General features: G+C 51.0%; 9 protein-coding genes across 9 annotated transcripts; 4 read left to right on the forward strand and 5 right to left on the reverse strand.

Annotated features, from left to right (window-relative positions):
• Positions 1 to 3,089: 3,089 nt before the first annotated feature.
• LOC100898633 (U3 small nucleolar RNA-associated protein 6 homolog) lies at positions 3,090 to 5,856 on the reverse strand. Its single transcript, XM_029110654.1, is given in 9 exon segments — positions 3,090 to 3,264; positions 3,352 to 3,586; positions 3,747 to 3,883; positions 3,949 to 4,361; positions 4,460 to 4,628; positions 4,736 to 4,976; positions 5,064 to 5,132; positions 5,218 to 5,416; positions 5,593 to 5,856. Coding segments are annotated over 9 exon segments (1,704 nt in total). The 5' UTR covers positions 5,685 to 5,856; the 3' UTR covers positions 3,090 to 3,115.
• A 3,676-nt stretch (positions 5,857 to 9,532) lies between these two features.
• LOC100898775 (uncharacterized) lies at positions 9,533 to 13,822 on the forward strand. Its single transcript, XM_003740475.2, has 9 exons — positions 9,533 to 10,213; positions 11,122 to 11,235; positions 11,575 to 11,783; positions 11,893 to 11,983; positions 12,099 to 12,231; positions 12,337 to 12,556; positions 12,640 to 12,880; positions 12,994 to 13,152; positions 13,481 to 13,822. The coding sequence occupies exons 2-9, from the start codon at positions 11,158 to 11,160 to the stop codon at positions 13,625 to 13,627; spliced, it is 1,278 nt and encodes a 425-aa protein (XP_003740523.1). The 5' UTR covers positions 9,533 to 10,213; positions 11,122 to 11,157; the 3' UTR covers positions 13,628 to 13,822.
• Positions 13,823 to 14,880: 1,058 nt separating this feature from the next.
• LOC100906197 (SH2 domain-containing protein 4A) lies at positions 14,881 to 32,103 on the forward strand. Its single transcript, XM_003740444.2, has 13 exons — positions 14,881 to 15,030; positions 27,338 to 27,461; positions 27,755 to 27,813; positions 27,946 to 28,189; positions 28,295 to 28,427; positions 28,516 to 28,662; positions 28,828 to 28,990; positions 30,149 to 30,241; positions 30,368 to 30,590; positions 30,681 to 30,802; positions 30,940 to 31,058; positions 31,250 to 31,354; positions 31,442 to 32,103. The coding sequence occupies exons 2-13, from the start codon at positions 27,349 to 27,351 to the stop codon at positions 31,529 to 31,531; spliced, it is 1,611 nt and encodes a 536-aa protein (XP_003740492.1). The 5' UTR covers positions 14,881 to 15,030; positions 27,338 to 27,348; the 3' UTR covers positions 31,532 to 32,103.
• Positions 32,104 to 32,271: 168 nt separating this feature from the next.
• LOC100906343 (S-adenosylmethionine synthase) lies at positions 32,272 to 35,838 on the reverse strand. Its single transcript, XM_003740445.1, has 5 exons — positions 35,797 to 35,838; positions 34,297 to 34,423; positions 34,021 to 34,192; positions 33,598 to 33,829; positions 32,272 to 33,474 (listed from the first exon to the last, which is right to left on the reverse strand). Exons 2-5 carry the CDS (start codon positions 34,351 to 34,353, stop codon positions 32,679 to 32,681), a joined length of 1,257 nt encoding a protein of 418 aa, XP_003740493.1. The 5' UTR covers positions 34,354 to 34,423; positions 35,797 to 35,838; the 3' UTR covers positions 32,272 to 32,678.
• Positions 35,839 to 38,040: 2,202 nt separating this feature from the next.
• LOC100906488 (S-adenosylmethionine synthase) lies at positions 38,041 to 43,109 on the forward strand. The gene is made up of 5 exons (XM_018638413.1): positions 38,041 to 38,229; positions 40,363 to 40,487; positions 40,728 to 40,941; positions 41,471 to 41,702; positions 41,816 to 43,109. The coding sequence occupies exons 2-5, from the start codon at positions 40,455 to 40,457 to the stop codon at positions 42,597 to 42,599; spliced, it is 1,263 nt and encodes a 420-aa protein (XP_018493929.1). The 5' UTR covers positions 38,041 to 38,229; positions 40,363 to 40,454; the 3' UTR covers positions 42,600 to 43,109.
• Positions 43,110 to 43,763: 654 nt separating this feature from the next.
• On the reverse strand, positions 43,764 to 46,010 carry LOC100906633 (uncharacterized). The gene is made up of 4 exons (XM_003740447.1): positions 45,852 to 46,010; positions 44,720 to 44,922; positions 44,335 to 44,535; positions 43,764 to 44,233 (listed from the first exon to the last, which is right to left on the reverse strand). Exons 2-4 carry the CDS (start codon positions 44,861 to 44,863, stop codon positions 44,072 to 44,074), a joined length of 507 nt encoding a protein of 168 aa, XP_003740495.1. The 5' UTR covers positions 44,864 to 44,922; positions 45,852 to 46,010; the 3' UTR covers positions 43,764 to 44,071.
• Positions 46,011 to 48,425: 2,415 nt separating this feature from the next.
• LOC100898921 (NPC intracellular cholesterol transporter 2-like) lies at positions 48,426 to 49,214 on the reverse strand. The gene is made up of 4 exons (XM_029110655.1): positions 49,127 to 49,214; positions 48,880 to 49,056; positions 48,601 to 48,773; positions 48,426 to 48,509 (listed from the first exon to the last, which is right to left on the reverse strand). Exons 1-4 carry the CDS (start codon positions 49,212 to 49,214, stop codon positions 48,426 to 48,428), a joined length of 522 nt encoding a protein of 173 aa, XP_028966488.1.
• Positions 49,215 to 49,913: 699 nt separating this feature from the next.
• On the forward strand, positions 49,914 to 51,657 carry LOC100899066 (uncharacterized). The gene is made up of 5 exons (XM_003740477.1): positions 49,914 to 50,032; positions 50,199 to 50,346; positions 50,780 to 50,957; positions 51,182 to 51,365; positions 51,460 to 51,657. The coding sequence occupies exons 1-5, from the start codon at positions 49,937 to 49,939 to the stop codon at positions 51,655 to 51,657; spliced, it is 804 nt and encodes a 267-aa protein (XP_003740525.1). The 5' UTR covers positions 49,914 to 49,936.
• A 1,593-nt stretch (positions 51,658 to 53,250) lies between these two features.
• On the reverse strand, positions 53,251 to 55,805 carry LOC100899211 (interference hedgehog-like). The gene is made up of 2 exons (XM_003740478.1): positions 55,572 to 55,805; positions 53,251 to 55,473 (listed from the first exon to the last, which is right to left on the reverse strand). Exons 1-2 carry the CDS (start codon positions 55,803 to 55,805, stop codon positions 53,251 to 53,253), a joined length of 2,457 nt encoding a protein of 818 aa, XP_003740526.1.
• Positions 55,806 to 67,594: the final 11,789 nt, after the last annotated feature.

Here is a 67,594-nt window from a genome sequence, read left to right on the forward strand (position 1 = left end):
CTTAGAAGCCATGAATTCACATCATGAATTGGATAGTGAGGCCATCGGCCCCTACTGCGCGTTTTCGTCATGCGCTATCCGTGGTACCACATGCCCGTGACAGTCCACAAGCTGCTGATACACGGCGCGATCATCGTGGAGAAGTCACTCCAGCCTGTGGGAGCTCTCAGCGAAGAAGCTCAGGAAGCCAACAACAAGCTATTCAAGAATCTCAGGCAGTTTCACGCAATGAAGAAGGATCGTGAGACCACGAATCGCGATGTCTTCCACAGGATGATGGCTAACTCAGATCCTTTCCAGAACACTGTACGGAAGGAACCATCCACACAGGATATGGACATTCACGAAGATGTGAAGCGGCTTCTCAAAGCCGAATAATGATGTATGATAGGCTATTCTCGTTGGATGATTCCTCCTCTGCAGCCGCGCCGAGTTCAAAGTGCTTCGTTGGCGCGAAGTTCGGATGGAGGCACAGCCTAGTGTCTTCTCGTCTTCTCAAAGAGCATCCTATGTGGAATGAACGGATTCTTGCGGAACAAAGCGTGAAATTATCAATATTTCAATGGAGATTGTGGTTTTTGGACCGTTTCATTCCCGCTGAGGAGGTCTCCGGCAAGGTCTGTGAGCTTGGGAGAATGCGGACGACTCGGGAGCATCACTTGAGACCATTGGTGCCAATAGGAGCCGTAAAGGGCGGCACCTTCAGATGGGAAAGCTCGGAAAATATGGAAATTTCGGAATGTTTTTATTTTTAAAGGTATTCGTTGTGGCTGGATGGTTCCAATAGTACTCACTTATGTGAGTTGGGTCTATTGAGCGCGGGTAAGGCTAGTTTCTTCGAGAAAAAAATTCTCGCCTGTATACTCAAACGGCACTTTTACAAATCGGCCTGTAGCTCCTCAACGAAGCGTCCTAGAGTGAAACGCCTAGCAAACGGAAGATGCGGGATCGGGAGAGCTTTCCAACGCCATCAAGCAGTCCGAAATCCATTCAGCCGTTTAGCCGCAATCGTCGCTTTAAGGGGAAATTTTCGATTTTCGGAAAGAAGGAGCCGAGGCTCAGAGTTGCCAATATGCTCAAAAGTTGCCTATCCGTCCACAGAACTCCCAAAAAAATTTCAGGGACATCGGCCCAGCCGTTCAAAAGTTATGAATTTCCGTGGAAATCTACCACTGTGCAGCGTCTCGCAGAATCGTCAGGATGGTCTCATTTAAGCGACCCGACAAAAGTAAAGTCCCCGGCGAACAATGACCACTCAACGCTCGCAATATCCGTGGGATTTCCTATTCAAAAGCTGATCTACACCGTTCAACCCGAGCGAAGCATTTCGAGGCTCGATGACTCTATGAGTTGACCTTCCCATGACATGACGAGATTCTTCGGTCCGGGGATGACTCTGAGCGTGACCCATCAAATCCCATCCCATCAAATCCAATGTCGGTGGTGTGAAAAGAAGGTGTCGAGCTGCCGGGGCTCGACGAACCACTCCTGAGTTTATATGTCAATGAAGGCCGAACGTCAGATACGATTTCGCACCCATCACCGTTGCGCTGGTCTGCGCTCGGTTTCCTAGACGGGGAGAATCCTGTATCTCGGGGAGCAGGATGACAGTATCTCGGCGGCTGCAGGAAGAAGCGAGTCCAAGCGCTTGGATTTAGCAGCGGACTATTTCTCGACAACGGAAAGCAAGCGATTAATCTCGACGACTGAATTCGACAGAGCCATACCATCACCGCGCAGCGCAATGTTGAGCTGTGACGGATCTTTACGCTGTGATCTCTCGAAAGCGACGCTGCGGTCGACACCTTTTTAGAAAAGAGTGGACAAACTTCCCAACGAAGGATGAATATCGGTGTTCGGTGCAGTGACTTCCTAGTGGTGCTCTTGCTTCTGCTGGATGGATTCGTATCGGCGGGTTGGTCGGGGACGATCTTTCCTTATGCTCCGAGGGAAAGAGAAACACAGTTCAAGCTCGAACTTGGAGCTATTCTCGACTATTTATCTAAGGAACTTGTGAGACCTACCACAGACAGCGTATCGAAGTGGACGAACGTTACACGAGTGGGGATCGGCGAAGGCATCTACACGTTCCAGAAGAAGGGATCGCAGTGGACTTTCAAAGGTTTCAATGGAGGACCTGTTCCTCTCTTCGGCAACCCTCCGGATTCCTTCGAGCTTCTGAAATCCCTGAAGTTCTTCGGCCTCGATGCAATTCTTTTCAATGTGAAGGGGATCGGGACGAGCTTAATCGACTCAACTTATACGGCACCATACCCACGAGTTTTGATAGAGTTCACGAACCGCAATGACTCGCAAGAGATCGTTATGGGAAACTTTTCAACCAAAATGCGATTGATCGATCGGAAGTGGGACCCATTCTTCGGAGGGCACCTGGATTTCGTGAGGTGGTGGAGCTGTGATCCGTCGGGGCCTCGATGAGGACGTTCAGGAGTTGATGGCCGAGGTGGCATGGTTCACAGCATTCCAGATGGATGTATATATAGATCCGTATCGTGATCGCATTCGATGGTGCGCTTACTTGGAGAGCCAACAGGGATCGGCACCGGCTGTATAAATGAAAAATCGAAGAAATCGAAAGTCAAGGCGAATGTGCAGTAGCGAAAAAGTCGAGATTCTGCGGATAGCGTTCTTCGGCCTGTCCCCGACGATGAGGCCTGGGACTGTTCGGGGGCGGGTTCAACTTACGAATTCATCAGACTTTCGTGTCAAAGACCAGACACAGCGGCACCGGAAGAGCTTCCCGACGAATTGATTGTAAATCGTCGGAGCCATCTTTCCAAGGTTGGAGTTCCCAACAGAATACTTGAAGAAACTAATCTCCCAGTGATAGAGGACTACCTGAGCGTACTCAAGTTGAGTCATACATCCTCTCAGATCTCCGATCTCCGATACATCGCCGAGGACTGAAGCTCAGAGGTTTCAATCTAAATCGAGGGAAGTTCCGTTGACCAACTTTGGAACAGAGTTGGTAGTCTAGTTATAAGACGGAACGAAAATCCGAGGGACGTTATGATCGGAATACCTTTGGGGGTTCAAGCGGGAACGGTCGAAGTGGAAATATATCCCGGTTTCAATTATCCTTCACAAAAAGTCTTTATTGAGTGATGTTCTCGAGTGTGTACAACGTAACGAATTCTCTCACGTGAGACCCTTGCAGCGTATCTAGCGCACGTTGGTACAAGAGGCCTGACTTCGCTGGATTCCCAGAGTGTTGTTCCCAGCGGATGTAGGTCACCCATAGTTCTGTGGAGAGAGCGAACATGTCAAAAACTCCAAATAAAGGGAGAATGTGTGAAATACCCGCCCATCCTGGGTCAGATGGATCGTCACCTCCATTCTCTTCTCCGAGTTCATGGACAGCTTCTTCGAAGATGCGTCGGACGGTAGGTCTGTGGTCACAGAAGAATTGCAAGAATTTCTCGTAGATTCCCAAATTCAGAGGCCGCAGTGTGAGCAGCTTTTCCAATAGCTTCAGAGCTTGGGTTCGATCGCCCTGATCCAGAGTTCGAGTGACTAGGATTTCCTTGACGTACTCCCCGATCTTGCCAGGTTTCAGCAGTCCCCTCTGGAAACGATCGGGAAAAGAATCATCGTCCACTCTCTATCCAATACGCGATTTTCGATGCACCCCGATTCATTGGAGGAATACTCGAGTGCACACATCCCGTCCTGGCGATGCACTGAATTCCAATGGGTAGCGATGGGCAGCTTGGATGTCAACATACCTCGAGAACTTTTCCGAGTCGATCCTGGTCATGTTCCTGGCAATGACGGATGACGAGTTTCCAGAGATGCAAAACGTCCTCTTTGCTTGCGCAAGACATCTCAGCCCGCTCGAACAGATGCCACACTTTCTCCGAATCTAGAGGGGTTAATGTTCAGTATTTGCACAAGCTGATCGCTGATTGAGGGCGAATATTCTGAAACGCTCATGATTTGAAATCGCGAAGAAAAGTGACTGTCACCAACCCTTGGTCCGCTCGCATTCCAACGCGAGGAGGAGTGACCACGCCTCCACATCGTTCGGGTAGCGGGACGCAGCGGATTCTGCATAAGCGGTGTCCTGCGTCAGGCGGACACGCTCCAGGGCAAGATCTCTTCCTAGGAGGCTTCCACACCTTTCCATGAGGCTCAGAGCTTTCTCGACATAGTTTGGCTTCGACGTCACCTCAGCTCTTCTCAGAACAAACTTGATGTACTCCTCCCACATGGCGCTCACATTCGAACACGACACGAGGGCTTTCTCAAAAACCTCGAAGCATTCTTTCACTGTGGCTTTGCTAATAGCTCTGTAAGTCCAAAGCAAGGCCTCATCCGATTCTTTGAACGCTTCCTCGACTCTGTGAAAATACGAAGAAGCATTGTATGAGCATCTCCTCCCTGGGTGACTTATGGAAACTCAAGTTGAGTATGAATTTCGAGGGACCAGTGAGCTCACATGGTGTCCAAGCGTGCTCGGATTTTTTCAGTGCCATCGACGGTCTTGAGTATTCTCAGCATCTCGATCGCGAGACGCGCCTTCGGCACCTGTTCGATCGCATTAGAAAAAACGATGATCACGATCTCACCATCCAAGATGGCATCCCGCGCCGATTCGTTGTCTAGTTCTGCAATTTGGAGAAATTTTCTTGCTGACAGTCGGATATCGACCCTCGTGCCTGTTGGACCTCGCACACAGATCAGCCGACGGGGAACTTTCCGAGAGCATACCAACCTAAAACCTCCTGACGTTTGAGGAGCTTCTCCCAATAGTGCAGCTCTAGTCGAAAATATTCTTTCCACATCGCCTCGTCTTTCGGCAGAAATCTCAAGCCTCGCTGCAGCGTCTTGCGAGCGACATCCGTTTCTCCCAAGTCCTCAAGCTGGAACTTCGTGCAAGCGATCCACGTCTCCGATTTCTTCGGGTGGAGTTGCAGCAGCCGCGTGAACACCTCGGAAGCTTGCGACTTCCATCCCTGCAATTGTTGGTCTGCTTTAATCGACGTCAAACCCGAATGGCTCCATGAATCATCGTGAATAGGCGTGTGACCTTCCATACTCACAACTAACTTGCAGAACTCAATGTGTGAGAACCAGAGCGAGATATCGCCGGCGAATTTATATTCCGCTTTCTGGAAGAAAAAACCGATTGATTTCCACCTCGAGTAGCATTTCCTTGAATTTCGGCGACAAACTAATGATGGAAGGAATACCCACTCTGAAGAGCAGATCGATTCTCCTCGTGATTGCATGTTCGATTTCGCATTTTTTGTGCGCAATCTTCATTCTATGGCGTCGCTTCTGGATGAGCTGATAGAGCGAAATTTCATAATTGATGTAGAGGATAAAATCAGCGCGATCTTTGACGAATCTCCGGAGACGATATTCGAAGTGCTTCCTGCGCTTGACAATCGCCCTGGAAGTAGTACAGCCCGATTTCGCACAAATCTTCAAATCGTGAACGAGAAGGGAGGTCACCGAGGGAACAGAGCTCCCATACTACACTTGGGGGGCCCTCCCCGCGCTCAATGCGGTCTTCGAGCTTTTTAACATGCTAATTCTGACAGCCGCTATTCTCCGAGGTGAACTCACTTTGTCTCGGGACGGTCGAAGAGAGAAATCCGCTCCAACTGTTCTAACTCATCGAGGCCCTGCTCCACATTCCGCAGAGCGATCTCAGCCATCGCTAGAGTCTATCTCGACTCCGAATTCAATCTAGAGTTTCATAGAACTCGAAGAAAAACAGTAATGGAACAGCACTATCTATTCTCGCGGCCACGTGCTGTTCAAAACAATTCCTAGAGGCGCCCATGTCGCCAGGGGAGAGGGTTAAACGGCGCGGAAATTCGATCCACTCTTGCAAGGCTACCGCGGGCAATCTCGGATGTGCCACTTCGGGAAGCCACTTCGTAAGGATCGATATTAAAACCGCGAGCACTTGAACGCTTCGGGATTGCTCTCTTCGTCAAACTGCATTCACGTTGACAGCTGAGAACCGTTCCGATGAAGGAAAGCACCTCGTCTCCGAGCGGCGGGAGAGGACTCGCTCCGAAGCATTAACAATGCCAGGACTCTCAGACTATCCGTATCCAAATCGAATGGAGCGGAGCGAAGAGATTTACCATGGTACAGGGTATGGAGAATAAGGTAGTCCGCGATGGCGCCCTGGGGAACCTCTTGGTTCCCCCGCAGGAAAGAACGATTCTGGGTTTCAGCGAGTTTGGAAGCGGTCGTTGGAAACGAGTGAGCGACCTCCCGCTCGATACAGCGTCCGAGTGGAATAAATCCCTTCATGCAGCTCTGCTGAAGGTCAGCAAATCGCTCTCATCACTCGGCAATCCGTGGTTCAAACATCGAGAATAGGGAGATCTCCGAAGCAAGGTGTCGTCGCCAGAAGAGCGGCTCAGAACAGGTTGCTTTTCGAAAACCTATCAGGTACCTTGGAAGAATGCGACATTGACCGTTCGACTTTCGCGAGGAACTCTACGTCCCAGTGACCTACATTCCGCTGCGAGTCTGACGTATACATGACTCGCTCGAAAACTGCAGATTCCCACTCAGGGGGCAAATCTCCGAAGCGTAAGGAACGCCGCTTGTTTCGCGGACTCCCGCAAAGGAGGACTCTCATCCGGCCGAGCGAATCTCTTCCGATAGGCAGGATCGGCTGAGTTTCCGGATGAATCCCGGAAACCACTCCCAGGAGCACGGCTCGACGGCAGATGGATGCGTCTGCCTTGGCACTGCTTGATTCTCGCGAATTCGTACGCCATCGTACCAGCGAATCAGCGATGTTGTGTGAGCGCGTGCCTGAGCCGAAAGCTACGTGAGGGCCGAGAAACGAGCCGAGCGAGTCATCCAGGCTGGTTGTTAGCGCGCGCTCTCTCACGCGACCTTGAATAGAGCAACAACCCACCCGAGTGACCGACCGGCTGAGCTAAGGCTCATCCGGAGCTGCACAGACACGCCAGCAGCGTACGTTTTGAGAAATTCAGGACTATCCGGTCTCCGCTGGTCATCAACAGAGGGTCCAGCCACTCTGCTGCGGTTCGGGCTACTGGCAGTGCCAGCCCGATCAGGATCATCAATCATCGAGATCGTGCAAACAGATTTATGATCGAGTCATATAGATGTATCCGTGCTTCGACTCATGAATGGTATAAACTGTGAATGGAAACCGGTCAACATTCCGGGTGAGTATATCCCTACGCTCGGAAATTCCCCGATTAGTTTATCCATTGTGCGGAGAAATGTTGACATCGACTAGACAGTCGGGTGAATGCAAAGATTCCGTCGAAAATAATTTGTCGGGTCGAGTCGGTGTAAACCGCCAGGACACTGCGGAGGTACTCATCGAGTGACGGTGCTTTCTTGTACAGTCCGCCCGAGGGAAACTCCGATTCCTTGTTTGACGCTCCTCCTCCTCATGTTTACTCTTAGCTGCTGTCAATGACCGAATACAAAGGGCTCTGTAAACGACCCTATCAACCTGCGGCGAAGGTTCGTCAAATTGAAAGAGCCTGAATGACCATCGTCGAAAGCAGAAGAGAGATTCTGGGAGCAGAGAAAGCACCAGGACTCGTCTCGCTTTTGAAAACGGGTAGAGTCGATGAGTTCCTCGACTTTTGCCCTCTCATTGAGGGAGAACCTACACTCGACAAATGAATCAATCGCGCCCTCTGGGGGTTCAGACGTCGAGAATTCACTCCTTCCCGCGCTCCGGAAGACGGCGATTGGATTCCTCGAAAAGATGAGATGTTTTCAGCTACTTACAATATACCGCCTACCGTTCTTACACGTATCGCACTGATCGAGCTTCCACAACTGTCTACCATGCTGCTCAGAACTGATGAAACTCCGAGCCGAGAACGGCAGCGGAGAAAGACGCTCTGGCTGTTCCTTGAGACTTTTTTCCTCCCTTCTTCTCGCCTATGAAAACGTCAGCATCTGGCCGAGACTTGCTGCCAGAGAATCATACCTGTTAATCACGACCCTTGGTTGGCTAAGATGGACTCTGCCATGGAGAACGTCTACCTACGTATCATTGTATGCATTCAATCACTAGCCGGTATGACAAAAACTTCGATCTCCTCGAGGGGTCCTCTCCGGCTACCCGAATCCGGATTCCCGATATAAGGTCGACGAGATAATCCCTGAATGGAACCGCTCCAGAGATTCTGCTCCGGAATATCGAAGGTCAGGATTGTTTGACTTCGAGAACGACAGTAAGGGAGCAAGAAGGGAGCGCTACCAGAAAAGACCGCCAAGAATCGGTCTGATGTACCTACGTCTATTTCATGCCGGAATATCATCAAGCCTGACCGACCGATTTTTCCGAGAATGAGAATCTCGGATTCTGTTTTGGCGATCGAGGGAGCGCGATATCGTTCCTCCTCATGGGGATCGAGATAGTTCGAGACTAGTCCCTTGCTCTAGTTCATATTTTGTGGAGCCGTATTCGGCTCCATCATCGGAGCAGAGGAGAGCCATCAGTAGATCAAGGGCTAATTTTCAGCCCTTCCTTGATGGACCCGCGATCCGGTACGCTCAAACACCTGATCTCGACAGCCTACAAGGCGCGAATCCAAGCCAGCGTGACCTTATTATTGTCAAATAAGGAGCCAGCCGCGATAAGCACTGGGCTTCTCCGAGCTGCAGGAAACCTGTCACGAGCCACTTCTAGCTGAGTAGAACTACGTACTGGCCGCCGTACCGACGATAAATTCAGCATTCTACCTCCTACTGTAATCTGGATCGTTTTCTGATTGTTCGGATCGCAAACTGAATGCATGTGGCGCGGGAGGCATTGTTCGTTGTGATCATATTGATGCCTCCAAGGTTGCAGTCGGAACGTTCGATCGTAGGTCACACTTGAGAGGAGCGGGCAGCAGCATCAAGAATCGTAAGTGAAGTTCTGGAAGCTTAGAATGCATTGAGCACCGACCAGTTTCGAAATTCAGCCGCGGGCTAGCTCATGTCCGGTCTGCTCGCTCGCTCGCTCGCTCGTTCGCTTCCTGGTCCGCTTCCGAGGGCTGTCCGATACGATGGACTCCCTGCCCTGTCCTCGTCACATTCGCATACGATGAGTTTGTACTCCTGCCCAAGCACTATGATGTAAGGTCAGTTGAAACCGAGAGTTGTGCTCACTCATAAGCGCAGCACCAATGGGAGATATGCAAGCGTCATGTAGTCTGCGGATGTCATTGAGAGCTAAGAATGTTCTGAGCACGAATAGCGTCGACTGCCACTGCTCTTGGAACAGTCGACCGTGTGGTGGAGCAGCCAACTGGTGATCAGTTCGGCGGCAGGCTGGAAGGCAAGCTAGATTTTGCTTTAGAGTCCTTTCCCGCTTTGTGACTGCTCGCGCCGTGGCATGCTTCAGGACGACAGGTCGCTTTATGACCACGGCGTCGTTACTGAGGTGTTCCATTTGGAGAATGTTTCGACCTAATAAGCGCTGGTGAGCTCTGACAGATGTGGCCTGCACCACATGTAAGGCAGTACGTGAAGTTCCAAAGCGTGTTCTCGGTCGTCTTCCTGAATATTCGACGAGTGGAGTTCGTCTCCCATGATTGTGTATCTCGAGGATAATCAGTTGAGCGGTGGTGATTTTACCTGGAGTACAAGGCTCGGAGGAGTTCCTAGGAGGTGCTGTCGACTCCCGTCACCTTGCCGACAAGGGCGGCCTCCCCCGATACCGTTGGTGATTGAGATTGCCCGATTCGGAACGGTGGCGACCTCGAATCGAGCGTCGAGATCGTCTTTCTATGCTTGAAATTCCAGAGAATGCGAGGAATGAAAGCACGGTCGTCATGATTTCGCATCGAAGTTCAGCTTACCAGACGTCATCGGAGGAGCAAGATTCCAAAGCTCAATTCTGACGATGCTTCTCTCGATAAAGATTTAATTCGGATCGAACCACTGAAATTCGCCATTCCCAGCGTGCTCAAAACAACGAAGTCGAGATTGCGGCAGGTGGCCATGCGGAAAACAATGGGACATGAAAGCTCTGAGCTCGAACAGACACGGATGAATCTGTTCGGCTCTTGACGCACCTAATTTCATTGGCGAGCGCGCGGAAACTCCGATGCCGCTTTTGGTCTCCTATGGTGAATTAGGCAGAATTCGGTCAACCTCAACAATCATTCGCATCGCTTCCGACAGTCCGGCTATAGTCTGCTCGAAAGATGGTATCGGTGCAGTGCGTTTCCACAAGGCGAGTTCTATCATTCGAATGGCATACTTCTCTGAGAATTGCTTTCATGCATTGGGAGCGAGACGTCCCGTCCCGCATGCTTAGCCGCGATCTCGGACCCGGTAGTCCAGGATTCGAGCACGTGGGCTAGAAAAATACCTACCTTGGGAAAATCCTTGCTCCTCGCTCTCGTGTCAGCGGTAGAGATATATGGGGATTATGGGATGAGCACGCGCTTCGATCATCTCGGCGTGGAAAAGTTCTGCTTTGACTTTCCGTCCTGGCCGACTGGCCCCGTGCGTCGGAATCATTGAGCGTGTCCGATGTACGTATTTCCATCGCTTCCCCCTGCGTGACGCAAGATACATTTGCAGCTGAGAAGTTTAACTCGATTTTCAAGGCATTGGAACTCACGAAGTATGGGGAGTGAATGACGCTTGCCTCGTCACGACTCACGAGTAGAATAGTTTTCCTTCCATATCCCATGATGTGATTAAACGAGTGTATTTATGACGGGCTGTGGAAGTTGCAAAGACTGCTTATGCGTGGGAAAAGCGTATCACAGCTACAACTTCAGAAACGCGATTATATTGATATAGTTTTCAATGAGCCCATAACCTCCGCGTTCCGAAATGGATAATTGGCTGAGGATCATCGTTCCCGCGATGGAAGCCGAGAAACAGCGGCTCCGCAAAGAGATCGGGGTGCCTTCGATGACGCGGCGATCTCGGAGCTTGGTCGCGACATCTCGACTGGAAAACGAGAGAACCGGAATCGGTGGAAACCCGACATCAGCTGTAACTTCTACTGAGAGGCTAATCCCCTTCCCCCACAACGGCGTCCTGGAATTATTAGAGTCGACTGTTCGACAACTGTTGAACAGGCGCATCGATGAAGCTCCAGTCCTAACTTCCTTAAATTCTTTCCAGCAATGGGTGATTCAAGCGATCCTTTGGTAGATCACTATGTCTTTTTGGATATTAATTTCCACCATGGCATTATCTTTAGTCCCGAACGCTGTACAGGGCGCATCAACTCCACTGGTGAGCATCCCGAAACCCGACACAATATCGTATTAGATGTAAAATGTTGATCACAACGAGTTGTATCGTTCCTCCGCGCAGAACTTAGTCCAGAAGCTCGCGCGAAACTCTACGATTGTCTTCAATTACGCGATCTTTGTGAATCCCGAAATGTATATATCCAAGGCGAGAGCGCCGGGGCACTCAGAGCTGGATTCACGCCTTCCTCAGTGATTTCTATTATTCATCACAGGCCGATTCTCATCCGACATTTTTTCTACAGCTCGTACGAAGAATTGTTCCTCTCCCTGTCAGAGCCTCCTCCTTCCTGGAATTAATTCTTCTCCCTGGATCTTGCAGAGCTGCCCCCAAAGCATGGAGCTCAGCTTGAATCCAGCACAAAAAGCTTATGAATTCAACCAAAAGTCGAAAACGATGACCTGCGCCTTCGTCGACCTGTCGGGGGAAGGCAGTGTATCCGGTTCACGGAGGCTGGTTGTGCGGAATCATGTGATAGGATCCGAAGTCGCTTCTAAAACACTTCATCAATCCCGAAGAGCTACAATCAAGTGAGTCAGAGCTCCGGCTTCTCCAAAAGGTCGATTCGGTCATTTGCGTTCGGAGGGGAGCATTGATTTTGTGCTCGTGAAATTCCCAGAGAATTTCTCGTTCTTGCAGGTTCGAAATTAGAAACATACAATCTTCCACCACTTTTTCTTGTGAGTTGTGGGATGAGAACGACTTAGTGATCTGCCGGGCTCTAGCACAGGTGAGGCTCCGACCCAAACTGATTCCCGAGAGGAGCCTCCTCGATCTTCATTCGCCGAACGCCGTGCCCATCAGGCCGAAGTATCAGCGTTTCTCATTCCTCTCTGCGATTACAGGTATCTGTATTCATCAATTCGCCTGTGAGCTGCTCATCGAACAAAGACTGCTGGGGTTACGGTCGGAATCTCCTTTGTGATGAAAAAGGAACTCGGAGGTGCATGTGCGCCATGAAGACTGCGCGGGCCATGGGTGCGTAGCCGATATGTACGGAAGCAGATTTCGTTCCGGTGCGTTTCCGTACGCACTGAGTCTGCAAACGTATGCTGACCTTGATTTTCACCCCAATGATTTCAGAGAGCCCTCTTTGCATCGAAGTGGTCGTGGAAGAAAAGTGTAATCAACTGAGTTGTGAGGAGAACGAAGCGGATTGCGTCTGTATGAGGGACGATGCGCTCGTTCTGAAACAAACTAGATATACCCCTTACAGCCGCATGAATGCTATCTCGACGAACGATATCGTAACTGTATTCGATGGGAATCAGACAGAGAGATTCCTCCCTTGGAAACGTGACGAGTGAGTGATCTCAAGAGGGGATTGAGTACGGACATTGATCCTGCTAGTATTCGATTCCTTAGTTGTGCAATTTAATTTCACAGATGCCTCCGATGTCTCCGAGTTTCAAACGGTCTCCAAAACCTACAAATAGGTCTCTTCCTCGTCGGGTTGGTCTTGGCGTTCACGGCGGTGACCTTGATGGCTATCGTCATCCGGAAGATGTGGCTTTACTACAGGATACCCCCGGACCTACTCGAGGCGAGCCGGGACCTCGAGAGAGAAACGATCGAAAGGGAGGCTGAGCTCATGGCTCAGAGAGATAAGCCCCCAAGCTACGTAGAGGTATCTGCCTGTTCGAATCTGCTGATGGAAGAGCCTTATCAATTGATACAGCGAATTCGCTGTACTTTCTAAACCAAGAGAATGTGGAGTATAAGCTATTTCGAATTTCGAAGGTGATGGAATATGATCTCCGCATCAGCGGCTACCCGCCTCCAGCCTATGAGGAATCGGCCAGCCCAGTACGAGGAAGCGGAAATCAGAGGCGTGGGCTGACGAGGGAAATCGCCACAATTTATGGGAATGATGATTTGAATGGAAGGGCGGCTGCTCAGGTATGAATCTCCCCCGCTGAAAGCTAGAAATGCATGGGCGCTCATCAATCTCCTTCGACGACCTTGGTGCGACTCCAGGTGACGTCCCAATCGACATTGAGAGACTCCGGAGCTATTCACAGCCGAATATCCGAAGCCGCTACAGGAGGAACAGTTCAACATTATGCATTTTTCGGGAGTTCCCGGAGACCCTCGAATTTGGAAACGCTCTGATACAGTCGATGAACAGCGCTTATCGTTCATAAGTCCGGCATTTCGTGACCCCGAATGAATTTCGATCCGCGATATCGTCGGCATATTCACGAAAACAGGATAATTATCCTTACAGACCCGGAGCACAAGACATTCTTTCCTCAGCCCGCTGCATCGGATTGCGCAATGCTACAGGAACGGCTCACCGATCCGATCGCCCCTGAGAGCGGGATCCTCCAACTCAAACGATCAACCTCCGAATTCATCCCCGCCGCGTTACTAGGACTTCCTGTGGTTCATTGCTCGATTGTTGCTTCAGGAGCCATGATGTTGATTTTACTGTTGATTTATCGGAATGTATATTTGTTGCGCTATATCGTCGGTATAGGAGCCATTGTGATGAATGTAAAAAAGTATACCCATGTACAAGTTTCGAGACAGCTGAAGCTTGGATGTCACGAATACACATTGTCTCTGACCAAGATCCGTGTCATGTCCCCCTCCCCGTCAGAGATATACCGCTGACTGAGCCATGCTCTGTTTGCCTTAATAAGAATTTATAGTTCACCGGACACGGGGCATACAAATATGCAAAATGAGCTCCGCACGTTGGGCCTGACGGAATTAGGGACACTTAAGCTCCGCGTAAAATGATCTCCGGCAAGGACCCCTATCCTGATTCCTTCGGGGGCAGGCCGGTCGATGGCGAGGAGTAGAATCGCTCTCTGAACTGAGGAGTCGACTCGAGGGGGCCCTTGTTGTTATCATCCGCTGTCTCCGGCTCGTCTGGCTCACTACCTTTCTGATTCTATCATACATTGAGCAGATATTATGATCTCACACAGCCTTTGGATATAAGCTCGCGAGTGCTGCATATTTTTCAATGTCTCAGAACGACCTTGGCTACGAATTTCCTACAAAACTTTCCGCCACGAACACTTAAGAAGGGACAATCCTGCTGCGGTGCGAAGAATACGAGCTTACGTGCGACGCCCGTCTTGAATGGGTCACGTGGTTCAAGACGCGCGAGCGTCCTTGTCACCACTCGTGTTATTCAAGTCATTACCGCGCGGTCTTGATCCTGGTGAGACCATCATATTGGCTCTGGACCCGTCCTTAATGTGTATTCACCAGAAGCAAGTCCCGCGAGAAAATGGAGCCCATAAGAATCGAATGGGGCAATCAGGGGAAAATTACGATTTCTCGACATGAAAAACTCAGTTGAAGCTGCTTGCTCTCTCTCTTCCACCGCGGTGTCTTTGAGATGAGATGAGCTCCTCGGTTGAGCTGAGAGGATCCTCGAGCGTCGGCTCGACATCAGACACCGGGCTTCCGATGTCAAAGCAGCAAGCAGCAACGTTCGGAATTCGATTGTTCGAGCGAAAAAAATTCTCGACTCGGTGGTCACCCGAGTGCGTCACGATGCAGGCAGCGGCGGCGACACCGTGTGGAAAGATATTCCATGACGGCTTCGTCGCCCTCACCATGAGCCCTCTCTTGTGGAATTGTGGAACGGCGCTTGGAGCCGCGTCAGTTGGGCAGAGCCGCATACAGTCATTGTGAAAGCTGGTGGACGTGAGGAACTGAACGGTTTGTAAACGGTGCGTGCTTCTCGCAGTGCTCTCAGCTTTATGGATTACTCTCGGATACGCAAACCCATTCTTTAAACAGAACAAACTCCTCAAGGTGAGAATCTCCCGTCGATTCCGCAGCGCAGAATCGTCGTATTGTCGGTCAGCCGTAGAACGAGCGGAAAGTTTGTTTATACGAGGATGATTCATTGAGCTTCTCCCTGTACCGGTGCACGCATCGGTCTTCCGTCAATCGTATTCGTCGTCGATGAACTGCTCTGCGAGACATGTTCTGCGGCGTGGAGTCGATCGATGTCGAGGAGACCTACGCCCAGCGTTTCCCGAAACACAGAAATCGGGTTCGGAACTTCGGCAACTGGAAGTTCTGGTACCCACAGAAAAAAATTCGGGAGTGCTCATCGGTTTGACTTCTTCGGGATGCCGAGGACTCGGTTTGAATTGCCGAACAAGTCATTCATTCAGTCAGTGTGCCGGTCGGACGGCTTTCCTTCGTCGATTGGCATCTAGCGTAACGGTCGAATCCGATGGTGTGGGATTTTTCCGCCCAGATTTCTCATGTAGGGAAATCATGGCAGACATAGTTCCTATCGACTCCGCTTTGTCTTCATTGTCCTGAGTAAAACTCTTTCCGTATTCGAAGAACGGCCATCTCTCGGTGAGCGAACACGCGAGTTCGTGAATAATCCCCCTCCCTCCCCGTGGAGCTTTGACAATCGAAGCCCCGGAATGATGAATGTTTCCACTCTGGATTCGTCAGCAGAGCACTCCCGATCGTTGATATGACGGCATTATTTCAACTTGATGATTTATTGTTCCCGAGAACGTTTTGGAGAATCGGACGTCTCGAAAATCGCGCGTCAGCTGAATTCCAGGGAGAGGGATACGATAACGAGCTTTGTGGCGTTTTTGTTGACATTTAGTGAGCAATCAGCATTCAACAATCCCGGGAAGTCAGGGCTTCCAGAAGGAAATACTCGATGTCAGAATGGAAGCTTTAGCCTGCCGATTCGATGCGAAAACCTGCGAATTCCCCAGCACTTATGATCACATTGGCAGCATCGGAAGTTATCGCGGGACTTTCTATTCGCGTCTCTCAGAGAACTACATCGAAGTCCTACTCAAACTAAGACTATGCTGGGCTTTGTGTATTTAGACACTCATCACGAATCTATTTTAAATGTGAGCGCTTGTTTTGTTTCACCGAAAGGCGACGATTCGAAAAAAAAAAACAGGAAGCGGTTCTTGGCGTTCGCCGGATCGGAAATGGAAAAACGACCCAACCCGTCCATGATAGGCCGACAACCATGGGCCCGGGTACTTTTTTGCTTCCGATAGTAAAAGGGTATCGGCATCTCATGCATCTAAAATGTTATTCAAATACCTCGGAACGATAGAGCTCAGCTTGGAGACCATGGAAGTTCAATGTGTGTGTGTGTGCGATGTGGTTCCTATGATAAACACGCTCCGCATCGAATGATTCTTCATTGCATGGGACATTGCCCGGCGGTATTGACGGGCTCTAGCGATGACCGCTGGCTGCAATGGGAATGCGGAAGATACGGTCGAAGCTCACGGCGAGTCATTCGCTATGAGCGTTGTTGGAACGGCGTCTGGAAATACGCTCGATGTCTTCTCACAAGAGCAATCGGCCGCGGGGAGCTTGTACTTGACGCCGAATACGACAAGCGACCGAACGGAGCTGTCGGAACGTCCTGAGAGAGTCTCTCTGTGTCCAGGCAGAGCTGATGCACGTTTCGAGACGAAGACGTCGACTCCGAGGTTTTCGATTCCGGAAAAATTCCGTCGTCGATCAACCGACATTGTCCGATCCATCCAGACACTTATCAACAACTTTAGAAAACTTCGGAGCAAAAACACACCGGCTCCGTAGATTCGACAGCTAGAGGTACAGTCCGATAATGCCTATTTTCGCACCGCCTCGGACCGGGTGTCGGCGAAGTTTTTTTCTCCCCCCGAATTCAAGTTGAGCTATCAGCAAAATCCTTCGGTTGAAAAAAAATCGGCCCCTAATGAGTGTTTCCTCAGAACCATCAGTCCAGAGCGCTGCGATTCTCTTCTGCCGAAGCTGCAAACAACCATGATCTTTGCAACCAGAATTTAGCTACGCGGAAGCCGGCCCGCCCGCCTGCCTGCTCATTCGCGAGCCGTTTCACCGGTCGCAGCGCTTGAACGAACACCGCCGATAACCTCATCTGGCGCAGCCAAAATAGTTGTTGGGAGTTTCACAGCCCTTACATTTTCGATGGAACCGCAAATCCAATCCGGCTAATCCACAACGCGCCAAGATCTGAGCCGGGCGATCCAGGGTCTTCCCATAGATCAAAGCAGAATGACATCGGAAACACGCCTAACTCCGGAAATGGGAGGGTCGATGGATACTTCGCAGCGGTTGTGGTCACAAGCGGGGAGATTCAGTGAATGTCCAGATATTTCAATGGCCATTTTCGTTTCTTCCGAAAAACCTCTCCGGAAGACCTTCGCAACCTTGGTGTCCGAGAATGATGACGACTGATGAATTACCAGGCGGGATAAATGTCTGGAGCGCCTCTAAACCTCCACGGGGGTCGTCTTCGGGCTTCGGGGAGAATCGCGGGAAACCTGAAATAACTAGGACTGATGACCCTCATGTCCAGTCCAGTCAGACAGAAAGATACTGAGGGGCTTTCTTGGAAAAAGTGACATCTTTCAATGAAACGTATCTATCTCCAGCTCCGACTTGAGCCTTGTCCGCGCATACTTCGAACGCTCCACGAGATATCGCGTGGCATACCGTGAGGTGGAAAAATCCGCCCGAATGACCCAGCGGACGGCTGAAGCTCTAGATCTTGAATGTCTGACAAATCTTCTTCCAAAACGACGACAAGGACCACGGCGACGACGACAGTGACTAACAACAACGACAGCAGCAGCACTAGAACGACCTTTAAACAATAACTGTTTTGTTCCATTGTTGCTCGTTGTCGACGACCGACGGACCGTCGAGACTATCGCTCGCTGCTGACTGAGGTTCGCAGCTCAAACCCCGTCTTCGAGTTTTTCGCTCTGGTAGCTTGATCTGGGAGGGCTAACACTTCGCAAAGTTCTGCCAGGTTCGGTGTTTCTGGAAGTTGGCCCGAAGTGACGGCTTAAAATATCCACAAAAAATGGCTAACCCGGGAGGACGGCGCGGCACTTGACGAGCCTGCTGGAGAAAAGTGGGTTTTGGATCGCTTCCTCGAGCCAATCGAGAGCTGAGATCGGCGGCTCGGAATTTCTCAATATCTTGTATGACAAGCTGAAAATCGCGAAACACTCATTTTTCGATGCTGGAAATCTTCTATATTTCCACCCGACGCGACGTCGCGTTGGAACGATCGCCGTTCAGGATAACGGACCCCGAAAACTCAACGGTGAATGGTCAGACCGTCGAATCAGATTTCTGGGACCCAGTTCCCGAACTAAAACTTAGTGGAAGGTATCCCTAGCCCGCGCTCGTAAACGACACTGCTTTCAGTTCCGAGGGAGCGCACCGACGAGCCGATCTGAAAATGAAGTTTTAGAAAAACCAAGTTTGGCAGCGGGTGGAAAGCTCGTAAAACTTGGATTCTCCCGTTAGCTGAGAAACGTGTGCAGCGGCAAGCCCATTCCCGAAGAGATTAAGAGCAAAGAACACGACGAAAACTTGTGAGATATTCCAGTTTCTGAGGGGTCGGCCGACTGACTGAATAAGTTGCCGGTCGGCCAGTCGGTCGGTCGGCAAGCAGGCAGGCAGGCGGCTGGTTTGTCTATTTGCTGGCCTGCCTCGGAGTTCCGCCGCTGTAGCTTCACAATGCCTCCACTGCCGAAGCCACGGCTGGTGCTGTTGATGGACGCGATCCACGCTTGACCCAAATACATTGATGGGCAGGCCAGCTGACCAGGAGAGTCGCAGCGACTCAATTTCCCCCTCCGCTCAACTACAGTGTTGACTGATCGGGGAACGGGTGGGAAAACCTTTCACGTTTTCCGACAGACACTGGAAGTTGTTCCCGAAAATCGTTGTCGAAGCTATCTGTTCCAAATCTTCTTTCTTGACTCGCCTCTGATGGTCCGGGCGCGTATTCTTCCATCCGCTGGTCTGTTGAGAGTCAGGGCGAACTGGTTCTCTTCATTAAGCAGACTCGCTGGGGTACGTTGGGATTTCAGCCTCCTTCTCAGTGATTCGCATCACTCCAGATAGTCCCAGTAGCCGGGAATCGAGGATTCGATCAAAACCTCTGAGGGTGCACTAGAAAGAAAGTCGCGCTTCGGAACATTCAGGAATCAATTTTCTCCCCAAACATCATTTGGAGCTGGACATCTGTAACACTCTGGAACTCATACCGTTCACGAAGCGAAGCGTATCACCTCGGTGATGCAGCCATTCGTCGCTCACGCGTTTGCGCTGGCTCTTCGCCAGCGACCACCGGTTCGACGGCTGAAGAGTTGTTGGCTCTAGAGAATGTTTCAGACTCGAAAACCGAGCTAGTGTCCGAGAAAATTGTTCAAAATCGGTTGCCTTGTGCATTTTTTGTCCTCCGTAAGCCTCAGATGCTCAAGCCGATCATAGCTCCCCGATCATATAAATGGTGAAAGTACCAGTTTTGGACCACTTGAGGAAATTCTCATAGACCCCCATCTTATTTGGGGGGTACCAGTTGTGGAACTCTCCACGGAAGTCTATGGGTAGCTCCGTGACCGGGACACGGAGCCCCATGTTAGAAGTATAGTTCCATAACTGAAACTTCCAACCCGGTACTTTTAATCGGTACTTTAACCGGTACTTATAAAAGGTACTTTTATTCTCCATGTCCTATGTTTGATCCCGCGTTCTCGACCAGCCCACGTAGGGCTCCCGAGAGGCAGTGGTGCCATGGGATTTCCCGAGATGCGATCGTTTGCTCGAAAATGAGGAAAACTCAAGCGATTCCAGAACTATCCATTACGTTCACCGCTCGTTATTCGGATGAATACCATCGAGCGTATGGGTTGCGCGGCAACTGAGTCGCGTTCGATGTGGGCATCCCACGGAGCGAAATAAATGCATGTATTCATTCTGACGGAAACAAACTATTGACCTCTTAACGGGTCTGGCAGCGTACCGGTGCCGGTTAACAGTGCCGTTGGCGAAAGTTCTTCCGGTCGTGGGTCGACGCTCGTGCTGATGATTCTGGGACGGAAACCGATCATTCGAAAAACATTTTGACTGCGAGCTCGGTTACGCTTATTGCAACAAATCCTTCCGGATATGAGGCCCTCGTATCAGTTTTGGGATCAGCTTCACGGATAACTATGATGACATCTCTCGTCTTTCGCACCAGGCTTGGTCCCGGCCTCCTCGGATGACCGGGTCGGGAGATGGGGAGATCCATTTCCGTGGCGCGGTCGTGGGGTTCTCTCCGTCGCTGTTTTCCCATATTCGCGCTGAATGATTTGCTGTGCGGCGTTATGATTAGGGAAGCCTGTCCACGGAAGATATCTGATACGAATGACTCCAGAAACAGGTCTTTGAATGGGTCCGGTAGAAACCGAGAATGTCGGCTCGGGTGCCAAGGCAGACCTCGCGGCCAGATCTAGATCTTAGTCTCGACTAATTTCGTTCGCCGAGCCCTTGTCGCGTCGGTCATCAATAACTCTGAAGAGTGAGATTCGTCGCCCGATGTTCATCTAACTTGATGGCAAGTCGGAACGAAGGGAAAATATGAAGAGGTACTTACTCCGAGCGATGTCACTTAATCCTGACGTTTCGATGGGCGCTGAGGGCTTCAATGAAACGCCCTGGTTCGACTCGCGAACGCGTGATTTTTCACAAGTCGTCGTACCACAATCGACCGCTGAGCTTTGCGAAAACCGGGTCGTGTGTCGGCTGCATTGTTAGGAGTCTGCGCTTCTATTCCAGACAGAACGACGGCAGAGTTTTTTTTGCTTCCGATTCTCAAAAGCGCTGCCAATGCAAGTCATGTCGTCAGTGGAGCGAATGAGCTTCGTTGAGACATTCACGTTGAAACTGATACGGTCATGGGACCTTCTATCGTCAGACAGTGCGACGAGTAGAATTGACCCATACCGAGGCCCCATTGAGAGGTCTTCTTGAACGAGTAAGTGATCAACAAGTTATTATCGATGAGCCGTTCTGGCCTAGGCGAGCCAGAGATCAGTGAACTCACCGATCGCCATATATCATTCGTGATTCGCAACAGAGAGCCTAGGATGATAATGATAGGCCGAGAAGTCACGCAGAATAACGAGGTGCTAATGGAAACTGCTCGCTGAGCTTGCTCTCTGGATGTCGTCTGACTGAGAGGAAGCGCAAGGGCCGAGAGGCTCACTAGCATTAGGCCATCGAATGCCCCACCCTTGAGAGAAGCTCTACTCCTGAACGGTCGGAAGCAGCTCACCCAAAAATTCCATATTGCCCTCCCCCCTACCGTGACCTGATCTGGGGTGGAAGATCGCCCCATTATCCGCGGGCCGAAAAGATACCGTTGGGAGCATCGGAATGTGAAACCCCTCATGGTGAGCTTTAATTACAGGACCCTCACGGTAAGGTTCCGTGAGGGGTCGCATTGCTTACGCTTTGAGGAACTCTTTGCTTTTTATCTATCAAGCTCAGAGCTTGACACGAACCAAAACCTGAGCCGTGTGGGACTCCCCGGGCTGTCATCGAAGTTCCAGTAGAATTCCTTCCCCTCGCCGCCTTCCCTGCCGAAAGCTCGGACTTTATCCAACAGGTAAAATGGACCACGGTTCAGGATGATTGCTCAGGTCGCGAGGACTGCAGGACTACCCTCAACGCCCCTAACTAATTCCGCACCAAGAAGCCGACTGCCGTGAGCCGACCAACAGCCTTCTGCTTAACCCAACGTGGAAGTCGCCAAGGTTATATGGAGTAGGATTAGGAAACCGGTATGGATCCGTCGGTTCATGGATTATCTCCCAGTGACTAATTCGGTGGCAACCAGAGGGGCAAAAGGGAGAGATCCTGCCGTGCATACAGTCATGGGAAGATGAGCTATAGACGAGTCCCCTCTGTTATGGCACGAACAGCCTTCAAAACGGAAAGCGCTGCTGTTCAACGGAGGTCGATTACTGTCGGGGGCACGTTCCGGGAAGCGCAGGGTATTTCGTTAACAGCGAGTAAGTCCAGCCTTGCTGAAACCGAACCTTGTCTTGTTTTGAACAAGTGAACGAGCCTCGTAGGAAGGTTCTCGAGATGTTTTCAGATGAGTGGAGATGTCTCCGCCGCGCTGCGCATTGGAAAGTGTCCTTCAGGGAATTAGTGTCGTCAACGCTGGTACACACCCGCGGCATTGCCCGCTGCGGCTGCCGCCGCATGTTTTGCGAAGCTGAAACTCTGAGTGAGACACACCGCGAACGCCGGCCGCACAATGAGCCGCGTGCTTCACCTTGAAACGTCGACGCCACGTCACGGCATCAACGTCTGACCAAGGTGGAGATCTTCGCGATTCGAAGAGACTAAATTATGGCGTGCCCGCTCCGAATTTCATCAAGTTACTCATTCCATTGTGAGCATTCGGCTCTTGACAGTCAGTGAGTGAGTTTGTTGGTCGGTGTTTCTTCAGATGCAGCATCGGTCTTTTTCGGCGGCGGTTGCTCGCTCGCTCGCTCGCGCTCTTCGTCCGTAGTCGTTCCCACCTGCCCTCAGACGAGATCCGCTCGACGTCATGATCGTAAGCGACGAGATGGCAAACGAGTCGGTAATTCTTCATCGATGTTTACGTCCGCCTCCACATATCAGGAAGAGAGTTTCAACCTTGGAAATTGCGACCCTCTCCGAGAGAGTGCATCTCAATGACACCTTCGGTTGAGTTTTACTCCTGTTTCTGCGAGCAGCGGAGAGAAGAACTCTCGGCTAAGAAACCTAAAGCTAGGCGTGGTGACTGCGGGAAGAACTCGTGAGGTTTTGTGAAGCTGTTCGCAGAGAAGTCGGTCAGAAGAAAATCGGCATGGCGACGACAGTGTCGCCCCCGCGAAGGTGGAGCAATGAATTTCTTTCCGCGTCTAATGTGATAAGCAATCAGAGCCATCCGAACAATTTCGTGTTCTACATTGTCGGGACGCCTAGCGCGGAAAACATCGCGTCGACGAAGAGAACTAAAAAAGGTCGGTTCGTTTTTTCTGGATCCGCAAAACCTCCTATTACCCCCTATCTCTTCACTAGCGGGGGTACCGGAGACGCTTCTCTTTTGCTAAAGGAGTGAGCCACAAATCTCTGTACCGGTCCCTTTCGTATCGAATTGGGCTCCATGCCCAAGCTCGATGTCCCCGTAGTTCTCCCCATGGGTGAATACGGGGGATTCCGACGTACGACGAAAATCACCGCCTGAGACGCACGGCCATTTCTATGCCCTAAGCTTCAGTAGTTTGATCCTCGAACGCATGGGAAGAGAAGGGAAAATGCGCGCGTAGTTCGCGACTAGCCGTCGTATGAAGACTCGTCCGTAGCTCTGTATACCGCGGATCAGAAACACTACGGAAACGTGCGACGCTGGTTTTCAGTGGACGCGGCGAATCATAAACAGAGAACATCTGTCGCATAGGACCAGAGTCGCTGGGCGCCGTATGTTGAGACGCATCGTCGGTCCCGCTTCGTCGTGAGCTTAATACCAACGGTTTCCGAAGCGGAACGATTTTCAGTGAAGCTGGGCTCCGAAGAGTATCGTCATCTACTTTCGTTCTCTGAGCTCCCCCGCCATGCTTTTCTTGACATTCATTCCGGAATAGCCTGCATGACGCGGAGTCAAGCCATGAGGGATGTCGTGCAGAGAACATTCCATGATGGGATCTACTGGATACTTTTTCGAAGGGAAAGCACTCCAGCGTATCGTGTGGCCTCATATTCCGTATCTCCTGAGGCCTCCGGTCAGTTCGACATTCGAGTGGTCAGCTTCTCGACCCGACGACGGTACTTTACCCGTCAACCGGTGATCGTTCTCCTCCATAGCAGCGGGATCAGCAGATCATTATTTATCGCTCTTTAGGAGGGGAGCTCGGAGCTCTGGGAAAGAGGTGCCAGTGGTGTCGAATTCCGTTTGGACTGAATCATCTGTTCGGCTTCATTTCCAGCCCTAACTCTCGTTGATGGACAATCATACGGCCCAGTGCAGCGGGGTGCTTATGACGCGGAATCTGCGGCAAATTGCTCTTTTCCGGAGCTCTCCCGCTTTCATAGTTGTTGCCGAGAGATTCTGTGAACCATTTTCACGTGAACAATTGTTTCTCTTTTCGCGATTCATCCTTACAGCCGGAGGACCCGAGCGGAGTCCCTCGCAGAACGAACCGGCTGGACGGCGGCTTCGTTTATTGCCGTCTCCCCGTGAAACTGGGCGATTCGCGGGAGCCTGGCAAATAGGGAATTTCTACCCAAGCTTGTTCCGGCTTTCGAAATTCTCGATGAGCTTCTCGATCCTACCGGCTCCACGACCTGCTCAGTCCTTGAGGATCTCATGATTCTTCCCACAATCGGTGCGACTCACCGGAGTATGGGAGCTCTCTCGGAGCGTTGGAGAATCCCAAATCGAAATACGGTTGGTTGCGAAAAGTAATTAGTCCACCCTTTCATGGGTTGATCTTCCTCATACCGCTGACGCTGACTGACCCTGAAAATGGCGTCTAGATCTGGAATCGGAGACGGATCTCGCACTTCGTCCTGAGCTAAAGACTTTCCGCGTATTCGAGCTCGATCGAGTAATGAGAGTACTATCTCGCATTCGGCGGTCGGATTCCACATCCCAGCCCATATGTCCATTATTCGATTGTGTTTTGCTCAATTTTCGATTCCGTAGGACGAATCCTCGATCGCAGCTCGGAAGCTTCCTCGCTCAAAAAAATGAGAACCGAACGAGGTCCGTGAATGTAGAACGACGCGATTGGACGAGCAGTCTGCTGCAGACTTACGGCCGATCGGGCGTGGAAAAGTGCCGGTCGAAGCTCGAGGAAGATTTCAGTGGCGAAATCTCGCCCCTGCCGCCAAGGACTCAAGGATTTGGGTCATAACCTTATTGGTATGCAATCAAAACCCATTCCTATCGATGAAAAACTCGTAGCTCAATTTCAGAACTATGGAAGAGCTTCTCGAGTGTCCCTGACCCACCGGACAGCGGATCCGCAAATCCAATTCAATTTCTTGTTCTCCCCATCAGCCGATCGACGTTCGGGGAAAAGCCTCTGGCATTAAGTATCTCATTTCGATTCGGTCGGATCTAGTAATTAATCACGTTCCGAATGTGGTATCGAGATAGTTGCCAGCTGCTCATCGGGCGCCCTTATGTCACAAACGACGCCATCGAGAAATTCCATCTGTCTCAGACCATCTCGAACGTCGATTGCTTTGATAATCTCGAAGAATCGCCTGTCAACGCAGTGGCTTCTAGCTGCGAACCGGATTATGTCATTCGATAAGCTCGAATCTCATGAATACGGTAGCATCACCGCCCATGCATCACCGCCCATGCATACGACAAGCGAAGCGAGACTTGAACGCTCCGCATCTCAGGGCCTTGAAGCTCGCCTCTTGCACAGCGACTTCAGGCAACCACCAGCGCACTATGTCGCTGTCTTCACGTTTGCTAATCTAGTTTGGTTAGAACGAATGCTTTTTCCCTGGGTCATCATCCCCCTCCTGACTATCATCAACGGTTTGAATTCGCAGGCCCTCGCAGTCTTATGGGATCGTTACGTCGGAGACGAAAGCCAGACAGCCCAGCGCTGGGAAACTGGTCCGAGAAAAACTTTCGTGAACGAATTTCTTGTCCGGAAGAGCTCCCCCAGGATTCGCGTGAATCCAGATCGCGAGAATATCCGAAGCCTACGAGCTACACTTCCACTCGAGAAACGAAGTCGATAGTCGACTTCTAGGTCGTGTCCTCACACTTCAGGTGTCGCGGCAGTGCCAAAGCCGGGCTCACTGGTTGAGTTTTGGCTTCGTAGGCTGTGAGTGCGCGAGCTGCCACCAATTTGTCTGACAAGATCGAGTAGCTCGCTCTCGTCGTCAAGAAAACGACCAGCGAAGAAGGGTTCACTCGACGTCAGTGAAAGCGACCTCAACACTGACCGTGGCCCGCGGTTTTTGAGGGCAGAGGCCGCCGCATCTCTGACACATGTTGTTCTCCCACAAGCTCTGACCGAGACACCAAACTGTCGTCGTCGCTATCACCACTAAAGACGCCGAAAGTGGTTTTTACTTTTCCACGCGACGCTACATTGTGTGTCCCGATCGCATAGAGGTGTTTTCGTGCGCCCGCGCCCCAAAGAGCTCTTCAGAAGAAACTCGAAATAGCTTTCAAAAGCGAATAGTGAACGAAATTCTACTACAGAGATCGATGTGCAATTATACACGCCGCGTTATCGATAGACGGACAATTCAGTTGAGTCGAGGCATCGCGTTGATTTTCTGCGTCTCGCGTCGCAGTCGCTTTATGCAGTAGCTTCGAGCTGCCCCGAATTAGGAGCATCTATCTGATATGACAACATCAGAATATGTCGGGGACTCAGGTGGCGACCGTCGTGCTGCCACTGAGCAGCTTTGCCCAAGTCAAGGGCCACCGTCGAGCTACTTAGGAGCGATATATAACCATTGATGCGAATCAGTGCTTCTAGTGGGTTCGTGTTATGTCAGATTCCTACTTGTTCATGCTCACATAACTTGAGCAACATCGTTTATTGGGGCTGCGTCGCTGTTGGGTCCGCGCGGGAGACCCAATATGACGATAAGTTCTACTGGTGCAAGGTGCCCCTCGTTGGAATTGATTAGTACATCAATCCTTGTTTCCGGAGCATCGGATCAGGTCGAACCTGCACGAATCGCAATGCGACGATCGAGCTGAGCCCGTTGGATGCTGCCGGAAGTTCTGACTGTCAGATATCCCTCGCTCAGATATCTGGCTACGGCCGCAATGTCACTCTACGATCGCGGAGAATTGACCGAGCGAAGGATGGTCATCGGTGATTTCATCTTATTTGTCTCCGTTCCAATCTCCGAAACAACGGGCTTTCTCGTCCCCGACTGGAGGTGTCGCGATGTCCTACTTTTTTGAGGAACAAAACGCTGACATCGTAGGGAAGTCTTCCAAACTTCAATCTCGGTCCTCAAGTCCGCAGACTGCGAGGCGTTGAGATCGTCACTGCGATGACACAGAGCGAGATTGTTTTCGACCCGAGACTGGACCAAGGGCTCGGTCGCGTCGTTCATTGTTTCAAATCGTCTCATCTGAATGGTCTTCATCACGGACCATTTTTGGTGAATGGGAACGAAACGGAAACATCCGCTGCATTCAGCTCAGCTTTTTTCCCCGCGAACAGGAGAAATTGAATCTGATTTTGGAAAGCAGCCGATAGAACTTCATCTTTCCTCTCTATTACAGTCACGAGAGCGATGTTGGCCAACATTCTCAAAAACATGTACGTCGATCCTGCCTTGTTGGCGGAGTTGGACGAAGAACAGAAAAGCGTGCTGTTTCTGAAGATGCGAGAGGAGCAGGTCCGGCGGTAAGAGCATTTTTAGCGTTTTTCTCCGAGCAAGAAATTCAATGTCTGCGATCACCAAGATTGTCGCTTCGCTGTTTCGCCTGGAAACACCGCCTGAGCTGTCTGTCTGTCTGGTCTACTAACTCGATTTGAAAGGAGTATGTATAATACTAACCTCATTGTCTGTCCATAATCGAAGAATCGGAGGAAGGGCCTCACCTCCCTATGTATGTAAGTGCTTGAGTTAAGAGCTTAAGAAATAGAGCCGAAGTTTCCGAGCTCAGGGTCCGAATTCGAGAATACATTCATTCCAGGTGGCGAGAGCGCGAAGACCTCTTGGACAAGGAGAATGTCCAGACTAAACCGAGGAAAAGTGAGTTTCTCCCAGCGCTCTTGGTCAATGATTAATCAGTTGGTTTGGATTTCCCCCGCAAATGTCGGGGGGCTATCGAACAAGAATGGAGGCAAGAGTCCAGAATTGAGCCCGAATTCGACCCCATTGCAGAGATCTGTAAGAATGTATCAATAATGCTGGGTAAGGACGGGAAACCGTGGACTTGGGTGATGGATGAGCCTGATCCCAACGAAAAGGCCGTCACCCCTCCCAAACCCATGAGGACCAGCATCGCTTCCACGAATGGGATCGCGTCGACAATCGGTATCTCCTCTCTTAACGGCGTCGCGTCCACGAATGGTATTCCCTCACTGAATGGCGTCACATCGTTGAATGGCGTCTCAGCGATAAATGGGTAATTTGACGAGTCCGAATCCGGAAAAAATCCAAATGTTCAGGGAACTTGTCTAGATAAACCTATGTGTCGGCTAATTTTGGTTACGCGTCGCATTTCCTTCAGATCACCACAGCGTCCTTCGTCGCTGACACTAAATGCGCCTAGACTGAGTCCGAAGATCAGACCTGTGGTTGAAGTTCGACCAATGCCCGCGAAAACCGAAAGTCCGCGACCCCGCTCACCTGACCTGGGAAAGGTAGGAACTTGATCGAGAAAGTGTTCTGAAACGATGAGCCATATGTTGAAGGAAACGAGACTTCACAGTTTTTCGACACCCTCTCTAGGAGTTCCCAGGCTGCAGCTCAGCCGAGCCGAAACCCGGGCTAGATTATCAACTTCAACAGATAATCCGCAACGTTGCGGATTTGAGTACATCTCCAACCCAACCAGACAAAGACAAGTGGTTGCAGGAGAAGCTCGATCAGATGAAGGTATGTGGTTTCCTCCGATGGTCTGCCTGAGATTTCTCTCGATGTCCGCAGATTTCTTTCGGAATCACGCCTGTGATTCCCCGATCGGTCGCGGTTTAATGGCCCGATGCCCCGTGCAGTATATCTCGTCATCAATCAAACAAGCATCGATTCCTTCCATGCCAGGCGAAAGAGCCCGCTTCCGCGGCGTCATCACCGGGATCGCCGATCAGACACGAGATATTCAGAAGCACTCCGGGCGTGAATGTCATTTCCGCGTCTTCCGAAGAAGCCTCGGTCCGCAATTACTGGAATCAGGCCGACGACGAGGCCGCTTGGCGTGATCAAGGTTAGTTCCACTAAATTTATCGTAGCCAGCTTGTTTCGCGCCGGGACTTTCTTCAGTAGAATTCCGTTACAGGTTCTGGGCGATTTCCAACAAAGTACCCTAGAAGTCCTCCCCCGCTTTTCGAGGGAATGTCTCTCTTGTCACCGAGCTCAGCCAGGTTGATTCGGTTCGGCTGTCTTCCGTGCATCTGAATGCATTTCCCGAAACATTCTGGTCGACACCTTGAGATGTTCCGAAGTCCTTGTGGGCAGGAATCGATGAATTTGGAGCGAGTATTGTCGCGATCGAGTCATCCCGTCTCCATGGGCGATACTCTTGTGAGAAAAAAAACACCCGGAGCGCGTTTGCCGATCGTCAATTGAAAATCCTGACCTGGGAATCGCGGCGCGGTGGATCTCGCATTCGCTGCCGCTCGGTCGATTATCAGGCTTCCGTCCTGTGGAGCGCATACAATGCTGTTGAGCTTGGTGCACTCGCAATTCATATTTCGGAGCTCAGAATATTTCATAAGCTCTTGCCATTGGTAATGAGTTCGTGTAATAAACGAAGGATCAAATGTGAGAATCAGCGCACTTGCGTCCAATTCTTGTGTGAGGCTTTCCGCTCATCTCGGATGGGGAACCTCTCGCAAGGACGAAAGGATTTCCCGATTCGGAGGCATTGCAGTGTATTTTTCGCGTGAACGACGGAATCCGAGATGATATTCCATAGTCTCAGAAAACAGAATGTAGGGTGGATTCGTCCATCATTCCGTTTGTGTTTTTCGGCGATCCGTAACCAGTAACAAAACGTTTCCATCATATTGTTGCTGGCCATGATGGAAATTATTCATCGATCGATTGCCCGCTATCGATCGATGTTGCTTGTGACTGGTGTTCTAGTCCAATTCGTTGAATCGTATCCCGATTACATTGGACGACTTCATCAGGATCGGAATCGTCTGTTCTGAGTGACGAGATCGATACCGATCCCTGGTATGGCCATCGAGCCTGAGTTCCACCTGCGAGGTCTCGTGAAATAATTGCGTCCACATCCAGACCAGATTCCGGAGAGCGAATCAATACTCGGCGGGGCTGCTCAGCCGTCTGTTCCCCTCGAAGATTCCCACCTCCGAAGACTGTAACTCTCTAACTCTTCCCTGACTTCCCTTCGAAACAGAACGCCGCGCAAAAGAAGCCGACGCTCAACGACGACAAACGGCAAGAAACGCGAGAGAGGAAATCAAACGATCGTCTCGACTCATCGCCAACGGTGTGTGAAGGACTATCGGAAGCATATTTCGCCTGCATTACGGTCTGCCGATGTAATGAATTCTGTTCTATGAATTCTGCAATGCTATGGATTCGGGCTATTCGATCATCGCTCCCCCATTCGCAGGAGAATTGAAAGTGATCGCATCACAAATCTCCAACGACGAGGAAAAGGGCTCAGACGAGTTAAATTCGAAAGCGAAAACCAACGATGTGATCAGCAATGGCAATACTGCGAAACCTGCGCTATTGCCCAAACCAACAGTGATCAAACCACCGGTCCCTCCAAAAAGTGCCAAAGTTCATACGAGGACCGGTTCTTGTGCGCCTCCTCTTCAGGCGACGTCTCGGTAAATATCCACTTTCGAAGATCCCTCACGCCTGGAATCTCGCCTCACGTCACGGAAACAGATGGAAAATCAGACTTTTCTCGTCCGCAGGAGTAAAGACGCCAAAGTTTTCGGAAGACCTGAGGTCGAACTGTGGTTCGCTGAGAGCCAGCTGAAAAAAGGGACTCTGAGTGAGAATGGACAGACTGCGGATGTCGCTCCATGGTTCCACGGTGAGTCCCGAGGGAAATGGGAATGATGGTCAAGGATGGATATTGCCATCTCATTTGGAGCTTCGCCCTTACCGCGCGCATTAGCGGTAGGGGCGAGCAGCTAGTGGTGCACCTGATTGAGCAGAATCTCTTCCTAGGATTCCTATCGAGGGTCGATGCTGAGCAGATCTTGGACAAAGAACCCGAAGGATCGTTTTTGGTACGCGTGCACGACCGTATCAAAGGCTACGTTGTATCATACAGATCTCCGGAAAAGGTGAAGAAGTCTTCCGTATGATAGGATGATTCTAGCTCAATGCCCAATCCCATGCTGCAGTTGCTGAATGAGATGATTATTATAAATAACTTATTGTGATATTTTTCTACCTTTGCCAATGTACCTAAACATCCATTTATACAGAAAGTAGAGTGACCCTGCCCTATCGTTTTTTTGCACGATGATCGCAGGTGAAACATTTCTTGGTGGACGCTTCGCAACCGTCACAGGTTCAGTTTTTCGGCGCCAATCAACTCATATTCGCTACCATTGTGGATTTGGTTCGATTTCACACGGTGGGTATTTCGGAGGAGACTTTCTCGTCACCACACAAGACCCTCCCCCGGGACATGGATTCACCTCTTCCTATCTTCGAATTGCAGAGAAACCCCGTTTCTATAACGGGCAACGAGCTCCTGCGAGAGGGAGTTCCGCTGCGGGGAGAAATCGAGGACGTAGCGATTCGATTATAAGACATCATCAACTGTGTTTATCTTTGGAGCTTTCTGTTCAAAACTCGTCGAGTGATTCTTCGTTTCGGGTGTGCCGACCAAACAATCCCAACGAAATCCCGAACTTCAAGCCGCTCCGAGAAACGCGTTCGTTGAGGACATCTCCGAAGCCCAGCACGAAGACGCGGCGACAATTTTTACTCTCATAATGATGAAGAAATGGTGGAAGAAATTTGTAAACAAATATCAGTGAAATCGTGTTAATTGCTAGTCAGCTTGACGGCAAACGTGTGACATTCGAGGATAAAAGCTTGGCGGTTCAGTTGCTTCTTCCAGAAACAAGATCATGAGCCCTACGACGAGCAAGAAATCCAGAAACCACAGAGCCAAAACAATTCCACGCTTACTCTGGAGGATATTGTAGCAATCTCTCCTTTCCAACTTCCGCATCTTTCCATTTACTATACTCCGAAACCTTTTTTTAATTCCCCGCTTTTTGTGATCATACATGACAGGGGAGCCGCGGAGTCGTTGTGAAATAATTGAGACTATGCAAAAGAATTTTCAATTCCTCGTTGAATAAACCTCCCATTCAAAAACTGAACAAGCGAGTCTTTCCCAATGCAACACGTAGCCTATTGATGTCGCGATCTTCCTCCTCCCGGTCGCACAGGAAAACTTCTCGTGGAGCTTGCCTGATTCTGCCTGAAGACCTGAAACCTGATGGTACCCTGCAGGCGAATGAGATGACGGCTGAATTCTCGAGTATCACCATGACTCTCCGTATAATCAGCAACGACCGAACCTGATCACTGTCCGTGAGCAATGATTGGCGTTTTTACTTATAAGGAATCAGACATTCCTTGCTCTCAGAACGGCAGGCCCCTATTTTGGAGACAAAGGTATCGCGAACCGAATGACACAGGAACTTCCTACTCGCGCCTCCAAGAATAAGATCGAGCAGCGGAGAGTCAAGGAGACTGAAATATTTTTAATAGTACGAAACCAACATTCTGATGATACTGCAGTCAGGTTTCCATTCGCAACTCAGATCGACGCAGCGGGACCACTGCGCAATTTCTCCCATAATAAATGGACGTAGAACATACTTTGGTCCTTACACAAAATCGGGTGAGTCAAATTTCGCCGAAGATAGACAAATTCCATGCTACAAATCGTTTTCGATGGTTTTTGAAGGCAGGATGAGTTTCTTCGGCACTTCCCAAGGGAAGTTTTCGCGACCGAAATGTCCATAGGTCGAAGTTTGCTGGTAGATCGGGTTGGTCAACTTGAGGTCTCGCATGATGATTCCAGGTCTGAGGTCGAAGTTCTCATGAATTATTTGCAAGAGCTGTTTCTGGGAGTACTTCGAAGTGCCGTAAGGGAGCACGGTGATGGAAAGCGGCTCGGCGATGCCGATGGCGTACGAGACTTGTACCAGACAACGCTTGACCACACCTGCTTTGACTAAGGATTTCGCCACCCAGCGAGCAGCATATGCGGCGGATCGATCGACTTTCGTCGGATCTTTCCCGGAAAACGCTCCTCCGCCATGGGCTCCCCATCCTCCGTAGGTGTCCACAATGATCTTCCTACCCGTCAGCCCCGCATCTCCCATCGGTCCGCCCTGAACAAATCTCCCGCAAGGGTTGATGTGCACGACGGCTTTGTTGTCCAGAAGATTGGCGGGGATCACGACCTTAACGACTTTTTCGAGAACTTGTTCCCGTAGATCTTCGAGGGATATCGAGCTACAATGCTGAGTCGATACCACCACAGTGTGGACTCGGAGCGGGACCGTTCGACCTTTCTCGAACTTGTACTCGCAAGTCACCTGAGTTTTGGTATCGGGTCTCGCCCACGGGAAAGTGCCGTTGCGTCGCAATTCGGAAAGCTTCTGATTCAGTTTGTGAGCGAGCATCGCGGTGAGCGGCATGCATTCCTCGGTTTCGTCGGTGGCGTATCTGCAGGACGGAGAGGAACTGGGATCAGTGAAATTGCAGATCAAAGAGCCCTGACGACAAGGAGATGGTCCCGCAGAAGCGAAAGTGAAGCGCCATATATGATCACTCACCGTGATCACTCACCCAAACATGAGACCCTGGTCTCCCGCACCGATTTCCTCGATGCGTTTCTCGACGTGCACCCCATTAGCGATTTCCTCACTCTGCTGCTCTATGGCAACCAAAACGTTGCAAGTGGCGTAATCGAAGCCCTTCTCGGAGGAGTCGTACCCGATCGATTTGACGGTGTCGCGCACGATCTTCTGATAGTCGACAACCGCTTTGGAAGTTATCTCCCCGAAAACCATCACCATGCCTAAAACCAAAAGATCCCTATCAGTCTCCCGTAGACCCGTAGAGGTGGAAGCCGGATCTTGCCTCCATATTCAGCGGTCCGGAGCGGGCGGACAGAAATCCGTTGGCTGAAAACTTGGCGAGGAAGATCTCGTGGAGTCCGAGAGGAATATGGGTTCATTGAATAATCGGAAACGTCACTGGGGCTCCTACCGGTCTTGGTGATGGTTTCGCACGCCACCTTGGCGTGCGGATCGATTTTGAGATGGGCATCCAAGATAGCGTCAGAGATCTGATCGCACATCTTATCGGGATGTCCTTCACCCACGGACTCCGAGCTGAATAGCACTGTATCGCCGTCATTAGTGTGCAGAACGTCGTTCACCTGTGTCAATCGAGAGGTTTATCGGTGAGCGCCGCGTTCTTTGGAAACTCTCCAAGAATCGTCTGAGGGAATTTTTCTCCATCCAGATCGACGTCCGCACTCACCGTTTGCAGGAGCGACGGGTCGACGCGCAGTTGAGTAGTCTCTGCAGTTGGAGGCATTTTCGGATGGACGGGCGTGGAGTACAGCGCTCTATTCGCAGCTCGAAGTCGATGTTTGACGTGAATGAAGCTGCAATAATTGCTTTTCTGTGAAGACTGCGAGTATCATTGCTTCTTCAGACACGCGCATCCCACGGTTTTCGGAAATCACGACCAATACCAAAAGCATCAACGACATTAAGGAGCGCTCGTCATCGGAGAATCGAGTACTTCACGCGACTCTGGGCGACAGAAAATGCTCCGGGGCGCTGACCGTTCGAGGGCCGTTGGCCGCAGTGAAAAAGGAGCAAAGGAAAAAAGTGCGCAGTTGTATGGCCATGCCGGATATTGGCCTCTTACTCGAAAGTCTTTTCTTATAGGGAAATATCGTATCGTTCCGAGTCGTAAGTCGGATCTCGGATCTGACCGCATGACACAAACCGCATTCTGAACGATGAACTTCGGCCTGAACGATTCTGAGGAGTTTTTGGACCGAGCAAGAATATCTTCTCTTTGATGAACACGATCCAACAATATATTCCGAACGACGCCGCAGGGAAACGGTGAGCCTGCTCTTGCCAAGGTCTCTGAGAGCTCCTGAGTCGGACGAGCCTTACTATGATTACTGATTACTATCGAGAGGCTTCGGGCAGGCGGCTAACATTTGGCGTTATTGCACCGGGATCTTGCATTCGCTGTATACGCCGCGTTTTCTTTCACCAGTACGAGAAAAGGGCCGTTAAGCTCAGCATACATATCATACATGACATTATTAATCTTGGAGCTCTCCTCTTCCACGCATGCTGATTCTCATCGACGGATCTTCGTCGGGGATCGAGGATCCGAGCAATACCCATCAGGTAGATGCAGAAAATTCAGCGGGTACTCAACCCAGAACCATCAGCTGTCTCCTCAGAAATGAAAGCAGACCAGCTTCGCTTCCGCGAAACTCTGCGCCGGGGTGAGCCTCTCTGACTGAGGTAGGCGAAGCTCTAAGCACTCTTCGAAAACTCGACCGACCTCGATCCCTAGAGAGCACTTCTCGGAGTTGTATTGGGAGCATGAATCGTTCTCACATACGGCCTTGCGCCTGGCTTCGACCTTCTCTATTTAACAGCATTGCGGGTCTGTCTGGAGATATGGGCAGACTCAGAGAATTTCTCGCGACCATGTTCCCCCGGTCTCGCTGGAAGCTCTGGCTATCTTCGGGAGAGACTTCAATCCCTCTCGAGATCTAGCGTCATACTCCGATCAGATCTGACGCTCCAGCTAAGCTCCAAAACTCACGACCGGGTCTGAAACAGCAGCCGGGCAGACGCCTCAACACAAGGACAGCTGAGCGAACCGGACCGACTCGACCGACCACGTGTTTCTCGAGGCTCTCGCGACAAGTCGCTTCAGTTTTCGGTAAAGGTTCGCAAGTTTCATGAAAGCCGGAGAAGAAGAAAGGATTGGACTACTCACCTGCACAACTCCCCTGAGTTCAGGCTTCGACACTGGTTTCGGGCTACTAATCTGGGAATGAAACACGCGCTAGCGAACATCAATTACCCTTGCCACCAGCCACGGCTCCTCTCCGAGCGTCATATTTTCTCAGAGAATTCTCCCGACGGCGGTGGCGGCAGCGCTGGTGATCGCGCTTGAAACTTTGGCTGCTTACGGATCAAATGATTCGGCTGAATTCCATCGTGAGGCTTGACGGTCAAAGCGACATAGAAAGGATATTCGAGATCCGATGGTGACGTCACGGAATACGCGGACGTACTGCATTCTTCATCGGAGCATGTACATATATGAATCAGATCTGAATGAATAACTTTAGCGTTAATCCTTCAATAGGAGCGTGGGAGCCGGAGCGATGCTCCAGATCCTATCTCGTCGAGACCCTGAAGTCATAGAAAAGGTCTTAGTCTCAGATAGTACCTACCAGATCTTCCCAGAGCAGGGTCGTCACAGGCTCTGAGCTCGTGATGACTTTCTACGTTTTTCTCGTTCACATCGACACGTTCCAGCTGCTGATGGACGATCCGGACCAGAGAGTAGTTTCTGAAACAAATTGGAAGATGTACAGAGAGGCTGATCGACCGCGTTGGGAGGATCCAGATCCTCCGCAGCTAGACAGTGTCACTCACGGTGGCTCCGCTTCAGGCAGAACATCGGCTCACCCTACCCATCCCGGACAACTTAGGTTTCCCATGTGGAAGAGAACAAGGAAAAGTCAATGTTTGCGTCAACTTCCATGATCCATTCGATTCTTTTTAGACGATGTGATCTGAGATTCCATCGTATACTGCTCGCTCTGCATGCTTGGCGCTCCGAGGTATTAGGTGAAGACTCCGTGATGTCTGGAGGTTTTCTCCAGTATGTGATGCCGCGGGGATCGAAAGTCATATTCGAGACCCGGGGCTCAATCAAGTGTCTGCCTCTTTCGATCCCTAGAATCGGACCCGAGCATCCGAGCTATCGCACCGACTTTCTAGCGCAATCACTTAAATCCTCGGCACTCCGTCAAGTGCTGCCTGGAATGGAGATCGACTGGGAAAAAGCCGCTTTGAAGCCGGCGAGCGGTTCATCATTCCTCGATTGAAACTGGGCGCTGTGGTAGTGTGATTGATCCCTCGTCTACGATCTTCTTACAGCTAGACGAACGAGGTACTCTGGAGTCTAGACCACCTATTCGAGACGTGCCCTACTTAGTCACCTCATTCGGATGACATGAAGATGCCTCACAGAGCTCACAATTTGTATGAGCCGACGCTGCTTATGACGGACGTGATCGTCCGAGGGAAAATCACCCGAATCTCTCGGCATCGATTCGAATCGCGACAACCTCTGTCCCCAGGCTCTGGGCCTGTGTGCCTCTTTATTGACAGGCTTCGTGCTCAAGCGGGAAACAGCCCCCCGCCTTGGAACTCAGTCAGAGAGAACTCATTATTACCGCTCTGGCAATCACCGCTCTGGCACCGAAAGCTCGGATGGTACGGATTTTCCTCAGTATGTAAGCCCTTGCTCTGCGGGAAGGTCTCCTGAGGAGGCTCGAGAGGACCTTGTCCCGAGGTCCCGGACTTAAAAACGAAATCTTGGTTCGAGTTTGATTGCGGAACAGGCCGATGGATGAGAATCGACGATGTCATCGAAATCCATCTCGAGTCCTCAGGCGCTTCAAAGAAAATTGGTCGCGCGGAGCTTCGGTGCCTGAGCTTCGTGAGGACCCGCGTATTCTCCTATCTCCAAGGGAACTTCCCCTCCCCCCATTTTCCCATGGCGGTGAGATTCAATGCTCCTAGGAAATGCTATGAGAGTCGAATATCCGGTAATGGGGATGGGATTGACGTGACGGTCCATGGTCTCCAGCAAAACAGTCCTTGCGAGGAATTCCCACTCGACCCAGGACTTCGGAGTCCACTCAGACGCTCTTTGACATGATGAGGGATGATTTACGCTAATTAGACTGTCGGGTCCGAGTTTTTGCGGGCTCCGACCGCTCACCTCGTTCTGGAGATAAAGTGCTCTACAGAACTTTTTGAATCGCCCGCGCCTCGGCGGTGCTGCTCAAAAACGTTCGAGTCTCTCCGGTCGTTTCCATTCTCGCCCCGTGAGTTCCGGAACAGAGCACTTGGTCGTAATTTCTCTCGGATCCTGGGAGAGAGGGCTGTTGGACATCGAGCCTGCGCGATCGACATCAATCCTTGGCATTTAGGCGGCTTCAGACGGAGCGGGAGCGGACGCAACAGCAGGTTAGCTCCGGGCAGCCGCATCGGCCATAAAGCAATCAACGAGACTCCGCGTGCCGAGGAAGAATACGCTCAGAAATCAGAAGCGCTCTGAGCTCTCCGACGCGAACTGACTCGGAGATCATCTGACTGAGGCGGGCGGCGAACCTCAACTCTGGCTTCGGTGAGTGGCGACTCGGTGGTTCCGAAAGCGACGTGCCCGCTTCGATCCGGCATACTGTCTCGCTTCGACATAAGAAACCAAGCTCGAAACTGCAAACACCTCGAGATTCGTGGAGGACTCTGCCGGGAAGCTTCCGGCATGATCTCGGTGGGAGCTCATGGCGAATCTCTCGTTCTGTACTCAATTCGAAAAATCAAAAACCTTTTTTCGAGGACGACGCTGGAGAGGGCTTTTCCGCGCGTCAGTGAACAGTGACGCCATACTAACGCATCCTTCCACTATTGAGAGGCCACCAGCAGTCCCAGCAGTTCCGCTCTCCGTGCTCCATGTCCACGCGGGTAGCTTGAAGCTTCAGATTGAAGACTTCTAGAGCTAATCCTTCAATGCGATCGGAAGAGCTCGAAACTCGCTCTGGAAACAAATAAGAGAGCACGGAACCTAGAGCGTTCCCCGTATCGAAGACAGAACCGAATCGGAATCAGCTGTTCGAACCCGGACGTGTCTTGCAGGAGCTATCGCGTATGCCTCTGAAACTGTTTCGGAAAATTTACATTGAAACCCTATATGATATACGAAAATTCTACGTTAAGATCTCCTCGACGCCGGAGCTGGAAGTGGAGAGTGAACGATATCTGAGAATGCCACACCAGCTGCGACTCGCGGCGCCGGCGTTCGGTAGTCGCTTGACGGGTTGAAAGAGTGAAACAAGCGCCAAAATTCCGCGGACGAGTTCGGAAGCGACGAAAAACTCCGATATGACGGCAAAACGGATGTTGCGATTCGCTCGAGCATGCCCTGAGGAGGAGTGGAGTGCCTGACCCCTCGGGCATCCCGATCCGGCTCATCGCTGGGGAGAAGTCAACGGGGAGAAGTTGTTGGTAAACTTGAAGCGCACTCCATCGTCTTATAGATATGCTAAGCTCACGAAATCTGGTCCCGATGATCTAATCGATGCCTCTGCTCCAACCTATACGTATCTATCGGGAATTTTATCGTGATGACTGTCTCCTTTGAAGAGGTTCAACCTGCCCGAGTACGGCTGATGATCGACGCCATATCGAGCATTGAGAACAGCTTGGGAAGAATATCGCCACGACTTTATGTTTCGGACAAGCTCGACTGTCAGCATGGGACTCTGTGTTTAATGCCCTGCCCATGGAGCAGAGAAGATAAATTCAAGAATACAGGGGGGAGGGGGTATTTCTGGGACTCTCCGTGCGCTCTCGCAGAAATTCGTGACGAACGTCACTCAAGGCCGGAACCTCCTCTAAGAGAGCTTCCCATGACTTGCATATCTTGGAGGAGTCTATTTCAGCCCGAACTGAAATCGGGCGAGGATTGAATCAAGTCGTTCGATTCTTCACCGAGTGCCCATTCCATGAGTTGCCTCGATGAGATCCCTGGGAACCAACAGGTATGATCCCGGAAGGTGGAGAGCGAGCCTGGAGGTAGCTTTGAGATCGAGACGCCATAACCCCTTGGAGAAGCACTCTCCCAATCGCGGTCATTGAAAGATAGTGAACCGTGATCTAAGCAATCTCTAGTCATTGCGCTTCCCGGCGTGGACCAAAGTTGCCGCATTCGTGCATGTCGTGGTTATAACAACAGATAGCAACAATCGTCGCTACGTTTGCATCTCTCGGAGCCATACCGAGACTCCGGTACTGCGATCGCCGTCGGCGGAGCGCTTGGAGACGAGGCCCATCCTGTCAGTGAGTGCTCAACTCAATCGAGCCGAATATTTTTGCCGGACAGAGGTCCCCGCTCGGACCATGGACCGATCGGAGAGCTCGCGAAGCTCACGGGATCATCTCGATTCGAAATACCGTAACCGAACACCTTGAATGGTTTCGAGGCTACTTCGGAGTCAGTCCATCGGGAGGTCTTCCGAGCGAGCATGACGGAACATTTGACAAAACGACTCCGCTCTTTTCAACGATTGCGGTCATCGGTAGCGATCTGCGCGCGGTCTCGAGTTTCCTTGATGTTCCACGTAGTGCCGAAATCGGGCCAACGGTATTTGACGCTGGGTGGCCGCGGCACAGCGATCCGAAAAGGTTTCCGGATGGAGAAGCCATGAGAGAGAACACGCGCTGCGACATCACTCGATTACCGTCTCCAAAATTGTTTCAGAGATATCCACGATACTCGAGCAAGAGATCGGCTGAAGCAGTGATTCGAACACGTAAAGAGGATAGAATCCAACAAAGAAATAACCTTCCAACATGAGCGAACATCACTCCAACGGGAACAACGGCGTAAGTGCATTTCAATACTTTATCATTTACATTTACTTTCAATACTGCATCTCAATGCTCGTGAGGGAGGAAAAAAACATAAGAGTTGAAGTCTCATCTCCCGTCGCATTATTGGGCTATCTCCCCGGGAAGGAGCTGCTGGTCGATTCCCAAATGATCCGCTGTAAGGATCGTGACGAAACGCCGTAATCCGGAGAAAGTCCGATAGGCTCCTCGATGACAAGATGTCTGGTTTTCCAGGTCGCCGTCAACGGCAATTGTGCTGAAGAGCATCCAGTTTTCGATTCCGAGGAAATGAACGATGATTCGGTCGAAACGTTTTTGTTCAGTTCAGAATCGGTCGGCGAAGGTCATCCGGACAAAATGTGCGATCAGATTTCCGATGCTATTCTCGACGCTCATCTGCAACAAGATCCAAACGCCAGAGTTGCTTGCGAAACCGCTACTAAGACAGGTTAGGATCGGCAGTCTCTTCACTTAGATATCCGAGCATGAGCCTCTCGTCACTCTGACGATCATCATTCGAGGAGTCATCCAGTCGATGATGATCGGAGAACGTGGTAGAGATCGAGTGAGCTCAAGCCGGCTCGCGGTACAAGACACACTAAAAGACCCGAGTTTGATGTTTCCGCGCTCGTCCAGCGCCTGGGAAACTCCGCTGGACGAGTCACGCGAGCAGATTCTCGCCATGGAAACACGCTCGAACGCCTTGATTTCGAGCGCTGCAGTATCGATTCCCGCTCTTTATCAGTTCAGGAGACGTCCTGAGACATGAGGGTTCCTAGGTGGAATGTTATCGCCGAGGGAATGCCGCACTCATGACTGATATTCTCATGATTGAAAAAGTGGAGGGAAACCTGACGATTCCTTTGTGTTGGGGTCAACGCTGGCGATTCGAATCACTGCTCCAATCCGATAAAGAAATATGCTGTGAAAGCTGACTGCTGAACCTAATTGAAACGGATACTTCGCTTTTCCCTCAGGTATGATCATGGTGTTCGGGGAGATCACGTCGAAAGCCATCGTCGATTACCAGAAAATAGTCCGGGAGACTGTCAAGAGGATCGGCTACGATTCCTCCGAGAAAGGATTCGACTTCAGAACCTGCAACGTTCTCGTTGCTATCGAGCAGCAGAGTCCTGAAATCGCCGCTGGCGTTCACGTGGAGAAATCAGTCGAAGAGATCGGAGCTGGGGACCAGGGTCTTATGTTCGGGTACGCAGGATCGGAGTGATGAAAGTTCGAATATTTCTGCTAACGTAGCTGAACCCATCTTATGATGAAATGATGGATTTATCAATTTAATTACTCGTCTTCCTCCCCTTCAGATACGCGACGGATGAAACCGAGGAATGCATGCCGTTGACTGTGGTGCTCGCTCACAAGCTCAATTCACGTCTCGCTGAGCTCCGTCGAGACGGGACTTTCCCTTGGGCCGGACCTGATTCGAAAACTCAAGTAACTTGCGAATACTACTTTAATCACGGAAGGGCGATTCCACAACGGGTTCACACGGTCGTGGTGTCCACTCAGCACTCGGATAAGATCTGCCTCGAGGAACTCCGCTACAATGTGCTCGAGAAAGTCGTGAAACACGTCATCCCCACGCACCTCATGGACCGACGCACAGTGGTACACATCAATCCCTGCGGCAAATTCGTTCAGGGTGGACCCATGGGAGACGCTGGCCTCACGGGGAGGAAGATCATCGTTGACACCTACGGAGGTTGGGGAGCTCACGGAGGCGGGGCCTTCTCCGGCAAAGACCCAACTAAAGTCGATCGATCCGCCGCATACGCAGCCCGTTGGGTCGCGAAGAGTTTGGTGAAGGCAGGTGTTGTGAGACGGTGCCTCGTGCAGGTCTCGTACGCCATCGGTATCGCTGAACCGCTTTCGATCACGGTGCTGCCGTACGGAACTTCGAAGTACTCTCAGAAAGAGCTCCTGCAGATCATCGAAGACAACTTCGATCTCAGACCGGGCATCATCATGAGAGATCTTAACTTGACAAACCCCATTTACCAGAAAACGTCGGTGTACGGACACTTTGGACGAGACAATTTCCCGTGGGAAGTTACGAAGCCCCTTGTCATCCGCAAGGAGTTCCAATAGTCGTAGTCCGAGCATAATTTTAAAAATAAACCATTCATCCATCAAAAATAACCGACATGAAGTAACACTTAGACCGCGTACCGTGTATCTGTCCTCATCGATGTCAAGCTGCTGTGAGAGGAAAACGTGTGTCTCCCTTAGTCTCCCTCCTAGATGTTGCGGCGCCCTTGACGCTCCCAAACCTGAGTCATTTTCTATGGTTATAGTAACCCTTTCATGATGACTGCAAACCATTGCGAATGCTGGATGCAAGTCCCGAATATCCTCGCTTCGTTCGTGTTGATTCGAATCATCATTCCGATGATGCGGCGGGCGGGACAGCTGCTCTCCATCATCTGAACGTGTTTTCTGAATAATATATGGTTCCCGGCGAAGAGCGTTGATTTGTCGATGAATCCAATAACTACAACCAAAGGTCGATCGCTCGAAGTCCGAACGAGTAAGGTGTTTTTCACTAGCGAGGACGGAAATGCATTAGATGTTCTTAAATACAATACATAAAGTATTCTTGGACAATCACATCGAGGTTTTCCTTATATCCTTTAATGGGACCAAAAATCCTTCCCCGGCGATATACGGCTTCATGGGATCCAAAAGGATCTAGACCGCGGATTTAGCGGCATCGGCGGGGAAATTCGTTCGTCGGTCGGATACAGCCGAGACAGGCTCGCACTCGCCGCTTGAAATTGAACTCGCGAAGAACAACGAGGGTTACGTGTGGGCGCATAATGCCCTTCAGGCTGAAGATACCACTTCTGATTTCGGATCGATCGAATCAATCGATGAATTCGACTTTTGTGCAAAGATTCGGCGCGATTTTCGCGGAGCACCTCACAGTGCAGCGGAGCGCGGGAAGATCTCACCTCCCCTTCTTATCGCAGCGCAGTTTTAAAACTGAACAGACATATTTTCGCTCGATATAAGATCGAGATTCAGCTCCGATTAGAAATCATTCGCCCTTCTTGCGATTCCGGAGATCTTTCCCCAATCCGATAAGAAGTGATACCGCTCGAGCTCTCGGTACGATTGTCGAACTGAAGAGAGATGTCGATAAGCAATATCCCTGTTATCCCTCTCTAACAAGTGGAAGACTACGCTAAGACTTACGCTGCGCCGCAGCTGTTCAGCTCTCCATCGATATTGAAAATGAAAAGGCTCCTCGGGAATCGTCATGACCTGACTTTATGAATAATAGTCCAGGGTTCGTTGACCCGAGGCAACTGTGTGCACAACAGGATGATAGAGAGACGGTGAGGTTGGCTCACCCGGGATGTAATCCCCGTCATCGACTCCGATCTTCGGATGAACTGAAGAGGACACCGATCTTCGACCTATCACGGGTGATGGACAGTGGGTTCTAGAGATTCAATGTCGTTTCGCAGCCCAACCAACTCGAGGGGTGGACGATACTTTAGCCTTTACGCGCGGAGATCGCGGAATGCCGTCAGAGCTCGGGGAAGCCGACCGCGCGATCACTCTATGTTCTTCAAGTCCTTGTCGCTGGCCTGATGAAGTCGCTCGGAGTTGGAGACGAGCCATTTAAGTTCCGATAAAGACGATTCTTGCAGACCTTGAAGTTCCGCTGGATTCGAATCGATGAACGATTTCAGCTCGTCGCGGAAGCAAATGAGTACCTGCGGTGGGAAAGACAATTTCGAAGGCACATGGAGACCACAACCCGGCAGTCTGGGTCTAGCCGAGAGGGAGAGGTCCAATGATCGGTCGGGATACCCACGTGATATATGTCATCTGCGAAGGGATATTCGGGTTTTGACGCCTCCTTCCATGCGATCTCGTGCTTAGCTTTCAGCTCTTTGCAGAAACCTGTGGCCGTCATGTCGAAGTGACTGACATATTCCTGAAGAATGGGGTGCGTGTTGGGGGCTTTTTCCCCGGTCAGAACCTCAGACAGGAGGGACTTCGTGAATTTCTTCGTCTGAAAGAGGGAGCATGGAATCAAGGTGTCCTATTCGTTGCCGCCGTCCGGGACAAGAATGTAGCGACTGTCCTCTTCGCCGAATCGAGAGGAGTGGAACTCATTGCCCCATCGGGATCGGGAAAATGGACTGCTGAACATGCTCCGAGACCTCTTGTCTCCGGAGAAACACCAGCCGACTCACCTCTTCAGTAGTCTCGCACATTCGAACCATGAAGACGAAGGGCGTTTCATTGAAATCCTTCGAATCACACGCCGGGAGCAGGGCTTTGACTCCTAAAGAGCCTATGACGCCCAAAATGAGCCAAAACAGAGCGCTCTTCATCATTCGGAATTCGCCAAACGAGGAGACCGTGAGCAGACTGATTCTAAGGAGATATTACGATCCTGGAAGGATTGGGTAGATAGTTCCAGTGCAATGATTAGCTCGAGGGTTCGTGAGCGATAGCTTTCATCTACGAAACAATCATCAACCACTTTTGTTTGTGTTCCCCGGTCGATTCTGTCGGCTCGGTTCTTCCAAATGCTCTTTCCCCACCAGAATCAATGGGCACTCCGAAACGAATGGAGCGCTTCTCCTCTCCCTTCTCTCTCGAATCCTGCGAGTGCCTAAAAGGCTCGTGGCTCCCGGCTCGGGCGCCGGAGTTTGACTGACGAGGCTTTACTTTTCCTTTTTTGAGATCGATTTTTGAGAGTGATCGGCTTTCAATGGTCCCCCCAAGGAGAGGCCTCGCGCCTGATCCTTTCGCAGAGACTCCATCCCTATCCATGCTCCAGATCCGCTTGAATCTCGAGACTATCCGGCCGATTTCTATGCGACATGCAAGGGCCAAATAACGGAAGTTTGGGTACCGCGGACGATTCCGAAACTCTCGGGAGGGATCGCCTCCCGAGACGATTGGGAACCCCGGGGAGCGTTCGAACTCTTCCATTTCCGATCAAGCTGTAGGGGCATGAACGACCGAATAGATTAGATGAAGAACGAAGGTCCTAGATACTCCCTTACTCCACCGAGCCTTGTGTGCATTCACGGAGACGAATGTCCGACGAGAGAAACAGCCGACTCATGGAGTGGCCCAATTATTGAGCTGCTGCTTGACTCGCATAAGGTTCATGCTTCCCCAGTGTGTTTCTCAACTGACCATCATCGCTTAGCGGTACTATCTACTATCGATTCTGAGTTCTTTTGAGGCTTCATATTCTTGTGGCTCGCTCTCGCAGCCTAACCAATATCGAGTTGTCCGTGAGAGAGGTTTCGCGCGATACTTTCCAGATTCCGAGGATAATGCCGTCATTCCCTCTCGAGATCTTGTTACCTGATGGAGTACTCCAATTCCGCAAAAACTCTCAGGACACCAAGCACTTCGAGACTGCAGGAATCGTCTCACACAGGGTCGACCGAATTCATTTCACGAATCGATGAGCTTCCGATGTTGTCGAATTCTTTACGAACAGAGCGAGAATCGATCGTGCGACAGTGATAACAACTGGAAGGCGCTGTTCTGTCAACTGCTTAAAGACGTCTGCGGCCAGGAGGCAAACGAGTAGAGAGGATGAATGATGGAGCTTTCCGCTGCTCATTCGCGCGAGAGGCGTCACACTATGAGCATTTTTCATTGTGGCCTGTGGCGAGGATTGTCGCTTCATGCCCTTCTGCGCGCGCTGAAATTGTTGCAATTCTGTCCACGACTTCGCTCATTGTTTCGACAGTGAGCTCATAATCACGATCGCGTTCGACTTACGAAATCTAGATAAGAGGAAAACAATTAATTGGCCCCAGCTCAGAGTGAGATCCCTTCCGTTGGGAAGGACTAAAATCCGAAGACATTCCAAGCAGAGATCGTCGTAGCTCGGAACACAAGATATCAAAGCGGGACAATATGCGCAAAACAGTCTCAACTGATTTTCCGTCCGACAGAAATCCCGGGCTTGATGCATCCACAGTGAGTTTTCACCGGAATTCGCGATTCTGACCGCTGACCCCGCTTTAGGGCCAAATCACATTCTAAATGAGAAAAAGTAGTGGCGAGGGAAAGGATTCGAAGATGGCTGAAAATGTTTGACTCGTCGATCCGAGAGTCCGGCACCCCAACGCTCTCGAGGTCCCTTGGCTGCTGCGCACGGTTGCGGAATTCCCGAAACATTGATTGGAAGAAAATATCGCTGGAATCCCCCAGACACACGCCGAGATCTATCTCTCAATAGGCAAAACTTTTCAGTGACTTCAATTAATTCAGACTCGATTCCGCCGGGATTGTCGCTCTCTCGACCTCCCATCAGTATCTGATTGAAGACCTGATCTTCTCGGATATTTGAGAGTTTTCCTCGAAGTACACGATCACCTTCGATCTCCGCGTTGAAGATTTCTCCTTGAGAGGATCGGAATCGGGCCTAAGCAAATCGGTCCGACCCGACCTCGCGAACAGTATCAATCTCGAGCTCGCTCCGCTTCCCGAATCATCCAGAGGCATCCGGACCGCTTGCCGCGGCATCTCTAGGTCTCGGAAAATCTCATTTAGGTCCACGGACTTCCACCGGAGCTTCGCCGGTCCTCTATCGGACTTTCGCCGCACCTTAATCGGAGCCTCATCGGATTTCCATCAAACCTCCACTGAATCTCTATCGGACATCGATCAGTTCATTATCAGACCTTCAGCACACATTCATGGAGCTTGCTCTGAGCCGTTACTATGTTCTCAATGGGCCTCTCGGAGCTGCGGGCCCGGATCTCAAGTAAAGGGAGCGAGATCCGCCGAAAGATCACCTAACACATTTTCCCACCCGGAATCCGATTTGGCCAACGTACCACTGACCGGACGTTCGGAGTTAAACGTTTCGAAATTGCAGTATTTGTTCCCGGGGTGCGGTGGTTAGCTGCAGCATGGATTGCGCCGTGCTCCGGAGTCGAATTTCTCAATGCCTCCATACCCGAAAATATTTTCTTGCCCTTATGATATTTCCGGTGATGGAAATATTCAATCACAACGATTCGGCGGAGCTCGCAGATTCCGCCACAGATTCGGATCCGTGAAGCCGCAGCTCGTTGAGGGAGTGTGGCAGGAATTACATCGGAGGCATACCCTCGGTAAGAAGTTTGAGCGACAAAACCCGGAGTTTATTTCGTCAATTCGCCGCGTTATTATGGAGCAGTGATTTGGGATTGCCCAGCGCAGCATGAAATTCTGCAGCTGTAGGTGGGAGGAAACTTTCTTCGATCCCAAGGTCGTTCCGACTCGTCTTGTTTATCCCTTGCCGGTTAGCGTGACAGCGACGGCATCGCCTGCATCCGCTCGGATGGCTCAGAAAACGAACAGAAGCAAGGCAGTTAACACCTCATATTCTGAAACCGTCGAGTCGAATCCTACATCCGATCACGTCACCTTTATTGACGCTCATTCGTTCGGAGGTACGTGGGCTCACTTCTAAGAATCGAGCTCATCCGTCCTTCCCACGTGGAAACCCGAAGAAACCTTCTGCTCGAACTAATGCCGTATGTGAGAGGAAGTCTGTAAACAGCGCTGTCGATAGTCGACAGATCCGGAACGCGATAGGGTATACTTCGTCCGACGAATTATCCCAGCGCCGAAGTTCACGAACATCGAAGGAACGCTCGTCGGAGATTCCACGCATACTCATCGACTTCTTACACGGCTCGGGAATGGCTCAGTCTCTCTTAAGATTTGGACAAAGGGTTTTTTGAGAGATGGGAATGGGGTGAAGATATGGTTCCTCTTCGTGGAGATGAGTAGTCCCTCAGTCAGACAGACACACTCTGACGCAGAGGATCGGGGAGGAACGAGACGGATTGCTTCGTCCGGCAGAATTGATAACCTAAGCCTGATGCATCATGATCATAACAATAATTATGATATCCAATGGACATTCCAAGATCAGTCTTTGATGATCACTGAAGTTCGCACGCAGAATTGGAGTTCAGATTCGCAGTGCACCAAGAACGCGACCTCCACGGGTCCCTGCGGGAGTTTTAAATGCATGATCTACGACATCCGCTCCTATTCTATATACCAGATGATTCTCTGTATTATAGCAATGAAGACGGCTTACGAGCGGATAAATCTTGAAAACGGGAATTTCGACTTCGGCGTCTCTCATTTCGTTTGCTTTGATTGGACATTGCACATGCTTTCCGCACATCTCCGCGTCGACTCCAGGCAGAGAAATGTTGAGCCTGTCGATTATTGCAGAAGGTCTCACCTTCACACTGTTGCTGTCTCTGCCTGTGGGGAAGTTTGTGGGTCAGAATACAAGGCGTAGAGCAATGAAGGCAGTACTGGAGGCATAGGGTTACCCTGTGTCTCAATGCCGTGTTGAATTTTCACTCACTGAAGGAGCCCATGAAGTGAACTCGAACTTTGGAGCCTAGACTCAATTCACAGGGCCACTTATCGCAGGGCTCGATCCTTATCCTTTCGATGTGTCCTGATCCCCCTGAAATCGCAAACGAATCGAGTCCGAGCCGATTCTCCGCGCAACTTACGTCGATGGACCCGCTTGAACAGACTGCGACGAGTATTGAGAGCACCGCATGGGATTCTGAGGTGGGTGAATCGCTTATCTCCTCCGAACTCACCGCAGCTCTTGTATTTAGACGGGTCCACGTCAATCGTTTGTATGAAATTGATCGACATCGAGAAACTCAGCAGGATAAAAATGAGCATCTCGAAGCGACCGAAGACACTGCTGGACTGAGTGAGAACCACTCCGTTTGCGAGCGATACCCGATCAGGTCTTCTTAAATTCGAATCACTGGTCAAACATTGTAACAGACGCCGCTTCAAGCAAGATCGATATCGCTGTATCGGCCGACTCGATGGAACAACTTAAAACCATTTACAAGTTTGTTTTAATTCGCTCACGAATCACGACCCATTTCCATGACCCTCAAATCCTGCGAGCGACTCTGAACTCAGTCACAGCATGAAGGATCTCAAGAAAATAGATTATTGATTAGAGCATAGGGGCTCACGAAAACCTCCCTGTCGAGCGCCTCGACCCCTGTCGGATGTCATGAGTCATGACATGACTCAAATTATTGGTTGTCACATATTCGTGTTAGGTGAGATTTCTAGTCCTATTTATTCTACTAAGGAGGAGCGTGTCTGCTGAAGTGGTCAATGTCAAAGATCGGTTCCTATCAAAGATGCCCTGGAGATCATGAAGTCGAACTTGGGGATTATGCAGACAGATTTCCAGCGAGATCCATCAGTCGCAGACGGTCGATAGTCACAGGTAATCCACAGTTATTGCACGCTTGGAGTAGAGGAGCGGCCGTCGATGAGCCAGTTAAGTGCCGTATCTCCGACTAGAACCTACCAGCTCACAATGCTCGTCAAATGTGCCCCTACGTTCCCGAATCGAGTCATCGAGTGAATGCGTGAGAATGGATTTCCGAACAAGCGAGTTTCTCGCCGTTGATTACGGTGGAGATCGACGTTCCACGACAAGACAAGGTTCCAGGGCGACGACCATGGAACGGGTGAGAATCACCGACGAGGTTTCCCAGGGTCTTGAGAAATCCACCTGGGACGGACTTGGAACCCTTGGATAGGGACCTGGTAATTGAATTGCCCCATCTTTCATGCATCCTTATCCAAGGAAAGTACAGGTCTCCGTACACGAGATGCCTCGGATTCAATTCACAGAAAATGTTCGAAAATCCTTACCACGTCGAGTGTGCGCTGTCTCGGATTTCTCGGCCGCGACAGAACCAGCTGCGAGTTCACGAATCCTGGACAAGTGGTTGGTCCAACACCTTAAGATCCCCGGAAGTCACGGATCTCCCGCGAAAAGGTTCGTCCCACCCCACCATGGTAATTCCTCAATTCCATCTCAACCTCGAGTCTGCAGCTAGTTGAGAGCTCGAGAGTCGAGAGGGAATCCTTCACCTAGCTAGGAAAATATATTGGTATCTTCTTCCACTTCGATGATTTCATATGCATTCTGACGCTCGTCTGGCACGATGGGAGATTCGCCCGACAGCAGCTCAAGTGCTGTAACTTTTTTCGAGAAATATTCAGCCGGTACCTCGGCTTCAACAAACGCAGGTAAACAACGCTGTTGGATAGCGGTACACGCAGGGAATTAAATATTGGACGTTGAGATCTCCATCTGAGGGCTTTGAAACCCTTCCCTCGTCCGAAATGGTGGATCAGTAGACGGACAGCTCCCAGGAGCTTCACGCCCCGGCGCTGACCGCGCTTCGAGCCGTGTACGTTCATTCCAGATGATGCTTATACGAGCAAACTTCTCGCGGCGTTGCTCTTTGTTGAGATGACAGCGGCGGTCGGTAGTACGCTGGGATTCTTGAAACAAGCGGATGCGATCAACATGCCATTTTGGCTGACATTCGGAGCATTCGCTATCAGCCTGATTGTCCTGACTATATACATCACGATGGGCAGGTGAGCTTCTCGTGTAAGCTTTCTTTTGGTACAACTGGTCTCGCTCACGGAATAGAGCTGTGAACCTAGGTGCCGCGATATTCGCTCCAGATCAGCACTCTGGAGTCTAGAGTATTTGCACCAGCTGATTTGAGCGGATACATTGCGGCGGAATGAATGCTCAGGATTCTCGCTTGGAGATCCTGGATGTGCTCGGGATAACATCTGTACGATCCCCTCCCCAGGAAGACGTATCCAGCGAACGTCCTCGCCTATATTTTCTTCCTGTGTGCGAGTCTCATCGTGCTGATCCATGCGAACTTGTCTGGTCATATGAAGTTCCACATCTACAACCTTGAAATGGCCACTCTCTGCTGTATGATTGGATCTCTGGCCTTCCTCGTCCTGAGCTACTTGCCGTTCTTTCGGGTAAGACCTCTTCCGGCGCGCATATTTGATAGGCGACTGTTTCTTCGAATCAGTCCGCCATTCACTCAGCTGACGACTTTTTTTCCTCAAAAAGGTGACGCGCAAGCAATTATTCTATGCGTTGCCGCCTATCCTGCTCACCCTGTTCTTCGCTGTGTTATTGAGCATGAAACTCTACAGAGAAACACCGTGGTCGTCCTTCGGAATCGTACCGATGGCAGCTGCCATCATCGTTCCATCGGCTTTCATCACAACAATCATGATAAAACATTACACTCTCTGTGCCTGCTGAGTCGATTGCCTCGAGCTCTCTCAGTCACCTCGGACACCGTATGATCGAAGCCTATGGTCTTGGAAGAAGAGGGTTCCATAAAGAGTTAATCGACAAACTTGCTTTGGGTCGTATCTTGAGGCTCGTTGGCAACCTCGTAGGGAAATCCTCTTGATAGTTCCTCTTTGGAGCGAACTAGCGAAGGAGAATCTGTGTTGATTTCTGAAACACCTATTCATCTGCTTCAAACATCCACACATCTATTTTCCCAACTCCCTTTTTCCTGAAGATATCATGACGATACAGTGGTCCCTCGACTCACGATCTTAATCCGTTCCCGGAGACCGATCGTAAGTCGAAAAGATCATGAATCGAAACAGAATTTCCCATAGGAGCCCATAGTGGGGCGATTGATCAGCTCAGAGCGGGGTAGAAGGACCGCGAAATGTGTATTTATCGACAACAAAACCTCAGTTCATTAGTTGTGTACATATTAATTCAGAGCGAGTCGAGCGACAAGCGCGAATTATTATTCGTCCCGAAAAATCGGACGCAAGTCGAATCAATCGTTCGGAAGTCGAAACAAATTCTTCTAGAAAAAAGGATCGTAAGTCGAATCTTTCGTAAGTCGAGACGATCGTAAGTCGAGGTACCACTGTATATCGAATCCTCGGAGGGCCAGGAGAGTAAACGAAGGAGTCTCCGGGATATGCCTGGTGAAGAGGGAATTTCCTCGCTGCTCTAACCCTCGATGCCTCGAACGAGAGATATTGCATACGCCCGCACGCCGGGTCCCCCCAGATCTGGACCCCGAGAAACGTTTTTGTACAATCTGGTTCCGATTTTTCCAATACTATCACCCTGTGGCAGAAATCTTGAAGAAATCCTCAACCAAGCATCCCATGCAACCCTCCCCGGAAAGCTTACGCGTCGAAATCGGCTCTTGACTCGAGGAATCCTAGTCTTGCTCCTCACAGCTCTTTTTGTATCCCTGAGCTGCTAGGGAAAACTAGGAAGACCAGCCAAACTTCTTCTCCCATCATTATTATTATTCACCATAGAGAATTCATATACGTGGCGTGAGTTGCCACATGGCACTCGAAACATGTACAGAGGTAGGTATACTGTCTTAGGATTTGTACAGAATTCTGCATCGAGGAGTGATGCTGATTAACGTAAGTCTCAACCAGGCTCAAAGCATGTATTGAGGCTCCCTATACTAAGATCACAGCGACCAAACTCATGATACTGAATTTGTTCGATCATACGTCACCGCGAAGGTCCTCGATTCCTGTTGTGAAGTTGAGCATAATGCCCCGGAGGACGGATCCAGAGAGCAGATGTACTTGGGTCGATAAGAGTCGACGCCTCCAGATTGTGCCGAAATTGCGATTCGAGCCAGGGTGGGCCGCAGTCGACCTATCGGTCCGTTTCTCGGTTGCGCTACCTAATTCCGATTTTCGCCGTACAGCGAAGTCATGACAGCTTTCGCATCCGAGGACGGATACAGCGGCAAGAACCTCCCTAATCGGCGCTACAGCGAAGGTTTCGGCACGTCAGGTCATACTTCCAGACATAAGAGCTCATCGAGTTCTCGCGGGATCCCAGAAAGTTTCAGACGCTTTGAACACAAGTCGTTTTCGTATTGAAGTTGCTATTTATATTCACAATGTGCCCGTTCGTCGTGTAGAGCGACGTGAGTATCTTCAGAGCGTATTCTTTCTCAGATCGCGGCACTCTTTCGTGAGACGTGCTCTGCAATGACTCGGGGCCAGTGGACTCTTCGCTGTCACTGGCGTGACTGCTGTTCGCTTCGCTGTTCGGGTCGGGCTCGGCGTGCTGGAGGTCGACTGTCGATATCGAGGGAGTGAAATTCGAGTTGGCGTCGTTCACGTAGGCCGCGGCTTCACGCTGTCTGCGGAGTCTCTCATTGGGTTTCCTCGGTCGTTCACTGGTCGCGACTCGACAAATCTGATGAATGAGACAAATACTCGCCGAGAGACCGATCACGAGAAGGACAGCTGTGACCATTATCAGAAGCCTGTGCTGTTTGTGGATAACGGTTCGGTTCGGCCCGATGTCATTGGACTCAGTCGGTGAGGTCGGATCGAAATCCGCCGTGTCGACACCGTTCGGTATCTGGTTGGACTCCTGGGTTCGCGCCACCTCGATACTCGAGAAATTGCCCTCGGTCCGTCGACCCAGGGCTGCGATCTTGACCTCGTAGTGTTGAGCGGCCGCGAGATGAGATATGGTGAAGGTCCAGGGCTCGGCGTTACCGATGCGTTGCATCAACCACTCGCCGGCGCTGTCTGTTCGGCGATATTTCAGAAGGAAACCTTCCGGTACCGGCCCGGCCATCTTCCAGCTCACGCTCAGACTGCTGGGAGAGTCGGGAGTGACGGTGACCACGGGAATATCTTTCGGGGTGTCGTCCGGTACGTGGGCCGGCGGACTCGGCATGGGTTTTTTCGAGCGCGAGAGTAGGAACCATCGGCTGCTTTTCCCGGTTCCATGACTGTTGTTCTCGTATACGGCGATCACCCGGAATCGGTATTTGCGGTTTTTGAGTCCGCCTACCCGGTACGATCGGGTCGTCGGAGAGATGTCCGGGTCTTCGGTTTGCCAATCGCCTACTTCACAGATATATTGAACTTTGAAGAATTTCACCGAAAGACTCGCATTCGAGATCGTCCAGTCGATCGTGACCGCATCCTGGTCGTCCTGTTTAACGTGCGGTCGTGATGGGACGGGATTGTTCACCTTGACACGATCTTTCCTCGGGACTCCGACTTCTTTCGGAGTTGGCGGGGGCTCGGTCATGCGTTGCTCCTCTTTATTCGTGAGAATACGAACCAAGTACTGCACGTACGTCGTTCCCAGGGAGTTATCCGCGAAACATTGAAAATGACCCATGTGGAGATCCCTGCTCGCTTTGGTGATGTGCACCTCACTTTGAGAAACGTAAATTCTCTTCTCGGGTGTGGTGGTGAGCAGTCCCCCGTTGAAGTACCACGTGACGTTGGGTTTCGGCTCGCCGCGAGTCACTTCGCACTCGATGGTGACCGGCATGTTCTCAAGCACTTCGAAAACCGTCCTTTCGGGGATCTTGAGTCGAGGCGGTTCCAGCACTACGAGTTCCGTCTGGGTGACGACACTGACGAAATTCTCCACGCTGCACTCATAGATACCGCTGTGTTTTGAGGTCACGCTCTGGAGGGTCAGCGTTCCATCCCCTTCCGAGTATCCTGGACGTAAGAAGGAGCCGACCCTTTGCCACGAGACGGTGGGCTTGGGGAAACCGTTTCCGATGCATTCCATTGTGACGTTGCTCCCCACGACGGCTTCGATCCGAGCAGGAGGTCCGTGAACGAGAGTGGCATTAGTTCTGAGCTCTCCATTCGGTTCTCTCGGACTAACTATCAGATACACTTTGAAGGGCGCCTCTTTCCGTTTCCCTGTGAGGGGGTTCTCCGCGACACAGATGTAATCACCGGCGTCTTCTCGTGTGGCATTGTAGATGAATATGTCCCCTGACGGCATCTGCTTGAAACGTCGGTCGAAGGGTATTTCTCTCTTCTTGAACTTCAATACAGATCTCGCCTTCGGCTCGCTCCGAGGTAAGGGCCCGCAAGGAATGACCGCGGTGCTGCCCTCGCGCACTTGAATATGCCGGGCATTCGTCGAGCCGGGATATTCCTCGATGGTCATCGGGATGGAGAGAGCGGTTTGTGAGATGAGCTTCAGAGGTGTACCTTCGAGACTGATGATACAATAAAACCTCGCTTTCTCCGACTCTCTGATTTCCAAGATGTGCTGCTTTCCTTCCTGGTCCATCTGCGGAACGCGAGAAGTTATAGGGACTGCAAAAGTCGCATCAAAAGAGAAGGGATGGAATGAGCTGGGGTCAGAAATGATTGGGGGAAGGGCATTACCTTCAACACGTTCGGGGAATTCGGTTCTAACCGAACTCCGTTTCGGAACCATTCGACTTCAACGAGACCCTCATAGTCTGTCTGAGGCTCGCATACGAAACTGACATTGCCTCGCTCATTGAGATCGCTCTCCGGTTCGGCAGCGAACGATAATCCCGGTATGGCTTTCGAAGTGCGGGCTAGCACGCACGGGACCAAGAGATAGACTCCCAGCCACATGGTCGATGGTCTCATGGCGAATCAACGTGACACGACAACTGCCTCAAGACCCTCGCAGATCCAGATGCCCCGCATCTGACTCCCTCACGATGAATCGCGGAACCTTCAGGATGAGCTCGACCGACTGCGTTCACATCGCACCTGGAAATATATCGTCGTTCATGGATTAAATCCTCCGAGAACATCCTGAGAAGGACCTCGGAAATCGCCGAAGCAGGTTCGGCAGCATCTAGGATTTCGTGCAACGAGCGCGTGAGCCATCAGTTCCCTGGACTAAGCCACTAATTAGCAATCATAATAATCTAATGATGAAGATGAATGCCATTCTTCGAGCGATCTCGAATCACGATCGGAATGTCTTCGATCGATTGTCCCACGATGAGATTTGAGCCTCTGAGCTCTGGTTCCTATCCAACGTTGGCTCCGCGACCGGTCGAGCAACAGGTTCATGAGGAGATGAAAGATGTCATCAGAGCCCCTAAGGACTTCAGGCGCTGAAGAGATGAATACGTCCCCCCTCCTCCCCCTAACGTAGAGGAGCCAAATGACCGCGGATAATTTTTAGATTGTCAAGGATCGCGAAGGAGGCTCCATGGAAGCCACTTGCTTCGCAGGCGGAATACTTACAAGAGGGGCCGAGCACACACAAACTTCATTCAGCGCACCTTGGATCAACACTCTCAACTTTATGATACTCTCTCTCGTGTCGTCATCGGAATGAAGACCTTCACACTGTCCTCGATCACGAATAATTAATATGAGAGAAAATGAAAATAGTCCCGCACTGACGCTGCTGCTTCGGCCTTCAAAACTTCGTCTTCAGTGCTTCCTCTCTTGACGAGAGCAGACCGATCGAGCGACGAAGCGACAACAACAACAACAACAAAACACCGGAGCCAACATCAGACACAAGGGAAGCCAGAAGAGAATCCGGTCGCCGGTTTTCACTATCGGTGCCCGTGGTGCTCACCATCATCATCATGAGCGCCGCCACCGCCGCCGCCGCTGCACACAAGCCGCGCCAGATCGAGAGACCTACAGAACCGGGCGAACGAGCGGGAGGCCTCCGTTGGCGCCGGAGAGAGAACCTGATGTTTGGTTGGTTGTTTGGTCGGTCTGTCCGTCAGTCGCTTGGTTTCTGCTTGTCGTCCACTTGCTGAGCCAATTCTACGGCTGCGTTCATTCTCACAGCAACGGCGGCGGTCGCGGCATATTCCCTTCTTTCCGTAGAGCATCTTCGCTTTTTCTTGCTGCTCTCATCTGCGAGGTGCACTTTGTACTGTGTCCATCCGATATCTCACGGCAGTCGACGGCGCCGTGCGTTTCGACGGGTTTCTGTCGGAAGGAATACCGAGCTTGACGCTCGAATCTGAACCCTCTTATCCCCGGTCTCTTCACCATATTGGTCTACGAGTCTACCCAGACTCGCAAATGCATGTTGTTAATTCGCCGCAAACCTTGGAAGTCCAGGAGTATCGAACTTCGGGTGGCTCACAATCGAATCGTCGCACATACACATCATCATTTCATTCAGGGATTCTCGGGCGGAGACTTCTGAGGGTGACGAACCACGTCGTTAGGCGGCGTCATGGACTGGATCGATATCGCCCTCAACCATCAAGTATAGGGCGGACAGCTCTCGTCTCGAAGAATGAAATGGGATCTTGGCTAAAAAGAATTTCTCCCACGTCATAACAGGACGGCTGGCTCCTCGCTCATACGTCCGAGAAAGGAGCGTGAGCCTCTACGGAAACTCCCGAAAGAGTCGTTTCTGATCAATCGCTACAATTTTTATTGAAAACTCGTGAGACTTTCCTCAGCTTCTCGTGAACAACAGCGGCGGAATCCGCTTGATGCATGGTGGAGCTGAGAGTCGCAACCTACAGGGAACGTTCTTCAAGTTGGACCTTCGGTCTCATATACGATCTACGTGGCACCAAGTAAAAGCTCGAGTCTTCGACAGTTCATGCCGCCGCATCGATCAGACGTTTAGAACTCTCGCGGTTTCTCGGACTGGAAATAGATTTCGACAGTGTGTGTCTGACAGCGGAATCGACCACCCAAGCACACGAGACAAGCCATTTGTTTGAACAACTGTTCCGCTGTCAGATAGAGAGAGTGCTGTTGATAGAGTAACTCCAATGGTTTATCGAACACATGTGACGAGCATCGAGATTCGAACTCGCCCGGCGCACCACGAGGTCCCGGCACGTGTGGATGAAGCAGGAATTTCCAGAAAAAGCTTGATAGACTCAGGGACTCGGTTAGGAGCGAGCGGGGCAACAATGCGGATGAACTCTGATGATGATGCTTCCGCAAACACTGCCAATCGCGTACTAAATCCTCAAGGTGAAGACAGTTGCGTGATGCGCCGAAGGTTGGCATGTTCACGGTCTGGCCATTCTCGACTTATTGATTTTTCTGGGAGGAGGGTACCGGTTGTCTCTGAGGATCGGTGTTGTACATCTGTTCTAGCAGCATTCACCCCACAAAGGGCACTGCCAAGCCGCACGCGATGGGAGGAGGGCAGCCGGCGCCTCGTCCCTCCTACACGAGGGAAGATTCAGTTCCCGGTCACACAAAGAGATTCTCTCCGAAGCTTGAGCGGATCTGGAACAATCACCCCCTGCCGGCAGAATGGTTGCGTGACGATTTTCGAGTGCTTCTATCTCGAGCGCTTCCTACAGAACAAGGTCCTTGGGAATTGAATTGCTGCAAGAATTCCATACCCATCCTCCTAAATTTTTTGCGAAGTTTGAGACTTCTTTGAACCTTCGGCTCCTCTGACGGAACAGCGGAGATCTTGTTGTCATCTTCCGACTTATAGAGAACAATGAATTGTCGAGTCGATTATTGAAATTCAGCACGCAACTCGCAAATCAATCCGATCTCACTTCGATCAGACAGGATGCTTCCCGGGGCTCTCTTTCTCTCTTCATTACTCTATTTCTCTCTGCTCTCTCTGGTTCCGAACAGGTTAGAGTTCAGCGGAGCCGGTTCGCAACACGACGAATGCATGGCACGGCAGCGAATGATCCGCCGTAGAAGTCGCAGAAAATACAGCCTACTTGAAGAGGAGAAATCGATGGCTCCGTTCTGATTAAAACGTTGCGGATAATTGATATACAAGCGGCCTCGAGAGATTCCCGCCACCTGGCAAGCCGGCCAAGGTAGATATTCACCAGCTCGGAATCGAATCATACAATACGACCGGAGGTCTCACCCGGCACTCTCAGCTGTAGTTGACAGCTGATGTTGAACGCCGCTCAAGCTAGGATCGCGTTTCACGCCGCGGTAGCGCAGAATACCGAACTTCTTACTTCTTAGTTCCTTATGCTCTAGCTTTGACCGCATCGATCCGTCGCCCGACTTTGTCGATTTCGACGGGTTCCTCGTCCACGACCATCAGGCATTGAATGCCGTGCATCGCAATCCGAGTATTCCGTCGAATGATTTCGAATTGATTTATAGTTTCCAGAAGTACTCGATAGTCTTGACTGCTCGTAATCAATTCCCAAACTTCCTCTCCGTATCGAGGATCTCGCCGACTTCCTCTCGCGTCAGAATGGTCCGGTCGAGGAACCCTCAATCCGGATTCCGCAACCTCACTGGTCAGGGTCAGGCTCCTCCGCAAGCACCTTGCACGGATAGCTCACACCTTCCCGGAGACAAATCTCAATACATCGGGCCCGGGTGAAGACATGCCTTCTTCCGCGGATCTCGCGACACATGCCGTCAAGGTTCCATTTCTGAGTGGATCGGATCATTATTTCCCCAGCTTGAGATTCCTTGTACTGCGAGAGGGTATGAGACTTCTGTTACCACGCAAGCTGATCGATTCGAATATCTTCATCAACAGTCACATCCAATAAACAGGGGATCATCATGCCGCTATCCCAGCCACTTGGATGACCCTGCGATGGGGTTGGCCTGCATCGCAATCATTGCCGACGTTTGGTCTCCTCATTGGGATTCGAGTTTGGAGCGCTTTCCCAGCACCTGCAACGAGGTTTATCTCCGAGGCAGATCCGATTGTGCAGGGATACGTAGCGACCGCATGGTCCTGCCATGTCGACACGTTCCGAATTTGCGGAGGTCTGATTGACCTCCTCCGAACCTGGCGAAACAACGCCTCCAATAAATAGATTGATGAACTCCGATACGCGGTAGGAAGTCGATTCCTCGCAAGCATTCGAATTCCTCGAGCCGATGGCCTGAGCTTCAACCAGATTTATTCTGTCCATTCGTGACTTGTGCGCGATCGTGAGTCCTCTGAGAGATCTTCACGAGGAGGCTGGAGTGAATTCAAGGTCGACGCGGTACATCGCACGTGGCGCATCTGTCGCCGAATCAGTCGATCCGATATCTAAAAAAAAAACGGCTTGACTCGGAGACTTCCTGAAATCGAGAGCGCACAGCATCCAGAGTCTGGAGCGTGTGCATGGGTGCAAAAGAATGAGAGTTCTTCAGATTTCCCAAGCGTAAACTTGGACTGCCACAATCAACCCACACGACATTTCTCGCTCCAGCGTGGATTCAGCTCAGTCAGTCACTCGGACTGAGCAACTTCAAGCAACTCGGGACAGAATTTATCGGACCCTAGGATCGTGAAGGCAAAACAAACACGAGACGGACAAGAACGCTCCGTGGAATCTCACCTTGACCAATCCCCTAGAAACTGATCATTCACGATTTCTGCAACCGCTCGATCAAACCTTTGTAAGTACTCGTTCTCGTCGATCTACCGTCTCAGAGTCCAGGTCGCAGCTTCTACTCAAGGCGATCGAAACCGGTGAGATACGGTGGATATCAATGAAGCATATACACACATATGTATGTGTTTCGTATCACACCGGGAATTGCAGGGGGTCCTCAAATCGGCCTAGTGGTTCGGAGGGGGTCTCGGCAAACGAAGAGTTTGGGGACCGCTCTTCCATTCGATTCTATCGACGATATCGGCTGGGGCGTTTCAGAGTGGATTTTGGCGGCGAGAGGAATCCATGGTCATGAGTTCTCATGATTTTAGTGTTCCTACCACACGACCGATCGGGTCCGGTGATCGCTAGACTCCTGCTCTCGTTCATGAGCTTGCTCAAATGTCACTCCCCCTTTTCAATGGCTATCCCTTGAAAATGTGATCGGAAGTGATCCGAGGGAATCCGTGTTTCCAATGGATTCTGCTGACTGAAAGTTATCGACGGTGTCATCCGTCACTCGGGAGTGCCCTCCAATCGATGCAAAAAAACATATCCGGATGCATCGTCGAAGTGCTTTCGTCCTGTAGCCCATTCTGTCCGGCGAGGTGAACGGATTTCGCTCCGGAAAGCGACTCCAATGGCAGACGTCCATTTCAGCGATAGAATAACAGAGGTTTTGCCCTCGGTTGCCGGTCCACAGTTTCTCGCCTATTGATTTAACATCAGTCAACTCAGACATCACGTTCTCAGGACGTATAACACGCAAGCTCACTCACAAACGAGGACAAGGATTTGATTGATTGAGTGACCTGTGATCGAAGAGAATATTGAATTTTGGTGGCGGCGCCGGCGGCGAGGATCGTAACTTTGTTGAATGACCCAGTGACCCTCGTGGGCAGCACGCGCCATTCAATCCAGGGGAAGACGCTGCCTCCGCAGCATGTGACATATCGGTTGGGCTCCCATGGGGACTCCGATCCCGACAAGAGGAGCATGTCACCGGCGACTGTCTCAAACAATTACGTGCCACGGGGCGGGGGCACGACCGTCCACCGGCCCATCGGGCTCCGTGTAGAGGCTGCTCGTCACCGATGGCTGGCCCCTACCAAGACGATGGCTCTGCTCCCCCTTAAGGAAAAATCTTGAGCACCCGCTTGATCTCGGAATCAACTGCCTCCGTCCGTCGACAGAATAATCGTTCGAACGACAGGGTATCGCGACTCGACTAATTCAGGATCACTATACTTTGGAGGTCATTGACTCAAAAGTCGGTTCCCGCTCAACGAGCTTTCCAGGAAATTCTCAAAGTTATAAATAATTACCCAAGTTGATAACCCCCTTTACTTCAACTTGAAGATTCGGAAAAATCTTGCCCTCCGTCTTTCGATTCCGCTGAGGAAGCATCGTCTAATCTCTCGCAAACGCTCAACCGATGGGTGAGAGCTGTCCCCGATCAGCGTGAACAGAGGGAGAAGTCCAACACTGAGTACCTGGAAGAGTGGTTGATAATCATCGACTTCTGTCGGCACTTTCGGCCAACCTTGTCGGAATGACTGCTGACAATGAGTCAAGACTATTGTCTACAAGCGTCTAAGGAAGCAAAATTCGCTGCTGAATCCAACATAGGTATTGAAGTGAGTGCCAGCAACTTTTTCCGCTTTTATGCTCCGACAGTCGGCCCGGCTCAAGTTTCCATCGTCGCGGGGTACTTTCTGAGATCAGGTCGGATCGGGTCCGGGAAGCCAGAAGGCGACGCCGACGTCTCGAGAGGCGTCGTAGGCCCAACCGGTCAAAGAGTGTCCTCTCCAAATTCGTCCAGACTACAGAGCCCATCATGAATCCATGAGGAGGGATGAGAAGAAGGAGACCCGAAGCCTCCGTTTGTCCCGTCCGCCACCGAGAGATGCCTCTGCATCTGATGTAGTCGCGCAAATTTGATGTGACACTCCCTAATTGTTTTTCCGCGCCCGCAAGTGAATTATTTATCGACGCAGTTCACGAATTCATAGCTCATGCCGGTGACATCGTCTGCCGACGATATTCTGTGTCAGGCAGAAAACATTCGTTTATCGAGCGGAACACACGAGAAATTCCTCCCCTTATTCCGCTCAGAAGCAGCTGCTAGGCAAGCATGTTTCAGACGAGTGAGATGAAAACGGGTGCGCGTCGGCGTTCGTTTGCGAGTCCGTTAGCTTCGCTACGATGCCGTCTGAGTCATTCGTGTCGCATGGGCCGATGCCAGGAAGGAAGGCTCGAAGTTGCATCTGAGTATTCCGAAAGTTTTAAAGGCGACGCCGACGCTACAGTGACCTTCAATCCAAAACACCGTGCGTTCCATACTAATCCTTAGGTGTGACATTCTTTCGGAGGGGGTCACTCGCATCGTAGCTACCTTGTATCCTTGTCGGAATCCAAGGACTTGCTGACCTACCTACTCGGGCTCCTCGTCGGAACTCTCGAGCCGGAGATGGAATAACCAGACTACTTAGGTGAAATATTTACACATACTTCATCGAGTTCAGTCCATTTTTCGCGTACGAATTCTGCCCGCGACGCGGCTGAAGGAGCGTTTGAATCTGGTTCCTGGTCTAGAACAAGGGAAGTCATCTCATTCACGAAGTCTGCGATCTGAGTGCCTGACTGCTCTGTATCGCTCGAGTCGGGAGTCGGGACCCATGACCGGAGTTCCTGAATTTCGGAAAAATTGAGCTCATCACATCCGCGAAGAGACGGAGGCGATACCCGCAAGTTGAGAGGGACCGCATCAAAGAACTTTCTCACGTCGGCGTTGCGTCGTGGAATAGAATGAGAAATTTCAAGAAGAAAGATGCATCCCCATTCGAACTACGGATCATTGGGATGCCGGAAATTCAAAGACTCTTCCCATATCATAGGTAGGATACCAGCAGTCTAGATAAAGCTATCGGAACCTATCGAGACCTGGGGAAAATTCCCTAATTTTTCTCCATAATGGGAAAGAATGTCTGAAATTGAAGGGGAGGACCATAAGCTGCTCTCCGCACCACTATAGACTCCGTCTCCTTCAGGAAATTCTCCGCAGAAGTCAATAACGAGGCAATGACAGGAATTAGCGAATTTCTTGCAGAAGGAGTTCCAGAGCGCGTAGCCCCGAGCAAGACCTTGATAACGACTTCACGCCGCGGACGACTCCAACTCCATAGAATTCGATCCCCAATAAAAAAACGCCCCGGGTCTCTGATAGAGGGCGTACGCCCCTCTGGAGTTGTCGTAGTCGTACGCTCCTGTTAGATTATGCCCGCGAGTAATCGTTTTCGCAAATTTCTTATCGTAAGTAGTCTTACGAGAAGGAATACCCTGCCCCCTGAGATGGTCTGTGACGGACGGGATCCTGGCTCCCCTCCCCGCTATGAGCAGCTCTGACAGGTGGCATGTATGCTCCGTGGCGACGACGGAATCGACTGCTGAATCTGTTTCTTGATGAGACATAAAGGGTTCTCAATCCGTTCTCGGTCCCACTCGTGAATACATAGGAATGCTGTCTTTTCCGATCAGGATCGTTGGGATAAATGAGACGCTTTATTGCACGCAGAACGAGGGTCGAATCAAGCGGGAATCCGATCTCAACGAGCTCAGTAGGGCGGAAAGGGTGACAGGGAAGAGTAAGTAGCGCGAACTCGATTCCTGAGTCGTTAGCCCGAGCGGAATGGCCGCTCGAGTTCAAATCTCTGAGTCGACTTCGTGTGATCTTTATCGCGGAAGCTCTGTTGTCAGAGTCGGACCTGTCGATTGTCCTGGCAGCGGCTCAGTTTCCGGCCAAGAACCAGAGCGATCAGCGCTCGCAGAAGAATGTCAGCGTCTGTATAGATATTCCGACTCGAATTCACTACTCACCTCAGAGAAAATACCGGCTCTCGTGAAAAGTGAATACAATGGATATTTCCATCGACCGTAGTCGGGAGAGCACACCGCTCGCGAGGGCTCCGCAGTGATTGGAACGAGAGTCGGGAGAGTCGCTGTCGTTTGGTTTATCCGAGAAGATTGTCGTCGAGCCTCGGGAGCTGAATTTTTCTCGTTTCGGAATTCGATTTCCGGTCCGAGAAACAATTCATCCGGTAACCGATCGAATCAACACCTGCCCGAGTGACTCGGTGAGAGACGAGCGATCCAATGGAAATACGACGGTATACCCCATGCGTGCGAGGCACGCGTTCGAGCTTCCCGTCAGTAGCTCACCTTGCTCGCTTGCATGGTCCCTCCGCTACAGTGGGCGAGGGACACGGATGTCTATATAGCACGCTGTGCCTCTTCGAGGCGCACTGGTGCCTGTTCCACTAGAAAAAAACCGTCTCACGTTCTATCAGTCGCGTTCGCGTCGTTCCGTCGTCGGATTTCTCAGTTTGGACCGACAAGAGTGAGTATGAGAAGTCCTTTCACGGATAACACTCGGACCGCTCGATATCCGTCCGCTACAATTATCGTTACCCAGTCTTCTTCACCAACGCGATCGGATATCCTACACGGGAACCAGAAATTCCGAATTTCCATCCTATGGGAGATGGGAAGCCAAAGTTCAGGATAAAAACGCAGAGTGGGCTTACTTTAGGGCGATTTGGACGGCCGAGCGCGGCGCTACAGTGATCTCTCAGTTCTGGAAGTGATTCTAGCATATAATCATCAGTCTCTAAACCCATCCGGAAAAAAACTTCTCGGGAACTCCGGGCTTTTCCTTACTCTTAGGAAGGTGAGGCGACGCGACGGACGGACTCGAGATTCGACAACGCGTCAAGAAATCGTCGGTTCGATGCAATGCATTTACCTTGAAACCTTCCGGCCGCCGCCTCGAATGTCAAGCAGCGCTTAGTATGCCGCTCCCGTCCGCGGTTTTGAATGTTGTCTACCAGTATCCGCCCGCTTCATTCGAGCAAACTCTAATTTCATGCCTCATGTCCCCGACACATGGCTGCTAGCCCGGAAATATTCCCCAAAATAAGTGATTTGCTCAACTGACCAATTGAATGTGTTCTAGTACTTCTATGCGAATCGTCAGGATTTTATGGATGATCGTCGAGACTTTCCCCGTCTTGATCGCCGGCTCAACAGCGCGCAACATATCAAGCATGCTTGCTGCACATCATAAAACACACTCCGGAAATATGTACCTAGTTCCTGATACGATTGTTGCCGGTTTAGAGTCGACCACTACCAGCCACTGTTTAGAAAACGAGCGGATGGAAAAATGAGACCGCGCTCGCTTCTCCTCCTCCAGAAGAGGACTGTCACGCGAATAAAGACAGACGATCGTTACCCTATCTTTCAGTCCATCTGGATGCTGAGAGTTTGACGCTCCGGTCGCCAACACCCTTCGTGGATGGAGATAGAGATAAGTGGCGCTCTCGACCGCTGCCGAGTCCGAGCTGGATGATGCTGCTAGTCCACGATAAATTTCGCATTCGACCTTGATGGGCCGATGTCGATTTCTAGACGTGAAGCATTCTGTCGCGTGCTTCGTGTCACTCGAGTGCCGCAGTCTTTTTCCCCGCCCTCTGGCAGGGCATCCGTGCCCGGAGTGCGATTTTAACCGGATTCCGACCGGCTCTTTATTCTGACTCCGTGCGTACATAGCAAGACTTGTGAAGTTCTCTTCGATCCCTTGTTACGAGCCCGAGAGCATCAATCAGAATCAGAATACGCGGACCCCAAGGCGGGAGCCCTCTGTTTGAAACTGGCTGCGGTGATCGAATCGAGGCTGTCACCCCCTCTCGCTCAAAGTCCGATTAAAGTTCCTCACGACTCACGTCGAATCCGGTCCAGAAGGTGCAAGCATGAACACGCTCGGATCGCGAAGACTTCACTCCGAATGGGCGTTCGCACGCACTTCTGGATCTACGGGCAGAAGCTTCACGCACCATCTCAAGGGGAAATAATTCATTTAGCGAGGAACAATGAGTTCGACACAAGTGTGGACAAGTCAGCGGCCTGTCCGGGGGACAGACAATGCAAGATATGAATTAAGTTCATATCTGTAACAATGCTCTCTTTCGAATTTCTCTTTATATCCACGAGGACGTCCCCGACGCGATTCCGAGCTGGAGACTATTGATCAATTTTCCAAGGAGAGAAACTCTCCGATCCGCTATTCTTGGAAACGTCTAAATCGATTTGAGTAGGCTAGTAATCTTCGCTAGTCTCAGACACTGTCTTATGAAGCGACATGTACTCGCGAAAAGAGTCCAGGCGGTAGGAATAAATGCCGCATCACTCATTCTCGCGTTGGAAGCGAAGAGAGCTCCTAACTAAGATGTGTCAATTTTTCCTCTCTCGTTTCGCCTTCGAATTCCGGAAGGTTACGCCCCAGCGACAGAAACGCTCCTAATTTCTGACATGCAGATGTTCGAAACTCAATGACTTTTATGGATCCTTCCCTTCTACCGTCGTGAATGATCTCCAGAAACTTCCCCGGCTCCGTCAAGGTTTTCTTCCTATCGAATGACTGTCCCCCTGGAAGAGCCCATGGTCAAATCAGTCACAAAAAATACACTCGACTTCTGAATAGGCTAATTGTGAGTCATCGAGATCCCGTCGCTTCTCGAAGGGAAGGAAGGAAAACGCTTTCCTGCCGCTTCCGAGAATCCCAGATCACGCAGTGTCATCCATGAAGAATAAATTGCCACATTTATCGATGGTGATCTGCACGTGATGCCCATCCCGTCGTAGCTTCCCCACCCCGACCGTCTTCCGTCCATCTGCCGGAAGAATAGACGACAAAGAGAGATCTAGAAAAAAGAGCCTGAGACGGGGCTCTGATTTTCGCTCGAGACCGATTCCGATGCGCAATGCTGGGCGATTTTTCGGAACAGTGTCTCATCCGGTCGACCATGTTCGATCGCTCGGGCGAACATATATTCGAATGGTCCACCCGCTGTCCTCCGGCTGCGCTTTGGCTTTTGTCAATCTCTCACTCACAGAATTTCCACGCCGCACATTGTCGTCGCCTACTCCCGGGAGCATAAAAGTATACCGCTGAATCATGGCTGCTGCGGACGAATGCTCTTCGAAAATTTTGGAAGGGTCGCGTCAGGCATCAGGGAGATTCTGCTGAGATTTTCGAAAAAACATACTCTTTTG

The sequence above is a fragment of the Galendromus occidentalis genome, unplaced genomic scaffold (genome assembly GCF_000255335.2).
Source record: "Galendromus occidentalis unplaced genomic scaffold, Mocc_1.1 scf7180000076951, whole genome shotgun sequence".
In the NCBI taxonomy this organism is placed as follows: Eukaryota; Metazoa; Arthropoda; class Arachnida; order Mesostigmata; family Phytoseiidae; genus Galendromus; species Galendromus occidentalis.

Coding starts and splice junctions, on each gene's coding strand:
- LOC100906197 (XM_003740444.2), top strand. CDS start 27,349: ATGTTGGCCAACATTCTCAAAAACATGTACGTCGATCCTGCCTTGTTG. Junction 28,428..28,515: donor GCTCACCTGACCTGGGAAAG/GTAGGAACTTGA, acceptor CACCCTCTCTAG/GAGTTCCCAGGCTGCAGCTC. Junction 30,242..30,367: donor GTCTCGACTCATCGCCAACG/GTGTGTGAAGGA, acceptor CCCCATTCGCAG/GAGAATTGAAAGTGATCGCA.
- LOC100899066 (XM_003740477.1), top strand. CDS start 49,937: ATGGATTTCCGAACAAGCGAGTTTCTCGCCGTTGATTACGGTGGAGAT. Junction 50,033..50,198: donor GGGCGACGACCATGGAACGG/GTGAGAATCACC, acceptor TTCAATTCACAG/AAAATGTTCGAAAATCCTTA. Junction 50,347..50,779: donor CACGGATCTCCCGCGAAAAG/GTTCGTCCCACC, acceptor CGTTCATTCCAG/ATGATGCTTATACGAGCAAA.
- LOC100898775 (XM_003740475.2), top strand. CDS start 11,158: ATGTCTTTTTGGATATTAATTTCCACCATGGCATTATCTTTAGTCCCG. Junction 12,557..12,639: donor CTCCCTTGGAAACGTGACGA/GTGAGTGATCTC, acceptor TTAATTTCACAG/ATGCCTCCGATGTCTCCGAG. Junction 13,153..13,480: donor ATGGAAGGGCGGCTGCTCAG/GTATGAATCTCC, acceptor TTATCCTTACAG/ACCCGGAGCACAAGACATTC.
- LOC100898921 (XM_029110655.1), bottom strand. CDS start 49,214: ATGCTCATTTTTATCCTGCTGAGTTTCTCGATGTCGATCAATTTCATA. Junction 49,057..49,126: donor GTCTAAATACAAGAGCTGCG/GTGAGTTCGGAG, acceptor TACTCGTCGCAG/TCTGTTCAAGCGGGTCCATC. Junction 48,510..48,600: donor TTTTCAAGATTTATCCGCTC/GTAAGCCGTCTT, acceptor AAACTCCCGCAG/GGACCCGTGGAGGTCGCGTT.
- LOC100899211 (XM_003740478.1), bottom strand. CDS start 55,805: ATGAGACCATCGACCATGTGGCTGGGAGTCTATCTCTTGGTCCCGTGC. Junction 55,474..55,571: donor ATTCCCCGAACGTGTTGAAG/GTAATGCCCTTC, acceptor CGCGTTCCGCAG/ATGGACCAGGAAGGAAAGCA.
- LOC100906633 (XM_003740447.1), bottom strand. CDS start 44,863: ATGATGAAGAGCGCTCTGTTTTGGCTCATTTTGGGCGTCATAGGCTCT. Junction 44,536..44,719: donor TGTGCGAGACTACTGAAGAG/GTGAGTCGGCTG, acceptor TCCCTCTTTCAG/ACGAAGAAATTCACGAAGTC. Junction 44,234..44,334: donor TCGCAGATGACATATATCAC/GTGGGTATCCCG, acceptor TTCCCACCGCAG/GTACTCATTTGCTTCCGCGA.
- LOC100906488 (XM_018638413.1), top strand. CDS start 40,455: ATGAGCGAACATCACTCCAACGGGAACAACGGC. Junction 40,942..41,470: donor CGAAACCGCTACTAAGACAG/GTTAGGATCGGC, acceptor CTTTTCCCTCAG/GTATGATCATGGTGTTCGGG. Junction 41,703..41,815: donor GACCAGGGTCTTATGTTCGG/GTACGCAGGATC, acceptor CCTCCCCTTCAG/ATACGCGACGGATGAAACCG.
- LOC100906343 (XM_003740445.1), bottom strand. CDS start 34,353: ATGCCTCCAACTGCAGAGACTACTCAACTGCGCGTCGACCCGTCGCTC. Junction 34,193..34,296: donor ACCCGTCGCTCCTGCAAACG/GTGAGTGCGGAC, acceptor CGATTGACACAG/GTGAACGACGTTCTGCACAC. Junction 33,475..33,597: donor GACCAGGGTCTCATGTTTGG/GTGAGTGATCAC, acceptor TCCGTCCTGCAG/ATACGCCACCGACGAAACCG.